This window comes from Vipera ursinii, assembly GCF_947247035.1.
Source record: "Vipera ursinii genome assembly, chromosome: 4".
Classification (NCBI taxonomy): domain Eukaryota; kingdom Metazoa; phylum Chordata; class Lepidosauria; order Squamata; family Viperidae; genus Vipera; species Vipera ursinii.
In genome coordinates this window covers 73,501,948-73,574,036 of record NC_139514.1, presented here as the reverse complement: position 1 = coordinate 73,574,036, position 72,089 = coordinate 73,501,948, and the positions used below count along the sequence as shown (strand labels likewise).

The 72,089-nt window shown below is 43.6% G+C and overlaps 1 protein-coding gene across 1 annotated transcript; it reads right to left on the bottom strand.

Annotated features, from left to right (window-relative positions):
- Positions 1-37,634: 37,634 nt before the first annotated feature.
- Positions 37,635-37,781, bottom strand: STMP1 (short transmembrane mitochondrial protein 1; the record flags this gene model as incomplete). The annotated part of the gene is made up of 1 exon (XM_083363080.1): positions 37,635-37,781. One exon carries the CDS (start codon positions 37,779-37,781, stop codon positions 37,635-37,637), a length of 147 nt encoding a protein of 48 aa, XP_083219206.1.
- Positions 37,782-72,089: the final 34,308 nt, after the last annotated feature.

Sequence of the window (72,089 nt, the reverse complement as noted above, 5' to 3'; positions counted from 1 at the left end):
CATGCAAATGAATGATGAACCATTCAGATGGGTTCTGGTCCTGCACTGTCAACAGTAGATTGTGAAACAGAGATGGATGGAAACAGCACCTGGTCAAATTCCACCTATCCCAATATATCAGGAGTGGTGAACCTATGGCACGCATGCCACAGGCAGCAGGCAGAGCCGTCCCTGTTGGCACGCAACCCATTGCTGAGCCATGCTGCTTCTTTCCTCCTCTTTGTGCATGTGCAGCGCTTCACGCTCTCTCCGCATGCACAGCTCTCCACGTATGCGCAGCCTGAAATATGCGAGAGGGTATAAAAGAAGAAAATTTTGGAGGATGCAGCATTTGCGAAAGAAAGCAAGGGAGAGAGAAGATGAGCCAACAGCATAGAGCAAGTGAGCCAACAGCGGTAAGTTTCAGCAGTGGGGGCAGAGTGGTAGTGGCATGGGGCGAGGGGGGCGGGGGGTGCTTGCCTTCGGTGGTGGGAGCAGAATGTTAATGGCGGCCGGGGGCAGCTGGGGCTGTCTTGGCTCATGTGCCCTGTGTGAGGTCCCCCCTCCCCTCACTTGGCACCACTTACCTGGGTGCCCAGCTCCATCATCACCACCTCAAAGGCTGCCATCTCCTCAGCATGCTGCTCCTTCTGCAGTGTGATCTTCTGGCTGAACTTGTGCTGGTTTGACGCCGCTGCCTCCACAGCCTACAAGGCAGCAGCCTCCAGGGAAGATGAGGCTGAGGCAGCAGCAGCGGATGATGAGCAGGCCTCGCCACCACGTGGGGATGAAGAGCCAGCGCGGTATCTCGGAACCCTGCACCACCGCCGCCATCTTTGCCACTGCCACCTAAGGATGAAGAGCCCAGCACTGTGTCTCAGAACCCTGCACCACCATCTTTGCGCTGCTGAAAGGCGCCACCTCCTCAGCGCCATGGCATGCTCTGCTGGGAAACCAACTGCGCCACCCAGTCAGCCCAATTCCCACTCCCGGCGGGCACTGCACACAGCCTCGGGGGAAGGATTCCATCTCCCTCCACTTTGGTGGCTGTGCATGGAGCCGGCCAAGAGCAGGAGTCCAGTGGCAGCTTCCACCCATCGGGCTGACCGGGCAGCTCACTCAGTTTCCCAGTGTGCTCAGTGCGGGCTGTGTGTAGCAGGGCCTGAGGAAGTGAAGGAGGCCATGGTACTGAGGAGGCGGCACCTGCCAGCAGCACAAAGATGGTGGCGGCAAAGATGGTGGTGGCAGCAAAGATAGAGGCAGCAGCAAAGATGACAGCAGCACAGGGTTCCAAGACACTACGCTGGGCAGTTCATTATCAGGTGGTGGTGGGGCCTGCTTGTCGTCCACCGCCGCTTCCTCAGCCTCATCTTCTGTTGTCCACTGCAGCGGCAGGAGAGTTCAACCCACAGAAGTTCAGCCAGAAGATCACACTGCAAAAGCAGTGACAGACTGAGGAGATAGCAGCCTTCAAGGAGGTGATGATGGAGCTAGGGACCACCTGGGGAAGCAGGGCCCTGGGAGGGGGGACCTTGAACAAGGCACACAATACAATAAAAACAGACCCCCCAGGCCACCATTAACAGCTAGGGGGGTCCTAATTGGAAGCCTAGCAGTTGTGTCCCTGGCCATGCACAGAGTGCTTTTCCTGTACACTGCAGGTAGCTTGCAAGCTATAACTTTGTAAATAGAATTAAATTTATAATTTTCCTATTTCTGCTGGATTGAGCATTCTGGTTCTCTATTTAAGAGTTCAAGCCAATCATTTTTCTATTAAAACTGGTTTAATTCTTCCATTTCTTTCCTTTTATCCCCTTAAAACTAATTTGATTCTTCCATTTATCGTTTAAACCTGTGTGATTCCATTTATTCTCTTAAAACTGGTGTCAAGTTTCCAACATGTGGGCTTTTCAAGTGACTCTGAGGCATTGTTTACTTTAAAAGTCCTTTATTTAGCCTAATACACCAGCAAATGCTTGCTCAAAGGAAGATGGAATCTGAAATCTCCACCCCCTTGCACAATATATTAAACACAATTCTCCACCTTTCTAATTTTGTCATTAATCATATTCTCCAGTTAATTTAAAGAATCAGTTTCCCTTCCATTAGAAAACCTGCCAAGTTCTTATCTTCTTTAATTTCATGGCCTTGAGGTACAACCCTCCTTCTCCCTCCTTCCAGCCTTAACCCTATCTCTTAAAGCAATACACGTTTAACATATGAAATAGCTGCTTCTTCATCTCTTGTCAAGCAAGAACATTCAATGTTAGCAGCATTGACATCCCCCCTTGCAAAAAGGACAGATCCTGTAATGTAAACAAAACACAAGTTAGGAACTGGCTTTTGGTTTATTGGGGTGTTTCTCATAAAACCTTTTGATAAGTCTGTCAGCTTTCACATCACTAGATTTCATCCAAATGGCTTCAGACAATGGTTATCTCTAGGTACTGCAATTTTCCATTAAAGATTCTAGAGTCAAGAATATGTTTCACTTCATAATAGGTCTGACCTGCTACTATGAGGCCTCCAGGTGCTTTCTTAGGGGGAGGTCTTAAAGTGGAGGCTTGAAAAGTTTTCAGTAAGCTACAATGGAACACTGGGTGAATTTTTCCCAAACGTCTGGTGAGTTTCAATTTTACTGTGACCGGGTTGATGATATTCACAATGGGGAAAGGCCCCAAGAATTTCGGTTCCAATTTCTTATTGGGTAGTTTAAAACTTAAGTATTTCGTTGACAAATAGACCTTTTCCCAACTTGGAATGTTATTTGGGGAGCTCTCTTTTTGCCCGCTTGCTTTTTGTAGCTCTCAAAAGTCTTTTTTAAGGCCACCTTTGTATTTTTCCAAACTTCTTCCCAACCCCTCACCCAATGATCAAGAGTCTGGGAAGCGGAGGGTAACTGAAAGTATTCTGGTATGGGGTTGAATTCTTTCTCTGTGGCTACATGGAAAGGAGTGTAGCCGGGGCTGCTATGTACTGAATTATTGTAAGCCACCTCTGCGAAAAGGAGGAAGTCAGTCCAGTTTGTTTGTTGGTAAGAGACATAGTATCTAAGGTATTGTTCCACCATTTAGTTGGCGGATTCTGCGGCTCCATTAGTAGCCGGGTGAAAAGCAGTTGGTAGACCTTGAGATGATCCAATTATTTTAAGAAAGTTTCTCCAACATTTTGCTGTGAACTGCACCCCTCTGTTCAAAATTATTCGTTTAGGGGCACCATGTAGTTGGTAGATATGTTTTAGGAACAACTTAGTCAGGTGTTGAGCCGATGGAAGTCCTTTGCAGGCAATAAAATGAGCCTGTTTTGAAAATAGGTCTATCACAGTCCAAATGACAGTATTTCCTCTACTGTCAGGTAGGTCTACTATAAAGTCCATAGCTATTTCTTCCCATGGTTGAGAAGTTTCGACCACCGGTTGCAGTAACTCAGGGTCTTTCCTGGGATTCTTTTCATGGTGGCACATACAGTACAGCTCATGACATAGTTTTCTACATCTCATTTTAGTCCTGGCCACCAAAATTGCCGGTGAGTGAGATATAGAGTTTTTAGATATCCAGAATGTCCAGCCTGTTTGCCATCATGGCTGTGTTTGAGGGCATTAAGATGAAGAGCTTCAGGCAAGTACAATTTTCCATCCTTGTAAGCAAGACCATCTCTGCATGTTAGGGATGTCTGATTGTCAGTAAACCATTGATCAGTGAGGAGTTCTCACTTTATTTTCTTTACCCCGGAGTCATCAGGATTAGGGGTCATGTGAGGTGTGAATTGGGCTGCAGTTTATGGACCGGGGATAATTGTCTCGTTAACTTCTTCGTGTTCACTTTTGTACTGTGGCAATTGGGAGAGTGCATCAGCTAGGAAGTTTTTTCTTCCTGGTATGTACTTTAGTGTAAAGTTAAAATGGTTGAAGTACTGTGCCCATCGCACTTGTTTTGGGGACAATTTGCAGAGAGTTTTTAGTGCCTATAAATTTTTGTGATCTGTCCATACTTCAAAAGGCACCTTGCTCCCTTCTAAATAGTGTCACCAGTTTAATAGCCCCCACCTAATAGCAAAGGCCTCCTTCTCCCAGACTGTTCATCTACTCTCGCTTTCAGTAAATTTCTTAGAGGTGTAAGCACAAGGTTGCAGGACCCCACTTTTATTCTTTTGCAATATTACCACTCCAACTGCCACATCACTGGTGTCTGCTTGAATTATGAAGGGCTCCCCTGGGCAGGGGTGGTTTAGAACCGGTTCAGCTGCAAATAGTCTTTTTAAATACTCAAAAGCTTTCTGACAATTCATAGTCCATGCTAGTGGTTGGCCAGGTCATGGTTTTCCCCCCTCCCTTGCCTGTTTTGAGTAGCTCTGTAAGAGGTAGAGCAATCTCAGCAAAAGAGGAAATAAATTGACAGGAGAAGTTGGCAAATCCTAGGAAGCTCTGGAGCTTTTTCCGGGTCCTTGGGGGCTGCCATTCGATTATAGTTTTTACTTTGGTTGGGTCCATTTCAATACCCTCATTTGAAATTCTATAGCCAAGATAATCTACTTAGGTTTGGTGAAATTCACATTTCGGCAATTTGACACAGAGTTTGGCATTCAATAGTTTCTTTAACACTTTTCTGACCAGTTTTATGTGGTCAGTCATATTTGTACTGTATATCAGGATGTCATCAAGATACACCAGGACCCCTTTGTATAGGTGATCATGTATGACCTTATTGATCAACTGCATAAATATGGCTGGGGCCCCTGCAGTCCAAATGGCATGACTTTGAACTGGTAGCTTCCCAAGGGGCAGTTGAAGGCTGTCTTCCACTCATCCCCCTCCTTTATTCTCACCCAGTAATATGCATCTCTCAGGTCTAATTTAGTGAAGATGCTCCCCTTCGCCAGGTGGGTTAGTAAGTATTTCAGGAGGAGGAGAGGGTATTTATTTTCTACACTCACAGCATTTAGGATCTTATAGTCTATGCAGAGATGAAGAGACTCATCTTTTTTCTCTTTGAACAACACAGGGGCACCCATCGTTGACTTGGCCTGCTCAATGAATCCCCTCGCTAGATTTGTATCCACATATCGCTGTGTCTCCTCCATTTCAAGGGGGGACATAACGTACATTCTTGGGTCGGGGGAATTTGGCCCCTGGTAACAGTTCAATGGAACAATCATTGGGATGGTGAGGAGGCAAGGTATTGCATTCTTTCTCACTAAACACCTCCGCTAGGGGATGAGCAGCTCATCTTGTGGCCATAAGGCACCCATGTCTGCTTGTTTATTGGGTGGGCTAAAATCCCCTGTAACATCTATTGAATCAATGGGGGGATTGGGCCCTATGGGTTATCTCACAATTCTCATTCCTTTCTCCCACCAGATAATTGGCTTCCAATTGTCCAGGCAGGCTAGTCCTAGGATCACAGTCTCAGACATCTTTGGAGCTACCAGGAAGCGAATAAAGTCCCAGTGCTTCCCTATTTCCAGGCATAAGGGCTCTGTTAATTGCATGACTAAAGTCCCTCCCATTAGGAAACCATCGGCTTGCTCAAACCTCACAGGTTTGGAGAGCAGCTTAGCTCATATGCCCCGTCTCAAGGCACACGACAGTCTAGCACCTTCAGGTCTACTTGTGCCCCTGACGTAGGGATTATGAGTTTAGCAGGCAATAAAATAGGTAGGATGCATTGACTCACCATTGGGTCATTCTCCCCGTCATCATTGCTGTCAAAACTGGGTAAAGTGGGGGTTGGTCCAGTCAGTGGGCCTGCATCCTCCTGGGTGGGGAACATAACCTGGGTAATGGGCTCCTCGGTAGCCCAGTTGGACTTTTCTCTTGGCTGCTTTGTGGGTCTCTCCCGCGTTGTTGGTTCTAGTCTACTCTGCTGTTGTGGGTAAGGAACTGGGCAGTTCGCTGCTCGATGTCCCTTCTGTCCACATCAAAAGCACTTGATTGGCAGACCTGTAGGTGGTCTAGGTCTTTCAGCAGTAGCAGTCTTTGGGGGTTTTCAGGAGGTTGGTAGCCATCTGGGTTTTGGCTTTGGCACAGATTCAGGTGGGAGAGGCTTTTTATAGCGGGCGAGCTGAACATCTAATTTCTCTGCTGCCTGGTACCATTCATGCAGCTGGTCAGGCACAGCTTGGTAGATACATGCTTGAAAAAAGTGGTCATCTAACCCTTCTCTAAAAAGATGAATTATTGATTGCTCAGGCCATCTTTCTATCCAACTTGCCATCTTTTGAAACTTCTGCACGTACTCTAGGTCAGGCTGGCCAGCTTGCTTTATCTTATGGATTTGTTTTTCTGCTTTGAGGGTAATGGATGGGTCCTCAAATCTTTCTCTCAGCCCCAGGAGGAAAAGGTGGGGGTCCTCCAATTCAGGGGCCTGCTCGTTATATAAACTGTTCAACCATTCAGATGCTTCTCCCTCTAGGCTGGACGCAATCACATTGACCATTGCACCTGGGTCCAGATAGAGGTGACTCCAGCAATTCAAATGAGAGCATACTTGGTTGAGGAAGAAAATCAGTTTCTCTGGGTCCCCATTGAAGGTTGCTCTGAAGGGTGGGCTCATCGTTGGTTGCTGGGTCCCCCATTGCTGCTGGCCCCACCCTGGTTGTTGGTTCAATGGTTAACTGGGCCCCCCACTGCTGTTGCTGTGCTCCCAGTTGCTGCTGGCCCCCTCCTGGTTGTTGATTCAATGGCTGCCAGGGGCCCCACTGATGCTATTGGGCACCCAGATGCTGTCTACTCCATTGGTGCTGCTGTAGGCCCAAGGGTTGCACGTTTGGACCCTGCTGCTGCCTCCCCTGCTGTGGTTGTCTGAGCGGAGGGTGCTGTTGTTCGGCAGGATGTTTTGGCAGTATCTGCTGTTGTAGGCCCATCAATTGTTGTTGGACAAATGGGGGTTGCTGTTGTCTACTCTGGATTTTGGCTGCAGGGAATAGTGGCACCCTCTGCTGTTGATCTACTAAGAGATGTGTTAGTTTCAAATGCTGTGGTGCCTCCCTTACTTGTGGGCCCCTCAGTGGTTGCTTGGCACTTGGGGGTGGTGACTAGTCTCCTTGGGATTGTTTCCCAATTGGCTGTTGCTTTCCAGGCTTCTGCAACACCCCAATCTGCTGCAAGGCCTCTATCAATTGATTAAGGCTCAGAGGTTGCTGCCTCTCCTTCTGTGGGGCCTGCCACACTCCCCACTGCTGAGGGGGCTCTAGTTCCTCTTGTTCTGTGGGACTGGAGGCCATAACAGGGAACTCCAGGGGTTGAAGGGCTATTAGCTCTGTGTAAAGGGGGCTGGGGGCCTCTTTTGGCAGGAACTGTTCTGCGCTTCTCACTTCTGCTAAATTGTCAATTGATTGGCCTTGGGCTGCAGCCGGATATTTCCACTCACCCGAGTATTCAATCTCAGCTGGCCTGGCTGCTCCCCACCGGTCTGGGGAATACAGTGTGCAGGATTCTCTTTGTTGTCATCCCACCTCCTCTGCCTTTGAAGCCCTCAGGAATGGCAAGGCTGCTTCAAGGAGCCTGGAATCTCTGCTGGGCTTAATCCACCCTGACAACCAAACCAATTCTCCTGGCTGTTTGGGTCTAGCACCCAGCTGGGAGGATTGCTGAAACTTTTTCCCTGACATCTGCTTCGCTGGCCCTTCCCATGCTGGGGTGGCTGCTGGTGTCAGGGAGCTGGCTTCAGGCAATTTTTCTTCCTCCGTGATGGGATCTTCCCCAACTCTTTGCCAGACTGCCTCCCAAATTTGGAGACAGCGATGGAAGGTTGAGACTCCCTAATTAGTTTAAAAAGTAGGATTCCAGCTTGATGTCAAGTTTCTGACATGTGGGCTTTTCAAGTGACTCTGAGGCATTGTTTACCTTAAAAGTCCTTTATTTAGCCTAATACACTGGCAAATGTTTCCTCGAAGGAAGCTGGAATCTGAAATCTCTGCCCCCTTGCACAATATATTAAACACAATTCTCCATCTTTCTAATTTTGTCATTAATCATACTCTCCAATTAATTTAAAGAATCAGTTTCCCTTCCATTAGACAACCCGCCAAGTTCTTATCTTCTTTAATTTCATATGGCCTTGAGGTACAATTTCCTCCTCCCTCCTCCAAGCCTTAACCCTATCTCTTAAAGCAATACACAAGTTTAACATATGAAATAGCTGCTTCTTCATCTCTTGTCAAGCAAGAACATTCGATGTTAGCAGAGTTGACAACTGGTTTAATTCTTCAATTTTTTTCCTTTTATTACCTGAAAACTAGTTTAATACTTCGACTTATTTTTTAAACTGGTTTAAACAGGCCCTGCCCCCTCCTTTGCCTCACCTCACCCTGCCTCACCTCCTACCCACTGCCGCACCCACCAGAGAACCCCTGGATCTCCCCCAATTCTACCTGCTCAGCCCCCACAGGCATCCTTCCCCAGGAGTGACATCAAGGTGGCCATGCCCACCCAGGCCATGCCCACCCATGCCACCATGACTACCATAGCCACACCCACTTGGTAGCCATGCCCACTTGGTGGCCACGGCACTCGGCAATGCATAACTGGGTTTCGGGTTGCAGTTTGGGCACTCGGTCTCAAAAAGGTTTGCCACCACTGCAATATATCATTTATCAATCTACCTTAAACAATCAAAGTTCCACTGCCCTTTAAGTGGCTGCCACAACAGCAGGTGAACAATTCCTAATTTTTAAATAAACTGTTTTGTTTTGTTTTTGCTAGAAGACTAGTTAGTAGCAATCAGCATGAACAGGCATAGTATCCTTGTGGCCTATAAAGAGAAATTTTCTTCTTGTTTTTACAACAAGAACATTTTTTTAGTCAGAACAGAAAGTATGGGAGCTGCTTTGATCTGAAATGCAAACCAAACCATTTCATAATTTTCTAGCTTGTCTGAGAGCCTATGCTGAAAAGCAACATAAATTCTATTTCAATAATAATAAACAAAATTAAAGAGCAAAATCTGGTTATAATTTCCATCTTATGTTGCTCCAAATTTTATGCTAATGGTTTTGAAAATTACACAAAAAGACAGTTCTTCAAACATACTGAATATAGATGCTCAGAGTAACCAAGAACATAAAATGTATTCAATACATAAAAGAAACAATGAATTTTTGGTTGAAAATATTTAGTATAATCTTTTTTTATTAAAGAGTTTTACACAAATTTTTTTTACAATACATATCCCCAAAACCCACCCGCCCCAAACCACCCCCCTTCCCCCCCACTTCCCAGAGCTGAATACAGGGTCATAGATATAATAATCATATTCTAACTAAAATTATACATTATAAAATTAACCAAATTCATACTGTGCTTTAACTCCCCTTTAACATTGATACATTCAAATTATTAAAAACATAATAATAACTTAAACAAAAAATATAATCAATACTAATACTAAAATTAATAACAATCTAAAATCTACCCATAAGCTAAATGGAACTTTTTAGTCCCATATTTATTCTGAATATAATCTATCCATCTCCTCCAAACTGAAATATATCTTTCTTGCGAGTGATCCTTCAAATAAGCAGAAATCTTAGACATTTCTGCAAGATTTGATACCTTAAGTACCCATTCTTCTATAGTAGGCAAACTATCTTTCTTCCAATATTGTCCCACTAGTAACCATGCTGCTGTTATCAAATTCAACATCAAATTGATTTCTTTAGTATCACAATCTACAACAATACCCAATAAAAACAATTGTGGAAAAAACTTTATCTTTCTCTTAAAAATCTTTTGAATGTTCCACCAAATTTTAATCCAAAAAGCTTTTATATTTCTACAAGTCCACCACATATGAAAATAAGTAGCATCTAAACTACCATATCTCCAGCATTTAGACTGTAGGTTAGGATACATGTTAGACAACTTTTTGGGATCCAAATGCCATCTATAAAACATTTTATAAAAAATTTCTCTTAAATTTTGAGCCTGAGTAAATTTAACATTTATGACCCAGATTACCTCCCAAGTATCCAATGGAATTGGTTCCTATATGTTTTGTGCCCACTTTATCATATAACCTTTAACTCCAATTCCGTTTCCGAGTCCAATTCAATTAAAACATTATATATCCTCTTTATATGTGCACTATTTAAAACTCTAATTTGTTTTACTAAGTTTTCATCTGTAGTTGTAATGCCAACCTTCTGATCCAGCTTCCACCTAGCTTTCAGTTGGGTGTATTGGAACCAAGAGTAACTTATGTTTTCTTGTTTTAACTCATCTAATGATTTAAGTTGCCAATTATTCCCTTCCAATCTAAGTAATTCCTTATAGGAAAACATATCCAAACTCACTCCCATAGATACGCCTTCTATCGCATGTCCGGGAATTCCCCAAATCGGTATTTTATAATTTAACTTATAGTAATACTTTTTCCAGACACGCAGCAAGGCACTTCTAAGAATATGAGATTTAAAAGCCCTGTCTAACTTTTTATCATAAAGCAAATATGCATGCCATCCGTATACCAAATCCCAACCCTCAAGGTGAAGTATTCTTTTATTAGTTAAATTAAGCCAATCGCTAACCCATGTCATGACCACCACATCATAATACAATTTCAAGTTAGGCGCCTTGAGTCCCCCTCTTTCCCTAGCATCTTGCAGAATCTTAAATTTAACTCTTGGTTTCTTCCCCGCCCAGATAAATTTATTAATACCCATCTGCCATTCATCAAAGTTGGCATCCTTTTTCAATATAGGTATCATTTGAAACAAAAAAAGAAACTTCGGCAGAACATTCATTTTAACAGCTGCGATTCTTCCCAATAAAGATAATTGTATTTTTTCCCAATTATTTAAATCCTTTTGTATCTTCAACCAGTGTTTCAACCATTATTCTTATATAATTTTGCATTTGAAGCTGCAATATACACTCCCAAATACTTAACCTTTTTTACTATTTCAAAACCTGTTAATTTAATTAATATTTACCTTTCACTCATAGACATATTCTTAGACAATATCTTAGTCTTATTACTATTTACCTCAAACCCTGAAACCTTACCATACTGAGTTATAATTTCCATCAAATCTATAACCGATTGTATCGGTTGAGATAATGTCACAACCAAGTCATCAGCAAAAGCTCTGAATCTATAATCATTCTGTTTTATTTTAATTCCCTTTATCATAGAGGACTCTCAAATTTTAATTAATAAAATCTCTAACGTTAATACAAACAACAATGGTGATAGGGGGCATCCCTGCCTTGTACCTTTTTCAATTTTAAACATCTCTGTTAACCCCCCATTAATTATAATTTGTGCAGTTTGTTGTTGATATATAGCTTTAATAGAATGTAAGAATCCTTCTCCAAAATTCATTTCCTCAACAACTTTAAATAAAAATTGCCAATTGATCAAAAGCTTTTTCTGCATCCAAAAATATCAATGCTGCAGGGACTTGGTTGTTCTTATCCAAATATTCAAGCAAATTTACAATTTGTCTTACATTATATTTCATATGCCTTCCAGATATAAATCCCGATTGATCACTATGAATCATTTGCTTTAAAACTTGCATTAATCTATTAGCCAATACTTTGGCAAAGATCTTATAATCTATATTCAAAAGCGATATAGGTCTATAATTTTTAGGTTGAGTAAGGTCTTGATCCTCCTTTGGAATCAATGATGCAAAGGCTGTCCTCCAAGATGGAGGAACTGCACCTCCAGTCTGAATTTCATTAAACAACATCTTTAAAGGTTCAATCATTTCAACCAACATTTTATAATAAATTGCTGTTAATCCATCTGTTCCCGGGGCCTTGCACACTTTCATCTGTTTAAAAGCTAAAGAGATTTCCTCTGATGTTATTAAGCGGCTCATCTCAAGTTGTTGTTTTTTGAAAGTCTAGGAAAATGTGCTTCCTGTAAATATTTATATCTAAAGCTTGTATGTTTTCTCTAGAATATAATTTCGAGTAAAAATCTAAAAAACTCCTCTTAATCAATTTTTGTTGATAGACTTATTTTCCTTTATATTCTATTTTATCTATAGTATGTAATTTCTGTTTCTTCCTTAATTGATAAGCCAGCCACCTACCAGGCTTATTAGCATTACAAAAAGTATTATGCCTAGCATAACGCAAATTAGTTGCTACTTGGTCAGCCATTAGCATACTAAATTGTTCTTTCAATAAATGTATCGAGGTCCTTAAATTATTATCCAATGGATTCAAAATAAAATCTTTCTCCTTAGATTTAATCTCTTCAAGATCTTTACATTTTTGCATTTGCTTACGCCTATAAGCATTATTCATATAAATCAAAACCCCTCTCATGTAAGCTTTACTAGCATCCCAAACCATTCCCATCGATGTACCTTTATGCATATTTATAACAAAAAATTCTTTCAGATGTTTTCTACATTTCTGCAAAAACACCTCATTTGTAAATAGTTTTTCATTCAATCTCTAGGATCTTCTATTATCATCTTCAGCAAAGAACTCCAACCAAACAGGACTATGATCCGACAATGTCCTAGGAAAAATCTTAACATTCTTAACCCTAGAGAGAAGATCAGTAGTAATTAAAATAAAATCAATCCTAGAGAAAGATTTGTGTCTATCAAAAAAAAAAAGTAAAATCTCTGTCCTTCATATTCCTTTCCCACCATATATCTCTTAGCTCCAAATCCTCCTTCAAATCAAAAAGGGCTTTGGGCAGTTTTGAATAATTAGAAGGGTCTTTAAAAGATCCTTTCTTATTGTTAAATGAGTCCAAAACTCCATTCCAGTCCCCCATCATAATAACAGATTTGTAATCCAATTCGATTAGTCTTTGATGTAAAAATTTAAAAAACTTTTGCTGTTGTTGATTTGGAGCATATAATCCAATAAGAAGAACTTTCTTTCCTTGTAACATCAGTTCAATACTAACATATCTCCCTTGTTTATCCGATTCAATTAATCTAGCCGAAAAATCTTTTCTTAGATAAATAACCACTCCAGCTTTCCAGGCTGCAAAATGTGTTCCCAACCGGGAATTAACCAAAAACCTTTGGTCCTTTAATGCAATATGAATCTCTTGTAAGCAAACAATATCATTTTTATGTTGTTTCAAATAGTAAAATACTTTCTTTTCTGTGGTGAGTTTAAGCCATTAACATTCCATGTTAGGAACTTCACCATCTCTGGTGACCAGGAGCCTTTGGAACATGACCTGAAGATCACCTGTTGCTCTCTTCGGGCGTGCTCCTCCCACAGGCTCTGAAACAGCCACATCTTGCGTAGTTAAACCAGATACAAGCTTCTGTTTTTGCTCTTTTTCCTTACGCTTGTATGCAGCCCTAGTCATCCTCTGTTCTCTCAGGTCCTCCTTTAACACCAAACTCTGCTCCATAGTCTCAGCCTGCTGCATCTCCTCAAGAGGCAGTGACATCGTCCCTTCACTCAACTGTTTATCTTCTTGTCTTACCATTGTCCCCTGAAATTTGGCAGTTCAACAGCTTTTTAAACCTTTTTAAAAAGCACTCAAAACCTCACTTTTCCTCCAAACACTAAAACAGGGTGAGCTAAGTTTAGTATATAGTATAGATTTTTTAGTTTTAATATTTTTTATTTTAGTATCTTTGGTTTTAATATTTTTATTGTATATAGATGTGATTTCATATATAAGTTGCAAGCTCCTACAATATGTTACAATATGTTACATTTTATTTATTATTTATAAATGTTACAAATAATACATTTTAAAACAGATGATAAGGATGAAGATGATTTTCATAAAAGTGTTCCATAAAAGTGTTCCATACTTTCTCTTCTACCCAAGAGAAAATATAAGGATGCAAAAGTTTATATGTAATTTAAAACCCCCAAGAAATGTATATTATTATATATATAATGCTGACATGAACATCAACATGTCACTGTGTAAGAAATTTTATGAACTGGAATAGCCATAGCAACAAACCAGCCAATGAGAACTGTTTTTGATTAAGACACAGTATTGGCTGTGTGAGGCATGTGATCCAGCCTAGATCTGGGCATGTCTTAGTCTTCTCTGTGTTGTTTTTTTTCTGATCTCCAAGTTAAGAGTTGTTGATATTCCCCAGAGCTGAATGAATCTGTATGTACCATGTTATATATATATATATATATATATATATATATATATATATATATATATATATATATATATATATATATATATATATATATATATATATATATATATATATATATATTATAGATAAAGTTTTTCTAAAATATGCCTCCTGCTCATTTTGAATGTGTGCTTATTTTGGGGGCTTATTTTTGTGCTGGAAAGCTGTAAAACTCTTAACAGGTTATGGACCCAGATCCCAGCCAGCCCCTGCACACAGTTCAGACTGAAGAAAAAGATTAAGTCTCAACACGGAGCTGTAAATTAAGCTGAAGGACTGTTCTGAGTTAAATAAGAAAGAAAATGGCTGCTCAGCTGAAGGCTTGCAGAATGGCTGATTTAAAGGAGAGCTTTCTGACTCGATTGGGACAAAAGAATTATCTAATTTGGGCTGCAAAAATGGAATGCTTCCTGAAGACTAAGGAGCTATGGGATATTGTGATTAATCCACCCCAGAACAATTAGCAGCTGCAGATCAACAGCACTGGCTTACATCATTTTAAATGTGGAAGATGAGCAATTCTTAAATGTAGCTAACTTAAAAACTGCAAAAGAAGTTTGGTTGAAGTTGAGATGAGTGCATGTGAGTATGTCGGCATGCAATATAGTGTAATTATCAAGGCAATTGTATGAGAGCATAGAAGAGCATTTGCTCTACATGCAGAAACTATTTGTTGAATTGGAACAGTGAGGAATGCAGATTCCTGAGTCTCAGAAAGTGCTGGTGGTACTAAATAGACTTGATGAAACATGAACCATTGTTTCAGCTGTTTTTGAATACAGACCAGAACAAGAATTAATGGGAGCACTTAATTAATTAAGCACTTAATTAATTAATTAATGGGAGCACTTAAGTCCTCTTTAATTTTTGAAGAACAGAAACACCATTTTAGAAGAAGAAGCCATGAGGAGAAATTCCTGAGGTAGGGGTCCAAGCAGCAGAGAGACCAAAGCAGCAGACAACTGTCTACAGCAGACAACTGTCTACAGAGATTGGATTACATCTCAGCAGAGAATTCCCAACAGGAAAGAACAGGAGAAAAAGAAATGCTTCATTTGTGGGGCTGAAACTCATTTAAAGAAAAAATGTTTACAAGGAAGAAAAACAGAACATGGACAAGCTGCTGTTGCAAAAGTTAGCTATTGTAATAGTAGAGACAAATGGTTAATAAATAGCAGGGCTAATCAAACAATTGTTAATGATTCTAAATTGTTTTCCAGATTGAATTCAACTGCAGCAGATGCAGTGACCTTAGCAAATGGCGAGAAGGCAAAAGTCATGGGGAAAGGCAGTATGCTGATTCCATGTCTGTAGGAAAGGTTTAATAAAGTATTATGTGTGTCTGAAATTGAGCATAATTTACTGAGTGTCTCCAGTCTTGAAAAACAAGAGTTTGAGACCACTTTTTGTAAATGGGAAATGTCTCATAAAAAGAAATGGGAGTGTATGTGCACAGGGCATAAAATAGGATAATCTTTATGCATTGCAGGCACAAAAGATTCAATGTGCCCAAACATTTGGTAATGTGGCACAACATGATTCATGCATTCATCTCTTGCACAGAAAACATGGCCATGCCAGCTTCAGAGTGTTGCATAGGATGCCAGAGTTTGCATAGGGATTAACCTTGAAAGGGTGTAAGGCATACTTAGACTGTGCAGTATGTAAGTAATTGAAATCCAAGGTATCTTTTGTACTATTTTGTACTATTGAAAACTATTTTGAATCTAACCATTTATTACAACTAAACCACTTTAAAGTGAACAATTCTTAAGAATGAAATATTCTTAATTTGAGTTTACTTTTACTGTTTAGACTGTTGTGTGTTTTGAAAAATAGATTATTTAGAATCTAGTTATGTTGCACTTCAGTCTTTAAATAATTAATCTAGTATATACATAACAATATATGATGTTTACCATGGTGAGCTTAACATCAATAACAACCTTTATTAAAAAGGCTAAAATAATTTCTGGTGGTATTATCTGTACATTAAAACTTTGTTTAGTCACAATCACTTTTCACATTCTGGACAAGCAGTGGTCATATATTCTGCCAGCGGGTAACACCCAGGGGTAGGGCCTTCTCAGCGGGTGCGCCTGCCCTGTGGAACCAGCTGCCTGCGGAGCTTAGGACTGCCCCCAACCTCCGTTCATTCCGCCGGGACCTGAAGACCTGGCTCTTCCAGCTCTCTGGCCCAGGCTGAGAATATTTTTAATTTTAATTTTAACCGGGTTTTAACTTTCTCAGGGTTCTATTTAATCTCTTTTAATTTTGTTTTAACATTTGGATTGACTGTTTTTAAATGCCCTGTAAACCGCCCTGAGTCCTTCGGGAAAGGGCGGTATATAAATCTAAATAATAATAATAATAATAATAATAATAATAATAATAATAATAATAATAATAATAATAATAATATTCTAGCAAAAGATGTTACATATGTGCATAAGTGTAGTCAGTAGCATATGCCTTTTTAAAAATATCAAACATGCAAAGAAACAAAAATAAGTCCAAAATATCTGTATTACATCCAGAAATACCAACTTTGCAACCAATATTTCTCATCCATAACTATGGCACCCTAAGGATACCTGCATACATGCAAATGCTTCTCTGGGATCAGTAACGCAGCAGGGATTGCTTTTTCCTTCCAGTAACATATACCTAAACCAGTTTATTGCATTTGGCAATTGTACTAAAAAAAAATCTCATTGTCAACCAATATAATTCATTTAATTTGAAATCAAGTGAAAAATTGATTTAAATTATTTTATTAAAACAAATTAATAGCAATTCTTTTATAAGAAGTTGCCTCAAACAAAATGAGTTTGACATGCCTGCTCTAGATAGTTGAATGCTCCAAAATAAATTCTAGACCAGGCCTGTACACGCAGCCTGCCAAGCATCCTTGGACAGAGCACAGACTTTTTTTTTAAAAAAAAGTAATAAAATCACCACCACTGCCCTAAAAGTCATGTTGCCTAGTGTCTCCATGGCTTACCATGACCACGAGCTCCAACACTGTAGATGCTCCTCTAGTCACCAAATCATTGATTAGCCCACCAGCATTCCCTTGCAGACCACAAAGATTTTTAATTTATCAGTCTGGGCCTTTCCCTTCTACAAGTTGCACAGACCTCTTCTAGGTTTTCCTCTTGCCTTTCCGAGTTAACTCCTTGGTCTGTCATTGAGCAAGAATTGACTTTGTAGGGAAGCATATTATCATTTGATGTATATTTAACATATGTTCTACCTTTATTTACTGATTATATAATATTTGTATGCAATCCACATGGCGAGGTTTGGGGCAACTTACAATAGAAAAAAATATATATTTAAAATCATAAGATTAAAACATAAAAGCAGGGCTTTTTTTCTCATTGAACATTCCGGCACCTTTTTTTTGCACACACACAAAAAGCTTTTGCACAAGCTATGCTACTCAAAAGCCAATAGGAATTGCTGCTGATCGTGCCAAAAGACCCGGCCGGCAAACATTGCACCGGCAAGTTGTCTGCAGCGAAGGTGAGTTGGCAGGAAATTTGCATCCCTCCCTGCTGCCCAACTCCACCATCAAAACTAGGTAAGTAAGAGAGGATAAGGAGTGGGAGGTGGGTTCTGCAGAGTCCATGTACACTCCTTCCCTGTGCTCACCCGTGTCAGCCAGGCTGGTGGCCTACCCAGTGCTGGACCTGTGCCACTGTCACCTCGCTCTGCGCACCTAAGTGGCTGCCCTGCATTGCCTGGCCTGCCACGCCTCCCCACCCTCCTGCCCTCCCCACATAGCAGGCCCTGCTGCTCCCACAGCATGAGCTGCGCCGGCTTGGGTCCCGGGGGACAGCCCGCCACCAACACCCCTCACACCCGTAACCGCAGCAGCGCCACCGTCCCCCCACCGCCTGTGCCTGCCAAGATGAGAGTTCCGGCACCTTTTTTTTTTTTTTAGAAAAAAAGCCCTGGTGTTACCCAACAATGAAGTCCAATGTAAGGCAAGATTAGTGGCACAGGGGTTTTCGCAGAAGAAAAATGTGCACTATGATGAGGTGTTTGTACCAACAGTAAAAAGTGAAACTATAAGGTTGGCACTAGCATTGGCAATGGCACATGGACATAAAATTTGGCACTTTGATATAACCACAGCATTCTTCAATGGAGAGTTAGAGGAAGAAATTTACATGGTTCAAGCACCAGGGTATGAAAGTAAAAAGGCTGGCACTGTGTAGAAACTGAACAAGGCCATTTATGGGCTGACACAGTCAGCCTGAAACTAGAACATCTGTTTATATGTGGTGCTGAAAGGTATTGGGTTCAAGAGTGCTAAGGCTGATGGTTGCATATATACTGCAAGGTTCCATGGTGGGGATTGCCAGTTATTAGCATTTGTGAATTATCTTTGCTTCATTGCAAAGGATCTAGCACAGGTGAAGGAATTTGCTAATCCAGGGCTTTTCAACTTTTTCACCCATTGTACCACTTTTAGGATATGGCAACATCCGAGTACCACCAGTAGCCTAGCAAGGTGTCAAAAACTTGATGACCAAAAAAAAAAGGAAAAAAGTGATGAAGTACAGGTAGTCCTTGACTTACAACAGTTTTAGTAACTGTTCGAAGTTACAATGGCACTGAAAAAAGTGCCACCCCAAGCCACAGCCAAGCAAGATATCTGCCTGACTGACTGGCGGCGTTCTTCCTCCTGTCTGAGGTTTTCATTGTTGTGAGCATTTCTGTTGAAGATTGGCAGCGGGGGTGGGGTGGAGTGGAGTTTGGTTTTTATTCCCCCCATCTGCTGGGTGGTTGCAGCAGGTTTTGGTCACCTCACATGGCCCTGAGACAATGTGACCATCATAAATATGAATCAGTTGCCAAGCATCTGAATGTAAATCACAAGACCCTGGAGATGCTGCAACATTCCAGCTGATCAGCTCTTCTTCTGGGCTCAGAAGTACCAAGATCAGTGCCGAGCTCCAGCTGGAGCCTGGCGCTGATCCTGGCGCTTCCACTGAGACCTGACAGCCCTGAAGAAGCATTGATCTGGCGCTTCCGCTGAGGCATGACAGCCGTGCAACTCCAGCCATCTCTCACTCAGGCTTGTGCAGTGCTGCCACTGGTTCAGCTTATTCCCCTCCCCTGCTACCACTGTTATAGGATGGTCACGTACCACCTGCCAGGTGCCAATGTACCACAGGTGGTACCCATATCACTGGTTGAAAAGCCCTGTGCTAATCAATTGGAGAAAAGTTTGATTTGAAAAGTCTGGGTGAAATACAAAACTATCTTGGTGTAGAGATATAAAAAACTGAGAAAGGTGGCTACGTTCTCAGTCAAAAAAGGAAAATTGAACAACTGTTGGAGAGATACAACATGAAGGATTGTAATTCTGCTGTAACACCTATGAGCATAGATTTTCACAACACTTTGGGCGAAGACAAAAGTGAAGCCTGTGATGAGGATGTGTATCAGTCAGCAATAGGAAGCCTGTTATATCTGTCACAGTGGTCCAGACCAGACATAGCTTGTGCAGTAAGCATCTTAAGTCACTTTACTGCTGCACCAACGCAGTTGCATTGGATGGGTGTGAAGAGAATTCTCAGGTATTTAAAGGGAACTATGAATTTGGGTCTTGAAATACAAGTTTCTGAAGAGCTAAAGTTAATATGTTATGTTGACAGTGATTATGCAAATGATGTGCAAATCAAAAAGTCCAATTCTGGATTTGTGGTATTATTTGGAGGGACTTTAATTGGATGGAAGTCCAGAAAACAAACAACTGTAACTATTTCTACTGCAGAGGCAGAATTTATTGCTCTGTCTGAACTTTGTTCAGAAGTAACCTAGTATGGACAGCTGTTAAAGGATTTAAACATAGAAGCTAAAGAAGCTGTAACAGTATTTGAAGATAATGTTGCTTGCATTAAAATGGCAACAGGTGACAGAGTGAAAAGTAGAAGCAAGCACATGGACATTAAGTGTGGTAATGTCAGAGAAGCCATCAAAAGTAAACTAATTCACTTGCTTCATTGTTCTTCAGATGACAGTCTGGCAGATGTAATCACCAAGCCATTGGGTGGAGTACACCATGGGAAGAGTATTAAATTATTTGGTTTTATGGCTATTCCAGTGTCAACACTGTAAATATTGAATGTTCCCACTCTGAGAACTAATGAAAATTGCAGCCATTTTTTCTCTGCTTTAAACATGCTTTTTCAGGTATTTAGAAATAGGTGCAGAAGGGGGGAGCAGTTGGGATAAATGCTCGGGCTCAGTTAGCCATAATAATAACACTGCTTTGTGGGAACCCAAGGACGAACTGATAACATTTTGGCAGGCTGAGGAGTTGGGGAGAAAGCCCATGTTTCAGTCTAATTGGAGAATGTGATTTATGACAGCTTATTGGGGGTGGGAATTGCACTTTGTTACTTTGTATCTGGGGAAGAGAATTTAGTTTTTAGGTTCAACTATGTAGTGCTGATGCTTTGTTTCCTGAATAAAATGTTATTTGAGGAAGAATTTTTGCCTTGAAGTCCTTTTGATGGGTTTCATCTATCAGAATCATGACATTAACCCCAAAACTCCTTTCTACCTTAACCACCTTGGGGTCCTGAGTTCCAGTCACCTTCCCTAAGTCAGGGAATAGGCTGACAAAGACTCAGGGAATATCTCAGCATGGAGAAGGAAGAAGCACTGTAACAAAGCACCCTGGTGCTTTGTCTCAGCAGAGGGAGTGCAAGCCAGCACACCAGTGGAGAAAGAAATGTTTGATGCCTCACAGCAGGGGGCAAGACCAAAGATGCAAGACCTGATCTGGTCATCAGAGTGGACCCTGCCAAATGGAGACTCCAAGCACCTCGAGGCAACCCAGCCAAAGGCAAGTTCTTTGAAAGCATCCAAAGCCAACTTGCAGGCAGGAGCCAAAAGATTGGTGACCACTGAGGACTCTGCAGAATGGAAGTACCTGTCCACAGTCTGTAGCCAATTGGTGGAGAAGTTGGTCAAGAGATTCGAAGGGCTGGAGCTGAGGACCAAAGAACAACCTTCTCACTCTTTGCATGCCAGTGAACACAATGATCAGTGGGGCCAACACCAATCTGTGCCAAAGAGAAGCCCCAGCCCTGCCTATGGAGTGCAGGTGGGTTCCCCGTCCTCAAAGCCACCAGCATTGACCTCCAGCCCTGCAAGAAAGGGGAGTCCCAGCCACTGCTCTAAACATGGCAGTCCAAGTTGTTGCCACTCCTCCAAGACTCCAGAGCACCAATCATGATGCAAGAGCCCCAGCCACTGGAGAAGCCCTGGTCAGCATTGGTTGTTACAATCCCTCAACAGGCACCACTGCCCTGATGGTTCCAGACAGTGGGATTATGATGACAGCCCCGACAGACGTCCCCACTACCGAAGCCCGTGCCAACACCTAGGCAACTGAAGTCCAGATCATCAATGGTACAATGGGAGCCCTGACCATTGCTACTATCGGTCACACAGCCCTGAGCATCACCATTTATTTACATGTCATGAGTCACATTTACACATTAACATACGAAGTTTCACTTCCCTTCTGAAGTGGCTATCCCTTATCTTGTCAAAACATCTGGGTTGCATTCCTCTCGCACTTTAGTGATTCAAAACCAAACAGTTAAAGCAAAAGGCTGCCTCTTATATTGTCAGTGCAAAAACATGTCAATGTTTGCAGCATTGACATTAATACAACTGCTGCATGACCTGTTAGCTGAGGAGCAACCATTGGGGGTCCTGCAGCAATTCAGGATGCCACAGCCACCGATGCTGTGAGGTTATCAACCAGTGGGAGTGCAGCAGTGGGGGTGGCAACAGCCCCTAAATCTGCAACAGCCACTGGGGGGGTCTGCAGGAACTGGGGATGCCGCAGCCGCTGCTGCTGGGAGGTCAGCAACTGGTGGGAATGCAGCACCAGTGTGGGTGGCAACAGCCCCTGAATGTGAAATAACCACAGGAGGGTTTGTAACAATTGGGGATGCCACAGCCACCATTGGGAGGTTGGATGTCAAACTTCCTCGCTACAAGAAGCCAACACCTCTGGAAGCTGGCCCGAAACCAGAGTGAGCCAGGTGTCCTCCTTCCCCCAAATCCCCAGCCATCACAGCCACAGAATCCCCCAAGCCACCTACCAGTCCACCAATCAAATGCTTCAGGTGTGGACAACAGGGGCACTGAGCAGCAAGTTGCCTGATCTTGTACGCCCAACAAGGAAGTAGATTCGAGCCACTGGTGAGAAAGAAACCAACCCAGCAGCTAGCGAAAGAAAAATTGAACTGGATCATGCAACAACCCACTACCCAGGTCATGTCGCCCACACAGGAGGCCCAAGCTGGAGCTGCTGCTGCTCTGCCCTCCTACGACAGCGATGATGAAGGAGAGAATGACCCAATGGTGAATCAACCCGTTCCACCTTTTTCTCTCACTGACAAACTCATAGTCCCTAAGATGGGTGTACAAGTGGACTTGAGAGTGCTAGTGCTCCCAGTTTCTTATTAGCTTGCCACTTGCCCTTAAAATGGGTATATGGGCAAGGTTGCTCTCCAAGCCCATGAGATTTGAACAAGCTGATGGCTCTTTAATGGGAGGAACTTTTGACAGAGGAACAATTGACAGAGCCAATACACTTAGAAATAGGTGAACATTGGGAGTTCATTCACTTCATGGTGGCTCCGAAGATGACTGAAGCTGTGATTCTAGGTCTAGCCTGGTTAGACAAATGGAAACCTTTTGTTTGGTGGGAAAAGGGGATGAGGACTGTGAGATTACATATAGGGCACAATCGTCCTCCTAATTCGGCCAACAATACTGGAGAGTCTAGTCCATCTACCGAGTTAGAAAAGATAGCTACCCTGCCACAACCAGGTGAGCCACTCATCCCCAGCAAATATCAGGATCTAGCAGAGGTGTTTAGTGAGAAAGAATGCAACATTCTGCCACCCCATCTGCCTAATGACTGCGCCATTGAACTATTACTGGGAGCTAAACTCCCATGTCAAGGATGTATGCCATGACCCCCCTCGAAATGGATGAACTGCAGCAATATGTGAACAAGAACCTAGCAAGAGGATTCATTGAGCCGGCCAAATCTCAGGTGAGGGCTCCAGTGTTATTTAAAGAGAAAAAAGATCAGTCACTCTGTCTCTGCATGGACTTTAAGGGGTTAAATGCTATGAGCATAAAAACAAGTAGCCCCTCCCCCTCCTGAAGGACCTACTAACTCATCTAGCAAAGGGGAGCTTCTTCACTAAATTGGATCTAAGAGAGGCATATTACCGAGTGAGAATAAGAAAAGGAGATGAATAAGGAAAAAAGTGCTCCCTTAGCACTTCATCGATTGCATAAATACTGCGGGGGCCTCTTGTAGTCCGAATGGAAAAACTTTGAATTGGTAGCATTCCATTGGACAATTAAATGTGGTCTTCCATTTGTCCCTTTCCTTAATCCTAATGCAGTAGTACGCTTTTCTTTGGTCTAGTTTGGTAAAAATCCTTCCTTTTGATAGGTGGGATAACATGTCCTTCATGAGGGGTAGGGGATACAGGTTACTTTCACTAATTGCATTCAGGGCGCGGTAATCCATGCACAAACACAAAGTGCCATCCTTCTCCCTAAAGAGGACTGGGGCAGCCACTTTGGGTCTGCCCGGTTCAATAAATCCCCTTTCTAGGTTTGTATTTATGAATCTTTCCATTTCCTCGATCACTTTAGGGCTCATGGAGTACAGTCTGGACTTTGGGAGTTTTGCCCCGGCTTTAATTTCTATAGCACAGTCCATGGGTCAGTGAGGAGGGAGCTCATCCACCCATTCCTCGCTTAAGACTTCAGCAAGGTCCTGGTATTCTTCTGGTATTTTTGGTAACCCCTTCTCTTCTCCCACTGATGCTTTCTCTGCTCCTAGGATTGGTGGGGCCCTTTGGGGTGTTAAGTTCACATGATCCCCCTCTGGGAAATTGAGCTCTGCCATCCTCCAATTTACCCAGGGGTTCCATCTCTTTAGCCACTCCAACACCAGGATCATTGGGAATTCCATGCCTGGGGTCACTACAGATATTATGTCTTCTTCGTGATCCCCCAAGATAGATGGATTGGTAAATTGGCTAGGGTAGCTGGCACCCCCCTCTATGGACCCATCTAACTGGCTGAATGAGATCGGCTGTCTCAGCCTCCTCAACGAGATGCCCATGTTCCCCACTAGCATCAGGCTAATGAGGCAGTGGGTGCAGCCAGAGTCTATTAAGGCTTTTACTTTGACAGCTTTGGGCATGGAGGGGGCTAATATAGTCACTGTCTTGAAGATGGGTGTGATGGGTCCACTTACCAGGGGTTCACATTCTGAGTTGTCATCCAAGGTATCCGCCATGCCTGTGGTGTAGGTCAGAGTTCCCTGCCCACGCGTGGCAGAAGATGGAGACTCTACAGCCTCTGTTGCCCTCATGGCAGGTTCTCTCGTGGGCTTTCCAGTCAGCCAGGGGGTCCTCAAATCACCTTCTCAGAGAGAACATAATGAAGTGGTTGAAGTTGTGGAGCATCGGAATCATGAAGGTTCACCATCCAGTCTGCGACCGCCCCATCCAAAGCGGATTGCACGATATAGATACGGGCTTTGTCACTGGGGATGTCTCATCCATACTCTTCCATGTAGCTCAGGACGAGTTAGGAAGAACCCCAAGTGCTGTAACTCCCCCCTGAATTTTGCATCCAGCGGTGGGAAACTTTGGATGGACTGGTACCTTCACCGCTGATTGTGTTATCTCCCATCCCAATCGGCAGTTGTGGGTCAGTGGGGAATGGGTACTGCCAAAATAGTGGCTGATGCCTCAGTGCATGTCCCCAGGACTTCAGTGTCTGATTCCCCCTCAGTGTCTCTCTGGTTGCAGTCCAAGGTAGTGGAGCGGTCATGGGGTTCAGGTTTCTCATCCTCAAGAACGCCAAGGGTTTTCTTCATCAGGTCAATAGCTTTCTCTAGGATTCACTTCGAGTGCTGCATGCAATTTCCTTCCTCTTTGCTAAGGTGAACGGATCTCTCCATTTCTTGCTTCCATCCAGGTTGTGGCTGCCATGTCTCAGGGTCACCTTCCTTGATCTCTTCTCCCACTCGTCTTTCTTCCCAATTCCCATCGACCACCGAGGTTTGTGGCTGCATGTATCTCCCACTTCTTATTCCAAGGAGTAGGATGCCTCAGATCCCAACAACTGGCAGGGTGCCGGATGGAGAGAGGGCTCCCCCTTTGTTGTGGGTTCCTTTTTCCTTGCCTCGGTGTCTGACATTGTAGTTTTTGCAACGTCCCCTGGTAAGGGTCTTCCTTCCAGGTTGACTATTACTGCAGATCCTGTCTAATGTCAGGTCCCACTTCAAGCCCACATCTAAGAAAGCAGAACTCTTGGAAACAATTTCTTCCAAGCAGGAACTTTAATTAAGAGTAGGTGATAGCAGGCATAATAGACAGGATCTGAGATTTCCCATGCAATGCAGATTATAGTATCCTGAAGCAGGACTCCTCCCCATAGATCGACCGCCTGATGTGGGATAGCTAATCCCCAAGTGTTAAGTCCATTGTGGGAACTGGCGAGATAACTTCAGCTCATCTCCAGCTCATGCAGTGAGGGTGAGTGGTTTCTTCACACCTTTCTCTGAGAGTGTAGACATAAACCAGGCACTGAGGTTACATTCCTTATTTCCTCCTTTGTTCTTAACTGACAGTTTAAAAGATGGAATTCAGAGAGACAGATAACGCAGAAAACAGGATACAGAAATAAAGGATTACATTGTAGCAAATGGAGGAAGTGAAAGTAATAGCCCTGCAGGCACACACACACCCTCCCCCTTGGAAGTATGGCAAAACGCAGGAAAAGGTGGAATGAAATAGAAATGAAATGAAATAAAATAGGAATGGGTTTTGACACCTATTATAAACTCTATGTGGGGTTAATTTATCCCACAGTCTGATTGTTAAACTCTTTCAACTGTAACAGTTTTATGTCATTTATCTACTCAAAAGGTGAACCAGAATGATGTAAACAAGAAGAAAAGAGGTAAGCAAGAGGTCTTCTTATAACCACAATTATCCCTAATTACCAGTGATATTTCTTATGGGAACTTCAATAGTGAGATCTATCATTCTTCCTGATAGAATATGAAGCATTTTATTCCAACATTAGTGTTATGTATGCAGGCATCTGCATAGCAACAGCCATCAGGGGGCGTTGGCCTGGACAGTTTCGGCGGGAAACCTAGGGCCAACCCCATTGGCTGTTAGCTTAACTGGCCAGGTATATAAGGAGGCCAGGTAGCCCTCATTCCTCAGTTCACTTCCCCTTCCAATAAAGAGCTGAACTCACACACCGGCTGGCGTCTCTCTTGCGTCGGACCCACTACACAATAGTGGCGACGAAGGTGGGATTGCTGCCGACCAAGAGCTGAAGTCACTGGGGAAAAGCTCCGCGAGCTGAAGGGAAAGGCATTTTTCCTTCTTCCCCCCACGACCGCCAGCCGAACCGGCAACGCCAAGCGCCACATCCAGGACCAACTGCCGCCATGGCTAGAGCCGGACAACCCTGCGAATTTGAGACCCGCCGCCCCGAAACCTGGACCCGTTACCTGGCTCACGTTGAACTGTACATGCGGTTCAATCAGATATCGGAGGACGGTGCAAAGGCGGCCGCCCTGCTCTGCCTTGGGGGACCAGCACTGCTGGAAGTCACCATGAACCTGTTCCCCCAGGAGGCCATCAACACCGTCGCGTACCGAGACCTCGTGGCCAGGCTCAACACACATTTCAGGCCCCGGCGCTCCAAGGTGGCCGCACGGTCACAATTCGAGAAAAGGGACTAGCGCCACGACGAGACCGGCGCCGACTTCCTCGTCACCCTACGGGAAGCTGCCGTCGCTTGCAGGTTCACAAATTTGGAGGAGCGACTACGGGACCGGCTGATTTGCGGCCTACGCGACAGGCGGTTGCAGGAGCGCCTGTTCGAAAGAGAGGAGGTCTCTCTCCAGGAAGCCGAGGACGCCATCCTAGCCCACGAAGCGGCCTGCGGGGCCGTCCAAGCCTGCCAGGGAACCCAGCCCGGCAACCAGGCAACCAGCGTCCACCGGCAAGGGGCCACAGAGGAGGACAACCTGAGCATCGACCTCCTCCAGCGGAAGTCGACCCCCGACCAGCGAGCCAGACGCCCAGACAGGCCCAGGCCTCCCAGCAACACTGCCGTTCCCCAGAGGTGCGCAGGGTGTGGTGGGAACCACATGCGCAGCCTCTGCAAGTTCCAGTCCGCCACGTGCCGGGCCTGCAAGAAAACAGGCCACATAGCCGCCGTAGCCGCCGCCCCCGAGAGGAGATCCATGAGCTGCAGCCGGAGGAACCGCCATTCGAAGGTACTGGGGCCCCCACCAAAACAAAAATTGGCTATGTCGAGAGCCGGCTGGCCATTAACCACATGGGTAGCCGCCAGCTGCTCAAACCCAAAATTAGATTAACAATCCATTTGCAAGGTGTCCCTTGCAGCATGGAGCTTGACTCCGGATCAGCAGTCTCGATTATTTCGGACGAGACCCTTAACCACATAATTAGCCGGAGCAAGCAACGGATTAAATTACGGCCTACTAAATTAACCCTGACCGATTTTCAGAATTCGCCGGTCAAGGTGAAGGGGGAGGCCACCATTTCAGTGGGGTTTAAGGGTCGCGAAGGGCACCTGGATGTTGTAGTGGTAGAGGGCCGCAGAGCCAGCCTGGTCGGGCTGGACTGGTTTGAGGCCCTGGGAATCTCAGTATCCGGGATCCATCGGATCCAGGGGGACTCCATTGAGGCCGTTTGCCGGGAGTTCGCCGACGTCTTTGACGGGTCATTAGGCAAGTACACCGGGGCCCCCATATTGTTCAAGCTTAACTCGAACGTCTCCCCCATTAGGGTCTGGCCGTGGCGAGTCCCGTTTGCGCTCAAACACAAAATCGAGCGCGAACTAGACAAGTTGGTGGCCCAGGGAATCTTAGAGCCTGTAGATGGAGGGGAGTGGGAAACCCCCATCGTGACCCCCCTCAAATCCAACGGGGAAATAAGGATCTGCACCGACTACAAGTGCTCGGTGAACCGCGCCCTAAACCCGCACGCTTACCCGGTTCCCGTGGTCAGCCACGTTCTCGCTTCCCTCCAAGGCGGCACCATTTTTGCAAGGCTCGATCTTGCACAGGCGTACCAGCAACTCATGGTCACTAGGGAAACAGCTGACATCCAAACCATAGTAACCCATAGGGGGGCGTTCCGGGTGAACAGGCTGCAGTTTGGAGTCAGCGTTGCTCCCGGCATTTTCCAGGAGGTTATGGAAAAGACACTCAAGGGTATTCCAGGAGTCTGCCCCTATTTTGACAACATCCTGATCGCAGGAGCATCAGCAGAGGAACTGGCAGGGAAGCTTAGGGAAGTGCTGGCAAGGCTGCGCACAGCTGGCCTCAAACTCAAAAAGGAAAAATGCAGCATAGGCGTTCCTTCCACAGAATTTTTGGGGTTCAGAGTAGACGCCAGGGGAATCCACCCCACAGAATCCAAGGTGAGGGCCATCAAACTAGCACCCACACCCAAGAACAAAGCAGAGCTTCAGGCATTCCTGGGTCTGCTGAATTTCTACCATACATTCCTCCCACACAAGGCAGCCATCGCTGAACCGCTCCACAGGCTGCTAGACAAACAGGCAACATGGGCCTGGACGGCCACCCATGATCAGAGCTTCAAGGCCCTGAAGGCATTGCTGTCGGACAAGTCCACAGTAACCCATTTCATCGAGTCCAATCCCATTTGTATCACCTGCGATGCATCCCCTTATGGTGTGGGCGCTGTCCTAAGCCACCTTGAGCCCAACGGGGCACAAGTCCCCATAGCATACTATTCTAGGACACTGTCTGGAGCAGAAAGAAACTACGCCCAAATAGACAAAGAAGCCCTGGCAATCGTGGCAGGAATCAAGAAATTCCATGATTACTTATATGGCAGGGAGTTCACTGTCTTCACTGTCTTCCACTCCTGGGCCTGTTCACCACAGACAGGCAAACCCCCCAGATTCTGTCCCCCAGGATGCTCCGGTGGTCCATCTTCCTTGCAGCATACAATTGCAAGCTGGTACACAAGCCAGGGAAGGAGATGGGCCACGCAGACGGTCTAAGTAGGCTCCCCCTAGACACACACGACCCAGACCCAGCACCAGCCACACAGATCCTAGCCCTGCAGGAACTACCCGAGTGCCCAGTTCTTGCCAAGGACATTGCCAGCCACACAGCCACAGACAACATCATGGGCAGGGTGCACTCATGGGTTTGCATAGGGTGGCAGGACAAATCCCCGGGACCAGAGTTTCAGGCCTATTTCATTAGATGCGATGAAATCTCCACACACAAAGGGTGCCTCCTTTGGGGTAGCAGGGTCATCATTCCACCCGCACTACGCGCCAGGGTATTGGACTCCTTACACGAAGGGCACCCGGGGGTGGTCAGGATGAAGGCACTGGCTAGGAGCTACCTCTGGTGGCCCGGGTTGGACAAGGAGGTTGAGGATCGGGTCAAGGCCTGTTATACGTGCCAGAGATCCAGGCCAGAAGTGCCACATGCACCAGTACACCAGTGGGAGGCCACACACACGCCATGGTCCCGCATTCACATTGACTATGCGGGGCCATTCCAGGGTCAACTATTTTTAGTAGTGGTGGACAGTCACTCCAAGTGGTTAGAGGTAGTCCCTGTCCCCAACATGACCTCGGGGAGGACAATCCAGGTGCTCAGAGCTCTCTTTGCCACACACGGCCTCCCCGACGTAATTGTGTCTGATAATGGGCCTCAGTTTACTGCTGCTGATTTCCAAGCGTTCTTGAAGGCGAACTGGATTAGGCACGCCACCTCTGCACCTTTCCATCCATCTACCAATGGGCAGGCTGAACGGATGGTAAGGACGACCAAAGACGAACTCCGGCGCATCATCAGCGGGGACTGGCACCACAGACTGGCCAAATTTTTACTAGCCCAACACACAACACCATGCGTGGCTACCGGCAAGAGCCCAGCAGAACTGCGATGGGGACGGCGCCTCATCACCAAGCTGGACCACCTACACCCAGACCGGGTAGCAGCCGAAACCGGTAGGGCAACATCACCACCATCACCATCATCACCATCACCACCAGCATCACTACCATCACCATTGCCATCATCACCCACACACAGGGTCCTCAACCTGGGGGACCTGGTCTGGGCAAGGAACTATGGGGCTGGACATCCTTGGGTTCTGGGGACAGTGGTCGGGAAAACAGGACCCCTTTCGTACATTGTAGGGGTGGAGGGGGACAGACGCATAAGGCGACACATCGATCAGCTCAGAGGAAGAGTCCCTGAGCACGTCACACACGCCCCTGAGCGCGTCACACACGTCCCTGAACTCAATGCACACGATCAACAGGAGGACCACACTCCAGGAGGGGTCAACCCAGCTGAGGACGTCACAGGGCAGGGACCAGAGGAGGAGGACTTCCTGATGCCGGCTCCTTGCAGCCCTGCACAAAGGCCTCAGGAACCCATGGTCCAAGCCCAGGGGCCAAGCAAACCCAGACGATCCACCCGTCCACACAGGACACCAGCCTACCTGTCGGACTATGTGTGCAAGTGACCCTCACACAAGGACACCACTGTTTTTTTTATATACATACTCATAGTTATAGTAGTTGCATGTTGTTGTTGTTATGTGGGTCTTCTCTAAGGGGGGAGGGGTGTTATGTATGCAGGCATCTGCATAGCAACAGCCATCAGGGGGCGTTGGCCTGGACAGTTTTGGCGGGAAACCTAGGGCCAACCCCATTGGCTGTTAGCTTACCTGGCCAGGTATATAAGGAGGCCAGGTAGCCCTCATTCCTCAGTTCACTTCCCCTTCCAATAAAGAGCTGAACTCACACACCGGCTGGCGTCTCTCTTGCGTCGGACCCACTACACAATAATTAGTGTCATCAGAATACATGGCTTCCTATGCCAGAAAATGTAGCTTTGTTCCAAACCACACACTTTGAATAACAATGTAGATAACAGATTCTATAAAGAGAAATGATGACAGGAACATTAATGAGGGTTGAAAAAAGTCAAGACAGTTGGGCATGTGATTACAATTCCATTTTTACTTGTATGTGACATTCATAGACACATGTTAAAAAAGGGAGTTGTTTCAATTACACAGTTGTCCATCTAACCTTGACATTTTTGACCCCCCCTTCGCTAGACATCTCTAAAACATGGTTAACCTGCTAAATATATGTCACATAATTTATTATCAAACATATGCTGTTTGAGTACTCAGAATTTTTTTTATTTGTATAATTATTTTTATAAATAATTCAAGGCAGTGAATATATTCAACACACCTTCTGCCTCCTATTTTCTCCACAACAAAACCCTGTGAGGTGGATTGTGCTGAGAGAATGATTGGCCCAAGGTCACTCAGCTGGCTTTCATGTTTATGGCAGGATTAGAACTCATAGTCTCCCATGTTCTAGCTTGGTACTTTAACTACTAAATCAAACTGGCTCTTAGATATCTATATCTATATCTATCTCATTTATATCTATCTATATGCATATCCATATCTATCTGCACACACACATATACTGTACATTATATGTGTGTGTGTGTGTGTGTGTCTGTGGGTGTGTCTGTGTGTGTGTCTGTGTGTGTGTATACCAAGGATCAAGAAATTTAGATTGTTTGCCATATTAGTGCCAAGGCTGGGTTACTGTATCCCAGTTATGATTTTCAGTGTTACTGACATGTTCACAGCCAGAGTTCTGTACATTCAAAGAACAAGACAGACAGGAGTGGATAGAAATGCTCCTCATCTACTGAAAAATCTGCTGTAGGTTGTTTAAAGTCAATCAGTAAATAATTTTTAAGCTTCAATTGCTTAATAGTAGAACCAAAAAAAGTGTCATCCTGACTATTTTGTACTACTATACTGAAGGGAAGAAAGCTGACAGATGGAATGATTTGGATATTTATTTTTGGGTAGACTGTCATGGAGAAAATCTACTTACATCATTGCTAAAAATAAAAATATAGCTGATGGCACATAATCAGTTTATTTGATGAAATAGATATAAAGCTCTATTTAATCCTTCAAATTTGGGGGAATTTTTTAAAGTTAAGGTTGCATCTTGTATATACATTATAGCTATAGATTGTACAGTGCTATTTACAAAATTAAAATTCTGAGAAACCTGAGGTCTGCCCATCATAATAAATATGCATTTTATATCATACTTTAGTTTTTCATGATATCTTGAGTAATTAATTCATATTTACCTATGTTCTTCTAATTTGATTTTTAAACTAATCTTCCACCAGCTTTTTCCAAAGACCTCCTTTCAACTCATTACTGTAGAGTTTTGATTTTGCCTTTTCCTATATCTCTTAAGCATATCACTCTTTTTATTTTGTACCATCATGTGTACTGTTTAAACCTTCAGAGTTTGCAGACATGAGAAAGAATTTTTGTAATTCTTCAAAATACCATTTGTAAATTTCAGAAGATGGCCAGTATTGTAAAGACAAACTCTGCAGACCATGACATAAGGCTATAACTCCATTGATTTAATGGTAACAAATATGCAATCGAGAGGGGAAAAAATCATGCTGCTTCATGTAAAATTAGCTTTGATCTCTCAAAGCTAATTCAATCAATCAATCTGTTTATTACAGCCTTAAGGCCATACACAATCAAAATATATAACAGCAGTAACAATCTTACATCCATATTTACAAGATATAAAACCACCAAACAAAGTACAGTATAATACAATCCAAAATTCTCAAAATAAAACATATTAAAATTTTTCAGACCTTAATAATGGTGAGACATATTGTGCAGATGGTGGCACAAAATTGGGCAACCTGAATTGATATTTTCGGATCCTTATCCAAAAGTAGTAGCATTAAATAAAATTCATATCCCCTGCCTGGAAATTTCTTCAATATTGGATATATATGTCTAGAATCTTTATATAGAGAACAATAAAGCAGCATATGGCTTAGAGTTTCTATAGAGCCATCACCACATGGACACAATCAAAGGTGCATAGGAATGCCCTTAAACCATCCAAAAAGGACTGCCGAGGGCAATGCATCCAGCCTGGCTAAGGTGAAGGCTTTATGAAATTTCAAAAATGTGATGGAAAATAGATAAGAATCCTTCTGGGAGCAAGTGACAAATGTTGGAGTGTGCCACCTTACTTAGATTTGTTTGGAGATCAATATCCCAGATTTGTTGTTTCAAGGCAGTTCTAGCATTATCAAATCCTAATGAACACAGACTTTCCATAGAAAAGCCCAGTGATTTAATTTTATCTAGGGCTTTTTTCCCCCATGATGATTTAAAATGGTCTGTAAATACTAATGGGGCCAGACCTACAGGCATCAAAATTAACTTTAGCCAAAAGGTAAGAAGAAGGAACCATGTTCTGACTTCCAATGAAACTATACCTATTTCTACTCATCAGATGGCATTTTTGATACTTTTAGGTACCATCAATATGGCTCTAATAAACTTATTTTCAATAGTTTCAATAACATTAAGCTTTGCAAGTGAACATATTTGCAAGCCATAAAGGAGCTGAGGGACTGCCTTAGCTTGAAAAACCTTAGAAGCTATAGTAAGCTCCTTTTGAGTGATAACATTTTATAATAGCTGATGAGATGCACTGTGCTACACTTGCCCAATAAAGAAAATGAGTATTCCAGGATAGGGAGGCATGAAACTGCACTCCAAGATATTTATAGGTGCGCACCTGTTCAATTGAAGTCCTGTCAATTTGCCATTTATGGATCTTATGATGGCAAGAGGCAAAAACTAAAACTTGTTTTTTCATAATTTGTTAAAAGTTTGTGTTCTGTGCAATTCTTTTCCTTTCTGAAAATTTGCATTAATTGGGATAACAGTCCACTTTTCCCTCTACCCATATAGACAAGATTCTGAAAGAGAAAGAAAAAAAACCCTGATAAAATTAGATTGATGGGGGAATCAAGCAATTTTACCCAAACACTTCATATTCTGTAGAGAAGACAGTTGATAACAATGCCCTAACACTGCATCTATATGTGATGGTCAAGGTCTCAAAAATGATAAAATGATCTTTGCTATTGTGATCCTAAAAGTCAAATCAAGTTTAACGTGATGAATATAATTCCACACAGAGAACTAAAAGTCAAGTCAAAGGAAAAAGGTTCTTAATGACATCACTGTGAATTGGACACCCTTTAAAAGCTGAAATTTGTCACAGTAGTTTAGTATTTATTTTTTGTTACAATACACACATTTTTGAATGCACATGGTATTCCATAAAGCTGTACTCAATAGAGTATAGGAGCACTGTTATAACCCCACGTCTATGAGTACCAAAACTTGCTGTTTAACAAATGAAGAAAACAATAAATGCAAATAATTCTCATGTAAATATACAGGTAATCTATTTAGCATATGCAACAAAACTAGAATTCTAGGTTTCAAGTTAATCTGGCCAAAAGCATATTATCTAGTCCATTATTAAACCTCAGGAAGCCAAAACTTAAATTTGAAGTTTTGGTGAGCAAGGATTTCAGCAGAGTAGGAAACATGAATTTGGGATATGATTGTTTTTTAATCACACTAAGCCTGTTTCATACTGCCACTTTTCAGCAGTTCCATTAACAAAATTTAACAGAGTGATCAATCAAAATAGGGTACAAAAATGTTTGGGGATGAGAGGGCTAGAATAGGTATGCTTACCCCAACATAGGCAATTTGATTCATTTTTTCATCATCAGAATGCAAGTGCAGGACTACATCAGTTCTTAGTTATAACCCTTAGAAATATTATAAACTAAAGTACCAACTAAAAATTGGAAGATGAGTATATTGTTGATACATTGGAACAATTCATTTAAGTTGTTGAAATTTTAATATTTTTTGTACGATTTTTACAAACAATAGATAAAGCATATTGGGTATCATACCTCTATAAACTGCTCAATGTTTGACATTCAATTCATGCTGACTATACATGTTGCAGGAATCCCCAACAATCAAATAGAAAGGTCATATTTCAGCAATAAGATGGGCATTTTTATCAGACGTTTAGTGTTTTAAAAATAGATACCAATATTTGTAGAGTTATATTTTTTTAGATTGGAATAATTAATGGCATATCTTCATTCTGTTCCTGACTCTTATTACCGTATTTCCTGGCGTATAAGACAACTGGGTGTATAAGACGACCTCCTACTTTTCCTGTTAAATTACTGTATTTTTCGGACCATAAGACGTACCTGACCATAAGACGCACCCAGTTTTTAGAGCAAGAAAACAAGAAAAAAAATATTCTGAACCAAATAGTACCGGTATACTAAAACAGGGCTTTTCAACCTTTTCATCCATTGTACCACTTTTAGGACAAGGCAATGTCCGAGTACCACCAGTAGCCCAGCAAGGTGTCAAAAACTTGACACCCCCCCCCAAAAAAGGAAAAAAAATGATAAAGTACAGGTAGTCCTCGGCTTACAATGATTCACTTAGTGACCATTCAAAGTTACGATGGCACTGAAAAAAGTGACTTATGACCATTTTTCACACTTATGACCTTTGCAGCATCCCCAGGGTCATGTGATTTACATTTGGATGCTTGGCAATTGATTCATATTTATGATGGTCACATTGTTCCAGGGTCACATGATCGCCTTTTGCAACCTTCTGACAAGCAAAGTTAGTGGGGAAACCAGATTCACTTAACAATCATGTTACTAATTTAATTTCTCTCTCTCCTTCTCTTTCTCTCCCTCTCTCCCCCTCCCCCTTTCTCTCCCTCTCTATTTTTCTCTTTCCCTCTCTTTCTCCCTCTCTCTCTCCCTCTATTTCCCTCCCTTTCTTTCTCCTTCTCTGTCTCCCTCTTTCTCCCTCTCTATTTTTCTTTCCCTCTATTTTTCCCTCTTTCTCTCTCTCCCTCTATTTCCCTCCCTCTTTCTTTCACCTTGTCTCTCTCTCCCTTTCTCTCTTTCTTTCTCTCCCTCTTTTTCCCTCTCCCTTTCTCTCTCTCCATTTCCCTCCCTTTCTTTCTCCTCTCTCTCTCTTTCTCTCCCTCTATTTTTCTTTCCCTCTATTTCTCCCTTTCTCTCTCTCCCTCTATTTCCCTCCCTCTTTTTCTCCTTGTCTCTCTCTCCCTCTTTCTCTCTCTCTCCCTTTCTTTCTCTCCCTCTCCCTTTTCCTCTCCCTCTCTCTCCCTTTCTTTCTCCTTCTCTCTTTTTTCTCCCTCCCTATTTCTCCTTCTCTCTCTCCCTTTCTCTCTCTCTCTCTATTTCTCTCCCTCCCTCTCCCATTGTCCCTTGCTTCTTTCCTTCCTTCCTTTCTTCCTTCCCTCCCTCTTTGTCCTTGCCTCTCCACGTTAGAGCAGTACCTGCGGAGACGGCCCTGCAGCCCAGCTTTCTCTTGCAGAAAGCAAGCTGAAACGGAGCAAGGGAGATTTCCAGGAACGCGAATCGGCCGATCTCACGCTCCTGCAATCTCCCTCACTCGGTTTCAGCTTCCCTTGCTACAAGAGAAAGCAGGCTGAAATGAGGGAGATTGCAGCAGCACGAGATCAGCCAATTTGCATTCCTGGCAATCTCCCTCCCTCCATTTCAGCCTGCAGGAGCGTGAGATCGGCATTTCTCAGCACGTGCTGATTCGTGCTCCTGGCAATCTCCCTTGCTTTCCACTTGTGGAGGTTGGGGCTGGCCATACGGATCAGCTTCGGACCGTAAGACGCACCCTCATTTTCCCCTCTTATGGTCCGAAAAATACGGGTATAGGGTTTGGGCTATACTCGCCGTATAAGACTACCTGTATTTTCCAGCGTATAAGACGACTGGGCGTATAAGACGACCCCTGACTTTTGAGAAGATTTTCATGGGTTAAAAAGTCGTCTTATACGCCGGAAAATTACTGAAGCAATAAACTGAGAACAAAAGTCCAGTTTGTATATATACTGTGGGTGAATATATACTGTGGGTGCACCGGACTTATGGAACCATCTTCCGGTAGAGCTCCGGATGGCGCCCGACCTCCGCTCCTTCCGGCGCGACCTTAAAACCCATCTCTTTAAGGAAGCGGGCCTGGCCTGATGGGATGGGGTGGGTTTGTTATTATGACTTTAATTTTAAATTTGTACTATTTGTACTATGGGCATTGTTTAATCATGTTTTAATAATTTTAACTTTTGTATCTGTCTTTTACGTATTGCCCTGTTAACCGCCCTGAGTCTCTTGAGAGAAGGGCGGTATATAAATTAAATAAATAAAAAAATAAAAATAAATACTGTATGAGATATTTTTTTTCCTTTGGAAAAAAAGTCAAGTGCAAGGAGGCCACATGAATATAGTAACATTAAGCCAGAATGCTTTTTAAGGCCTTCTGAGATCAGGCATGGGAGCATTCATTAAAGCCAATAAAGGTTTGACACCCATGGCTGGATGATTAAAGTATACCATCTTTGTTGAATAATAGGATGCCTAAATCAGCTCATTTATCACTTGGAGGCTTCTTCTTAGCTTCTACGTCTCTCTTGATGTCTTCAATCTTCTTTGCAATGTTTGGAGCATCATAGTTCTGGGCCAAATACATCCCAACTACATTGCCAACTGCAAAATCGAGCAAAAATGTAAACATGGTTGCCAGCTGTCACTCCCCGTCCCTTCCAAGCAGACATATCACTTTTGCTTTTACTGTCTGGCATAATTTGATTGCTTGACAGATTCTTTCAGGATGATGAATTCTGACATTAAGTCTGATTCATTCATCAGCTTCATTATTATTTAATTTATATCAACTAAATCTGTGTAACAGTCCTCATCTTGAAAAGGTGTGTATATGGAATCATGACAAATGAATTATGGTTGAATCATGAAAACAAATTACAAAAACAGGCTAAACCTGACATTGGGTCAACCAATGATAGGTTACACAAATGCTCAAGAAATTCCTATCCTCTCAAATATGATATTGCTTTATGTTCTGCGTCATCCTCTCCTAATATTTTTTAAAAACCCAATGCCAAAATTTATTGCCAATAACTTTTGGTTGTTATGTGCAGGAGGAACAGTCTGAAAGCAAATATTTCATAGAATGATCTTTCCAATTATATTTGGTAATGTTTTCCCTTATGGAAATTTTATTTCAAGGAAATAAGATCAAATCTGCTTTGGATGACCTATAAATAATACATTAATATATAGCAATAGCACTTAGACTTATATACCACTTCACAATGCTTTAAACCCCTCTCTAACTGGTTTACAGAGTCAGCATATTGCCTCCAACAATCTTGGTCCTCATTTTACTGAACTTGGAAGGATGGAAGGCTGAGTCAACCTTGAGCCAGTCAGAATCAAGCAACCAGCAGAATTAGCTTGCAATACTGCATTCTAACCACTTACCTAAGCATATAACTTTAATGATTTACATTTTTTTACATTTTTTACATTTTTCCTATTTTTATCATTTCAGTACATTACAAATACTCTATTTTCCATTTCCTATCAGTTCCTACCTATGCCTCTCTTATGCTATTACCAAAACCTATGAAAAACTGTCACTCTATTTCAAAGAAGTTTTTTGAAAAAAGGCATTTTAATAATGACTGCATTTTTCTCACCCTTCAGCCTAATCATATAATCAGCTCATTGTGAGATTTTCTATAATGTGCTTCTAATGAGAGCTCCATTAATTTTAAAGCTTGGCTCTCTTAAAAGTTTCAACACCTCTGTCAAGCAGAAAAGTGTTCTGAAAATGAAATGTGAAAGAGAAAGGTAGAAAATTCTACATTACTTAAATGAAGCTACTTTAATGTGAGTATATTAAAAGCAGAGGAAAAAACAGATGTATGTTATAGCAAAAAGGCATAGCTGATATGAAGAGTTTTTATAGAAACTGTATGATTCTCCAAAGTTATCTTCATACACAATAAAAAATAAATGGATAAGGGATTGCACAGGATTTCAAGTTAGGAAGAAGAGGATTCTGCTTCTAATTCATAGTTCCCAACTCTATGAAATAGGCATTTATCTTTCAAAAATCATACAATGCCTGGTTTTATGTGCTTTCCCATTCTTAGCAGTTTCCTTAGTTTATCTACATCTTTAATATAGTGATTCTCTTGCAAATGCCTGCATTCCACTCTTCATTTGGTTGGCGTCTGGGACGGTTGGCGGTGTGGGAGTTGGAGTGCCGCGACCGTTTTGGTATGGTGACCATGGCCGGGTGGTGGAGTATGGACTTCTATGCCTGGACATTTGGAGGCATGGACTATTATAGCTGACTGGACCATGTCTTTTGAGCCCCACGGAAGTACTATGGGGCCCTGGCTCCCTCCCTATTGGTCGATTGTCACCTGGTCCCTTCCATGACGCGTAAAGGAACCTGAAACCGGAGCTTCTCTTACCACTCTGTGACTTTATGGGTTTTTACCCCTAATCCACCTCGCTGACTGGTTTGCCCTATTGTCCTCCCTTTTTTCCTTTCCCCTTGGGTTTTGGAAGGTGCCGGGTGTATAACCACTGTGAGAGAGTGGTTAAGAGTTAAGAGTTTCCATCTGTTACCGTCTTAGAGGTGAGAGCTCTAGGCGGTATCTCTCTCCCCGGCTGTATATCTCAGGCTGCTCCCCGGTTCTGACCATTGTGAGAGAACGGGGATTGTCCCGGGGTTACCCAGCTCTAGTGGCAGCGGAGCTGGGTCTGCAGTCTGGATATTCTCCTTCCATTTTAAGATCCTCCCATCCTATTTATTTTGATCTGGGTCTGTTTTTGCTGTATTACCCAATTATTATCATGGTTCTGAGGTACTCCAGCATGGTTTTATTCACCCTCAGGGGTGCCCCCCCATCCTGGGTGCGACCCGCCTTACCTTCTAATCTGCCTCTTGATGACGGGCCCGATTGCTGGGACCCTGAGAGATGGCCGGGCAGGAACAGGGGCTTAAGATATAAATTTAATAAGAGGCCCCTGATTACTTTTTTAGCCAAATTTTTTGTAGGGTTAGGGAGGGGGGAGGGTTGTGGTTGGTTGGAGACGGGGGGTAATCCACCAACTGTTGTTCAGGCCAGGCCCAGGATAGATCGCGTAGAGAGGGAGCCAGGGTCGGTCATCTCCGGAGCTCCGGAGCGGGTCGTGGGATTGCCAATTCCCACGACGATAGGGAATGGCAGCAGGTGTAAGATCAGAGGGCCGTATCGACCTCCGGGAGGGCCTCTCCGCTATTTACAAGCGGTGAGGCACTCCGACCCTCTGTTTTTGACCCAAGGTTCTGGGAGCGGGGATGTGCAGCCACCTGAGCTCCGGCTGGTGTACCTGAATGCCAGGTCCGTTGCTAACAAGGCTCCTCTCGTCCGGGATCTGGTCGAGGGTGAGCATGCGGACCTGGCCTGCATCACGGAAACCTGGTTGGGCCCAGAGGGCGGTATCCCCCTGGTTGATCTTTGCCCACCAGGCTTCCGGGTGCTACACCAGCCTCGGACTCAGGGTAGGGGTGGGGGAGTGGCTGTGGTTATTAGGGAGACCTTATGTCCGCAGGAGGCCACCGTTCCTCAGATAGTCAGGTGTGAATCTCTCTTATTGAGGTTTGGTCCTAGGGCACAGTTGGGCTTGCTGCTGGTGTACCTTTCGCCTAGTCGCGCAGCAGCAGCCCTGCCTGAGCTTCTCGATATCCTCTCAGGGCTGGTGATTGAGTTTCCCAAACTTATGGTCTTGGGAGACTTCAACCTACCATCCCTGGGAGGAGCATCTGAGTTAGCTCGGGAGTTCATGGCTTCCATGATGGCCATGGACCTGACGCAAGTAATTCATGGACCGACTCATGAGGGAGGCCACACCCTTGACTTGGTTTTCTTATCTGGTCGGTGGTTAGATGATCTTGGTGGGGGCTCCCCAATTGTTATGCCCCTGTCATGGACCGATCATCATCTCCTGCGGCTGGTCTTCCGTTTTGCCACTCCCCACCGTGGGGTTGTTGAGCCAACCAGATGGTTCCGCCCCAGGCGCTTAATGGACCCTGAGAGGTTCCAGGCAGCACTGGGGTCCCCACCTGCCTCCTCAGCTCACAGCTCGGCAGATGCCTTAGTGGAACCCTGGGAAAGGACGGCCACGGAGGCACTTGACCGAGTTGTACCCTTGCGGCCCCTGACCCGGCGCAGATCCCAATGGGCTCCATGGTTCTCCGCGGAGCTCCGGGAGACGAAGCATCGGAGACGGGGCCTAGAGAGCGTTTGGAGGTCCAGCCGATCTGAATCCGACCGATTGCGACTAAGAACCCATATTAGGTCTTATCTCGCAGCGATGAGGGTGGCGAGGTCTAACTACTTCACTGCCCTCATCGCGTCCGCAGATAATTGCCCAGCCGCCCTGTTTAGGGTGACCCGCTCCCTCCTTAATCAGGAGGTGAGTGGGGAACCCTTGCAGGGGCATGCCGAGGAATTTAGTCAACATCTGTCGGACAAAATCGCTCGGATTCGGACCGGTCTGGACTCCGACTGGGCAGTATCGGATGATCAGGACACGAGCGGTCTTGTCAATGTTACCTGGGAGGAGTTCGATCCTGTAACTCCAGAGGAAGTGGACAGGATTATGGGGAGGCTGAGCTCCACCACATGTTTATTGGACCCGTGCCCTTCCTGGCTGGTTTATGCAGCCCGGGAGGGGACACGAGGCTGGTTCCAGGCGGTTATATCTGCCTCTTTGAGTGAGGGTAGTTTTACCGCCGCCTTGAAAGAGGCGGTGGTAAGACCTCTCCTCAAGAAGCCTGCCTTGGACCCGGCTGTGTTGAATAACTTTTGTCCGGTCTCCAACCTTCGCTTTCTTGCGAAGGTTGTTGAGAGTGTGGTGGCGCATCAGCTCCCTCTGGTCCTGGATGAAGCGGATTATCTAGACCCGTACCAATCGGGCTTCAGGCCCGGGTACAGCACGGAGACGGCACGGAGACGGCATTGGTCGCGCTGGTGAATGATCTCTGGAGGGCTCGGGACAAGGGATATTCCTCTGTCCTAGTCCTATTAGACCTCTCAGCGGCTTTCGATACCATCGACCATGGTATCCTGCTGCGGCGTCTCAGGGGATTGGGAGTGGGAGGCACGGTTCTTCAGTGGTTCTCCTCCTATCTCCTGGGATGCTCGCAGTCGGTGTTGGCAGGGGGCAGAGGTCGACCACGAGGCCTCTCGTTTGTGGAGTCCCTCAGGGGTCGGTCCTCTCGCCTCTCCTGTTCAACATCTACATGAAACCGCTGGGTGAGATCATTCGTGGTTTTGGAGTTGGGTATCATCAGTATGCTGATGATACCCAACTTTTCATTTCGACCCCAAACCACCCCAGTGATGCCCTCGACGTGATGTCCCGGTGCCTGGAGGCGGTCCGGGTCTGGATGGGGAGGAACAGGCTTCGACTCAACCCTGACAAGACTGAGTGGCTGTGCGTACCGGCATCTCGGGATATTCAGGACATCCCACCCCTCACTATGGGGGGTGAGTCATTACCTCCGGTAGATAGGGCTCGCAACTTGGGAGTCCTCCTAGATTCACAGCTCTCCCTAGAAGACCATATAGTAGCTGTGACTAGGGGGGCCTTCGCCCAGGTTAGCCTGGTGCGCCAGTTGCGGCCCTATCTAGACCGGGATGCCTTATGTACGGTCACTCATGCGCTCGTGACCTCTCGTCTTGATTACTGCAACGCTCTCTACATGGGGCTACCCTTGAAGACCACTCGGAGGCTCCAACTGGTACAGAATGCAGCCGCGAGAGTTGTATTGGGAGTTTCCCGATACTCCCATGTCACACCTTTGCTCCGCGAGCTGCATTGGCTACCAGTTGTCTTCCGAGTGAGGTTCAAGGTGTTAGTAATGACCTACAAAGCCCTTCATGGCATGGGTCCGGAATACCTTGGGGAGCACCTGCAGCCGGCGTCAACTTCCCTCTGCCCAGTACGCTCCCACAGAGAGGGCCTCCTCAGGGTGCCACCGGTCAAAGAATGCCGACTGGTGGCCCCCAGGGGGAGGGCGTTCTCTGTGGGTGCACCGGATTTATGGAACCATCTTCCGGTCGAGCTCCGGATGGCGCCCGATCTCCGCTCCTTCCGGCGCGATCTTAAAACCCATCTCTTTAAACAAGCTGGCCTGGCCTGATGGGACGGGGTGGGATTTTTATAAATGAACTTTAATTTTAATCTGTATTAATTTATTATGGGCATTGTTTAATCACGTTTTAATAATTTTTAATTTTTGTATCTAGTTTTTATGTATTGCCCTGTTCACCGCCCTGAGTCCTCCGGGAGAAGGGGGGTATATAAATTAAATATATAAATAAATAAATAAATTTTTATCATTTTCTGACTAAATCTACATTGTCCTGACAAGTCCTTTCCATGCCTTTTAATAGAATCTTCATTTGCCATGATAAAATTTTCTAAATGCAGTGTTTTCTAATCCTATGCACTTTCTTTCCAACCTGTGTTTTAACCAGTAGAAATACCAACTCATATTTTTATTTTTATTTTATCATTTCTGGCTGGGAATTTTTCAAAACCAGTTTTGTCTGTATATCTGCAAATATGTCAGGCATATATTGTTTCAGGAATACAGTAGTTCTCAATTATACAAGTTCATATCTTGTTACACATTTATCTGTTTGTTATGATCCACCTGGAGTATTTTACTCTACCTTTTTAAGATAAGTAAAATATGTCCTCCTAAAGGAGATCCTTAAAGAGTCACCTTATCAGTGAGATGAGTGGCATATAGATTTAATAATAAAAATAAAACTTCATTACATACCTTCCAACTTTATTAAAAAGTTCAATTTGGTTCTTTCGTCTATGTGTATGTACTCTCTCTCTCTCTCTCTCTCTCTCTCTCTCTCTCTCTCTCTCTCTCTCTCTCTCTCTCTGTGTGTGTGTGTGTGTATGAAAGAAACTTAAATATACATACATACATATATACATACCTTTATTTTGTTTACCACAGTAACCTATCTCTCTCTATACAGTATATTTTGATAGCCTCAAATCATTCTAGAAGATCAATTTCTTTTTTAAGTTCCTTTCATGTCTTGTAAACCAGTGTCAGGCACCTAATGATTCACATCTGGAAATATCCAAAGCAGAATCCTCAAGGAAGCAAAAGATTGAATAAGTCCTTTCCTAGAAAACTTTCAATGACAAATGCAACATGTAAAATATTACAAAATATATGAAATAACTCCATGTCTGGGAAAGATGATGAAAATCATACATCATCAATGCTTTCAGTCATTCAATTGGCACTCTGTTGTCTTATTTTCCCACTGAATTCCTTATATATGCTTTGCAGAATTCTCATATATGGCCTACTGCTCTTTTCCTTCAGAAATCCAGGTGATTATTTTATTATTCACTTTATTAAAATGAGTCTGCCCAACTCTATTTTATACTCTTAATTAAAAATTAAATTACCGTATTTTCTGGCATATAACATGACTGGGCGTATAAGACGACCCCCTTTTGAGAAGATTTTCAAGATTTTTCATCTTATACGCCAGAAAATAGGGTTACATGCCAGTTGCCAAGTGTCTGACCCAAGCCCGATTCAGCTCCGTCTGATGCAGATGGTGCAAAGCCACCCTTTTGAAGCCCAAAGGGGCTTTTCCTTCCACCCACCCTTTGGAATACACGCAAGAGCTGCGTTCACATGATGCGCTCTTCCAGGCCAGACTTTGCAAATGGCATGCCAGAAGCTGCAACCACCGTGGGAACTCCGAGTCAGCAGTCTGCACGGCCGAGCGCAATCCAGCTTTGAGAGCACATTTGCAGACGGAGCAGGGGGCATTCAGCCAGGCGGGCCCGGAAGACATGCTGGAGAGCTGGGCTTGGGGCGGCCATGCCGAGGCCGGCTGGCAAGGGTTGCTGCGTGGTTTGTGGGCAAGACGGGCGCTAGGCCGCCAAGTATCGCTGTCCAGGCTGCCAGGAGAGATAGTGGGTAGCAGGGCGCGCTCTGCTTATGCTCAGATGCCGCTTGGGCAAGGGGCTTCCTGCCGCTCCCAGGGTCTGGCGTTTGCAAGGGGGAGGGGGAGGGGCTTAGAGGCTCTTGGGGGTGGGAAGGGAGGGTCACGTTGGAGGGGGGGACTGGACTAAGGAGGCTTGAAGTAGCTTTGCAAGAACGGGGGCACTCAATTGATTTATGTACTATTTTCTGGCATATAAGACGACTGGGCGTATAAGACGACCCCCGACTTTTGAGAAGATTTTCATGGGTTAAAATGTCATCTTATAAGCTGCAAAATACGGTACAAGAAAACCTAATTAAAATACTAAAAAAATGAGAATGCATGGTAGCTTACACATTTACCAGAAAACAGCTGATTTCAAGGCTTTTATTTATTTCTAAGTATTACTTTTGTTTTGCTTTTTTAAAAAACCCCTGCAATTTATTATTTTATATGTTTAATTAAACAAAGCAGGTGTTAAGGATGATTTATTCAGGAAACTGCATGACTATAGGTAAGTCATCACATTTAGTATTACATCTTCTTCAGCAAGCCTAAGTTATGCAGTAAGACGTTAAAAGCTGTGGATATCAAGGATTCTTGCTCCTATTAATTTCCAAAATTTAAATTGCAGTTTCATATTTATTAATGAATGCTTTTTTAAAAATAGTTTCTCCCGGCTGACATTTCTATCTCTGGCTTCATTTCTCTTCTTTTTCTCCTTCTTCTTTAGATATATTAAGCAGTTTTTTCCTTATCTATTATTTCCAGGAGAACTGCCAATGAGATCTCATTTCCATCAGACAACAAGCTTTTCTTCTGTTGCAATTCAGGTCAGGGGACTACTAAAGCAAACAGAATGAGGCCTATCAAAAGGTTGGAAAGCAGAATGCAGAGCCCTCTCAGATTCAGGTATCAAAACAGCTCATAATATCAGTGCTTTACAAATAGAACTTGAATACACCTGAGTTGCATGGTTATAGAAGAAAGCTTTAATCTGAATTTAAATTTCATTGTGGATTTGAGTGCTTTGATGTAAGCTCTGTGTTTAAGACCCAGGGTTCTTATTGGTTTTTTTTAATGTATTTAATTAATGTGAAGCAGATATGAGAAATCCACCTGACTTACATTAAAGAATCCTTCCTTCCTTCCTTCCTTCCTTCCTTCCTTCCTTCCTTCCTTCCTTCCTTCCTTCCTTCTTTCCTTCCTTCCTTCCTTCCTTCCCATACAATGGCTCAATGACAAAGATACTGTTCCTTACAGGTGATTGTATTCTGTATTCCACACAAAGAACAATTCAACTCATCAAAAACATTCTTCTTCTCTTTTAAGATCAGAACCAGGGACTTTGCTTCTATAGCAAAAGGTAATGAAAAAAAAATCCTATCCTGAGGAGTATTTCCTTCTGATCCACAGCTGAATATGAACTATTTATCCACATGTTAAGATTCCTTTTTTGAGAAACCATCATGCAGCCAGCCAATAAAAGAATACTAAATAGTCCTATTGATCTTTTCTACTTTTTACTAAAGCAAAATAACGATCAGCCAGTTTCAGTTGATAATAAAATGAGAGGACACAATTATGCAGAAATAATTACCATAATTTTATCTACCCTCAACTCATTTTTAATTTACATTATTCAGTTTTATATTGTTATTGAGAACAAAGCACTTAACTTATACAGGTCATTTAGGAGCTGAAACAATCTGACCAAATTCAGTATATGAAGGTAGATATTTATAATAAAATGAACTGCCAACTTTCCTTTTTGAAATATCCTTGAACTATTGTATTTTAATTACAAAATAAATATTTTTCTGGACAGAAGTAGCATGAAATTATAGTACCTAAATAAAATTTAAAAACAAAAACATTTTTTGCTGGATGATTTTTTATCAAGCATAAGATTCTACATAGGTTTTTGCTATTTGTGTTGTTATTGCCAAATTACTTGTGCTGATGCAATTATTGCTACATAAAGCATGCAACTGGGTAAAAACAATATTACAATGATATAAAAATGAATGATACAATCCACCATATTCTGCTCTACTAATACCAAAAGAGTAGTTTGTGCTCATTTCATGCAAGAAATATATTTCTGCCTTCTATGAATCTGAATTTCAGATTTTTAGTAAATGGATTCCCGAAAATTATAGAAAAGCAATTTTCACATGACATTTTTGCTATCAAATGTGATTTTTTTAAAACCATCAAATGTGATTCTTTAAAGCTTTACCTTCTCTACCTTCCCACATATATGCCCCAACTTAAATGTACAAGTTCAAAAGATTTCCTTATTTCAGTAACACCCTTCTTTTACTCATAATAGCATTTTCAGCAAAAATATCAACTTCTTGCTGACAATGTTTTATCAATGTATACAATGTATACAAGCACAAGATAAGTTAGTTTACTGCAATTCTGTCAATAACACAGAATGAAACATAATGAATGTGATCAAAAACAGCCAGTGTAATGGATTAAATAAATATATCAATCTTTGCCTCTCATGTTAGACCTATAGACTTTTACAGGTCAGTCTTGATCTGTGGATGTACACTATCTAATATAACAAAGCATGGGCTCTCTTTTCTTCATTCTGCTGCATATCCGTTGACACAAATGTTATATCTTGTTCCAAGCAAGCAATTCTGCAATTCTCATACATGAACTGTGAAATCTCAGAAGGCCTTATTTCCCAAGAAGACGTAACTATTGGTAGGAAAGCAGGCCTAAATGAATATACAATTTGCAAAACAATTCTGCTTTTGTCCTTTGCAGAACAGACATACAATGGGTCTTTTAAGATACAAGAAATAGAGGGGGGGGAACATCCAAGCAATTGAAAAAATCCCCCCCCCCAAATAAATAAAATGCACATCATTAAGAAGTTTCCACACTACCACCTTGTGGAATTTTCTTGCAAGAACAACACCTGCTTTTTTCTATCACCTCCCCTCACTCAAGAATTTTTTTTACTATATATAGTATTTTCCTGTTTTTCTGCATAATATTCTTATTTTCATGCATATACACCACACATTATACATGGATGCCCGCACGCACATACACACCTATGGGGAGGAAATGTACCTGAGAAGACAAAAGGTATCTCCTGTAGACTCTCAGAATCTTATAACTGCCTGCAGGTTAGACAATTAATGGGCCTTTCGTTGAAATATTTAATTTCTACAACCCTAAATATTGAAAGTTAAAATTAACTAGGCACTGAACATAACCACTTTCCAATGAATTTCTCCCCAGCAGTCCAAAAATCTTTCCATCAAAATGAAATCCAAGAAAGAACATCTCTAGCAACTGAATAGCAACTCAAGATTAGAATGGTAACAACAAGAATTCAGAATCTTCTTAATATTGTTTAATCTCCTCTTTAAAGCCTAAGATTCTTACCTTTCAGACATCTTGCAGCTAGCTCAGGTTAACATTCAGGCAAAGCCTATCAAGCAAGGCCATAACTGTTGTGATAAAAGGCTACCTATGGACTGGGGATGAGGTTCAATTGACTTTATCCTTGGACCATAGCTTCAACACTGACAGCTGTGATTACTAGGGAAATGATTGCAAAGTGTGGTTAAGTAAATGGAAAAGCAACTTACGAGTGGGGGAAGGCATTTTATAAAGTGGAAATACTGAAATTGGGCATTTGGACATTGGTGAAGGATAAAGAATACTGTCCATCATTGGAGAAACTAGTTTAACCTGACAAGTTGGACCTGGTATGGTGTGAGGGACAAGACAGCTGCAGCTGCTCAACCTTTCCAGAGCATCTGAATGCCAAAGAATTAGAGACCTGGCAAGCATCTGGAACTTTCAAGTGCCTGCATTGATTTGAGGTGGGGAAAGAAGATGAAGCCATCTCTCTTTCTCTCTCTCCCTCTACCCCCAACCCCAATTAGGATAATTCTTTCCTTAAACATCCTCCTAGGCCTTGGAAACTGGAAAAGGGGCTGAGGGCAAGATGCTAATTTTGCAAAGGATTCGAGAGGAGGAGACTAATATGTTAGGCTGCCGATCTTATGACCCCTTTCATGGGTGGCTGCAGAAGGGAGAGTTCATCATTCACAGCACCCTGCAGAGCAAAAGGGGTGCGTAGGAAAAGGAAGGCAGCTGCAGTGAAGGAAGAGGTGAATGAAAGCAGACCTAATGTCGGGCATTAAAGGCAGGCTGTTCGATCACTTGAGTGTTAGTTCTAGGTTTGCTAACTTTCCACTGGAGAATCAAGCCTGAGCAACGTTAATCAACCATTCCAGCCCAAAAGAGTTTTCTCCCTCCCCCTACAAACACGGGAAGGTACAGAGAATTTAAATGGAGAGAGACGGATCTAGCAATACCATTGTCCCCTCCACCCCGGCAAAGACACTCCAGCCTCCCCTACCCCTCCCTTTTTTAAAGCTATTTCCATTGTTCTTCCCATTTAATTCAGCTTCTCTTTTCAGATAAATAATAAATAAGGAGGAAACCCACCCTGAATACCAGTCCGTAAATTACGTGTTTTCTCATCTATTAAAAAGAAAAAAAATACAACACCAAGAGGCCTCCGGAGATGAGGAGGAGGAGGAGGAGGACCCGCTTAATGGTTCCAGAGAGCCCCATTCTAACAGGGGAGGGCTAAAGCAAGGCTCCGGCCGCCTATTTTGCATTTCTCCCCACCCCCATCCCCGCTCGGTTCCCAAGAACAACCCCTAAGGTCCAGGTTTCCTGCATAATCTCCGTGAAGCGACGGCAGTTTCCTCCTCCCTCTCTGTGCCCCCTGTACTGCAGATATCAACCCCCCCGCTCCGCTGCACTCCGAGAGGCAGAACTACTTTGTAAACATCTCACACAGAGCTCCATGCTTCGCCAAAGAACTGACTGCAGCAAAGTGGTCCCCACCTTCCAAATCAGGATCCAGGATGTGTGGGTGATTGAGTGTGCGTGCGAAGAGAGGGCGGTCTGTGTGTGGGGGGGGATGAAATCCTCTAATGGTGGTGGTCGTAGGAAGAGGAGGAGGGAAAGAGAAGAAGAGGAAAGAGAAAGTCTTTGCCCCCTTTTCCCCCAATACGAAGGTGGCAAAGCGGCGGGAAGCGGTGGGTGGGAGAGCAAAAATGACTGCAGCAAAGCAGTATCTCTATGGAATATCGGCTGCAAACCGAAAACAAGGGAGAAAGGAAAGACTTCTAGATACACCTACCTTTGCCGAAAGAACTGCTGCTGTAGATGGAACAAGACCTTCAAGCGGATTTTTTTCCTGGCGAATTTGGTCGAAATCTCATACCGCTGGAGTGAGCGGAGTTCGCCGTCTCTCCCACCCACCCATTCCCTTTCCGTGAAATCCAACCCGAAGGATCTTTCTCGTGCGGAGGAATGCAACAGACCTCTGGGAAGGGGGGAGAGAAGAGCGATCAAACAACAACCCGCCCCCACGCTCAAGCACCCATGCACCCCGCAAAACCTGGCCTCGGCACTAGGCTTGAAATAACCCGCTGCTCCTCGCTGCCAACGACCTACATTCAGAGAGAAAATTCAGTACAAGCCGCGCGGGAAGAAGGCGAGTTGGGTCTCTGAATAAAGAGCTGGGATCGCTGATGCGGGAGACAGCGGGAGGGAGGGAGAGCACGCGAGAGATTGCTCGGCTAAAAGAAGCAAGATTCAGCAGGGAGAGGGTCCAGACTGTACCAGTCTCTCTCCTTCTGCTATTGGACCAAACTGAAAGAAATTTACAAAGTCAGCAGCCAATAGATCTCTTCAATCTAGCCCATCGCTACAGAAACCAGATCGACATCTACAAGCTAAGGCGAAAAGCCTCTCATCCTCAGTCCAAATCAGCTGAAAGAGAATTAGGGGGGGAGTTGTCTGGAGGGCTGAACAGGTGGGCATTTTTATACATGTTGAAACGGAAAGCTAAAGAAAAGCACCTGTTACCACCCTGGAATATCTCTGGCTTGACCTACATACTTAACCCATTAGGGCTACTTCAAAAATGGGCTCTTCCACAGCAGCAATGACTACTGGCTAACAAACTTGCTCAAATAGTTAGCCTTTCTTGAACTGGAGAACAGAATTTAAAAAGACTATGCTGTTCTATAAGCAGCATCTTTGGTATTTCAAAAAGCCATTGCTGGAATTGCTGGAGGTTGCCATTGCTGGAGGTTGACTGTGGGACTAGAAAACATGAGCTTTGTCATTGAGCTGTGTTCCCACCCATTGCTTTGACATTATGTCTTATTTTTCTCTCTACACTTCACCAATGGAAAGTACAAAAGTGGTTTCCATAAGCAAAAAGTGGTGGATGTCCACATGCTTGTTCTATTGCAATGTGGACCAAAGTTTTATCCTGAAATGCAAGAAGTAGAAAATTGGTTTCATTGAAATGCTGGAATAAGTTACACAAAAAGAACTATTACATAAATGCTGCAAATCAATAAACCTTATTTGTTCCATTGTTTACACCACCAGAACAACAACATGGGTTATAGTGATCCTACATAGAATTTAAACTGCCAGTATAATGTGTCTTACTCATTATCATTGCTCACCTCTGTGTTTTGCTGCCAGATGGTGTTTTGCAGTACAGAAAAAAGCAGGATAAGGATGCTGGCCTGTGTCATGCGTATGATCAATAAAATTGGGGTTGCTAAGCTGCTCTAACACCATGTGTATGTGTGTGTGTGTTGTTTAGGTTTCTTCTGAAACAAAATTTTCAACTTATGCTTCATACCAACTGAAGCTTGATAAGAGAATATGCGGTGACTATGGGTAGCTATGCATCAGGTTACTCCACATAGCTTGAGACATCTGTCATGAGGGTGACTGTTAAGTGGAACATTACAGATAATTATCAAAGGCGTCCTTGGTGCTCTCTGAGCTTGCTTGTTTTCTTGCAGACATTTCATTACCCTAACTAGGTAACATCAGTGCTACAGTAGTAAGGAGTGCTGCTTGTTGTCTGTTTGTATTCTGGTGTCTTGCCTGTCTGTGTGGGCGGGGGGGGGCAGTCTTAGGGATTCTTTGGCTGGGCTGTTTTTACTAATGGCCCTTTGGGGTATTGTTTACTTGATTGTTGTCTGAAGTTGAGTTTGGAGTTAATCTATTCTGATCTGAGTGCTGATTACTGGTGGAGAGGTTCTGGAGTCTTTTTCTCTTTTGGGTTAGTTGATTGTCTCTTTTGTCTAGGCCAGGGCTTTTCAAGCAGTGAATGTACCACTGGTGGTACATTAGCACCTGGCAGGTTGTACATGACCATCCTAGAGAAGTGGTAGCGGGGGAGGAGAATAAGCTGAACTGGTGGCAGCACCACACAGGCCTGAGTGAGAGACAGCTGGAACTGCAGGGCTGTCAGGGCTCAGCAGCAGCGCAGGATCAGCACCAGTTTCCAGCTGATCAGCGCTTCTTCGGGGCTCAGCAGAAGCATCTGAATGTAAATCACAAGATCCTGGGGATGCTGCAACAGTCATAAGTGTCACTTTTTTCAGTGCCATTGTAACTTCAAACAGTCACTAAGCGAACTGTTGTAAGTTGAGGGCTACCTGTACTTTATCCCTTTTTTCCTTTTTTTTAGTCATTAGGTTTTTGACACCTTGCAAGGCAACTGGTGGTACTCGGATATTGCCATATCCTAAAAGTGGTACAATGGGTGAAAAAGTTGAAAAGCCCTGGCCTAGTCTGTAGATGTTGTTAATGTCTGTGTGTGTATTGGTGGCTTTGTCAGAGTCCCACTTCGAGAAATTCCCTGACCTTTTAGGATTTGGCCTGGTCTAGGATTGTCACATTTTCCCAATTGAAACTATGATTAAATCTGTCTATATGTTGTGAAATTAAAGAATTTTCATCATTTAGTATTGATTATATTTTTGTTTAAGTTATTATTATTATGTTTTTAATAATTTGAATGTATCTATGTTAAAGGGGAGTTAAAGCATATTATGAATTTGATTAATTTTATAATGGATAACCTTAGTTAGAATATGATTATTATATCTATAACCATGTATTCAGGTCTGGGAAGTGGGGGGAAAGGGGGGTGCTTTGGGGCGGGTGGGTTTTGGGGATATGTATTGTAAAAAATTTTTGTAAAACTCTTTAATAAAAAAAAGAATTTTCATCATGCCTTTTGACTGCAGGTGGTGTTCATGGATGCGTTCTGCCAGTCTTCTGCCAGTGTGTCCTACATAGTGGTTGTTGCAGTTCTTATGTGGTATGTTGTAGATGACTCCTGTTTTTTCTTATGGGGTTGCTGGGTCTTTTGGTTTGCTTAGGATGTTTTGAAGGGCTTTAATTGGCTTGTGTGTTATTCTGATTCCATGTGGTTGTAACAGTCTATTTGCAGTTTCTGAGATATTCTTGATGTATGGCAGTCTAATTCTTTTTAAGGTTTGTGCTGGTTGTGCTGTATTGGGTTGTCAAGGACTTTTTGATCAGGTTGTGTGGGTAATTATCAAAGGTTTGGGTTGTTCAGTAAAGATCACCATAATTATTAAACTCTATGAAATAAGGCCATTCTGAAGTTAGCATAGAGATCTAAGATAAGTGATCCTTTTTCTTTGTGAGGAATCATGAAACAGAAAACTGTAATAAATGTAGGAAACTCCAGAAAATATGACACACATGGGAAGGAAAAAGGATGAAGTGTAGAGTTCAGATTTCTTTAATATTCATTTTCATCTACTTATTTCACACTACAAAACTGTGTAAAAATGATGTATAACAAATTACATCAAATACAGACTTGATGTCATTTTAAAGTGTTGAAACACCATTTCAGTATTAATTATTTTTATTAGTAAAAGTATTAGAATAATATTTTAAAAAGATATTTCTAGGCACGCCCATGCTTTCTTCCTTAGAATTTGAAAGTGGATGCAGTTGAGTAGATAAAAGTTGAATTCTCCGACTAAATGTTCTATTACAGACACCACATTATTTATTTTTTAAACAATAGGCCATTTTTGAAGGCAGAGCATCAGAAGTAATTCATAATAGAACTATCATGACTCTATTTTGCAATTTACTCCATCTTGAAAATGACATAATCAGGAAATTTCAATAATTTCTCATATTGAATTTTACTGAAATCACTAGAAAATCTAGGGTAACATAAAAAAGTGAATAAAATCAGGGTTTTTTTTAAAAAAAAATCAATTTAAGTTTACACAGATGTGGGACAAGCAATTTCATTGGTACCATGCACCATAATCTCAATCTTTCTCCAGTCTCATGTGTCCTTATCACATTGCAACCTATGAGTGAAACAGCCTTAAATCATCATGAAATGTACTAAAGTAAATTGTATAACAGGATTCTCCCCCCATAAAACTAACACTTTCCCATCATAAACGTCTATTTATGTAAATTCTGTAATATGAAGTTCTTTTTTCCTGGAGATTATTACCTGTCATAGGTGTGATCAGAGGTATATTTGGATTGCAGTGGCATAAAAGGACTTGTAATTAATTAGTTAATTAAATATTTAATATTGGAGATATTGACCTGCCCTCTTTCTCTGAGCAGTCTTATGGCAGTCATTTCTTTTCCATCATTTGTCTCGGCATGAGCACATTTTTCATGACCATTGCCTGTCATACTTCCCAATTTTTGACAGGTAAGATAAGATAAACTTTATTGTCATCTTTTACTGTTGGCACACTAACACACATTAAAAATGAAATTTTGTTGCCTGCTCCCAAAAGTGTACACATATATAACACACATATAAACATGCTATATACAACGTATGTTTATACCTAGACCCTTACATATAAATATATATAAATATTAATCACTGCTAATCTTGAATACATAGCAGAAAGAGGAAGCTTGAGAGTTCATATTATTTATTTATTTATTTATTTATTTATTTATTTTATTACATTTATATACCGCCCTTTCCCGAAGGACTCAGGGCGGTTTACAGGATGATTAAAAACAAAAATACAAAAGTTAAAAACAAATTTTTAAAAAAATATATCTGTCCCTGAATAAATAAAACCCCAGTTAAAATTAAAATTAAAATTAAAATTCTCAGCCTGGGCCAGAGAGCTCGAAGAGCCAGGTCTTCAGGTCCCGGCGGAATGAACGGAGGTCGGGGGCAGTCCTAAGCTCCACTGGCAGCTGGTTCCAAAGGGCAGGCGCACCCACTGAGAAGGCCCTATCCCTGGGTGTCGTCCGCCGGCAATCTCTTACCGGTGGCACCCTGAGAAGACCCTCCCTGTGGGAGCGCACTGGACGAAGGGAGCTTGATGCCAGCAGCAGGTGTTCCCTCAGATATCCCGGACCCAAGCCATTTAGGGCTTTATAGGTCATCACCATAATACTGTATGGAACAAAACTGTGACTGAATCTGGATGTTCTACTTAGGATACCACGAAGCTTCCTCCCAGAAAGTAACAAGGAAAACAGGTTGTGAAGAGGATGTGTAATAATAACACCTTCTTTATAATTTTCCAACAAAGAAAATAAACAGCAATATTACATAGCTACTGTTAATTATGTTCATATCTGTTAGCTAGCCAAAGTATACTTTAAGTGAACCTAAGGCTAATCAAGTAAAGTGTTATGCTTTAATAGTATTTTGAAACATAGCTTTAATTAGATGCAGCAACCCCCTTTTATCCCTAATTGATTAAAACATTTTTATAGTCATCCACCTCAACCAATGTGACATGGGAGACTTACAAAAAACCCCAACAATAACACCTAATAAAAATAATAGCTGCAATATATACGCTAACAAATTACATTAAAACAATAAAATAGTAATGCAAACAACAGTTAATACCAACAACCAGTCTGCACTCCAATACACCACAACCAAAAAGCTTGGGGAAAGAGCTAGGCCTTGGCAACCTTCCTAAAGGCCAGCAGGGTTAGTGGAAACTGTAGACCCAGAGGAAGGTGGCTCATAAAATAGGGGCCACCACCAAGAAGGTTTTCTTCCTGAGTCCTATTAGATGGCTTTTCTTTTCTTTTCTTTTCTTTTCTTCTTTTCTTTTCTTTTCTTTTCTTTTCTTTTCTTTTCTTTTTCTTTTCTTTCCTTTTCTTTTTTGAATAAATGGATACAATACGATACGATACGATAATCTTTATTGTCATTGTCCCATACAGAACAACAAAATTGAAAAATCCACATCAACCCCACAAATCCCAACAAAAACAACAAAATACATATCAACATACCACCCACCCCACATATACACATTTAACCCCTAGAAACACTCTAACACTCTAAATACAGAAGTTCTCTCAGAAACTGCATTCTGCTGCATTCAAAGCCAAAACAACTTTTGGATAAAAAGTTTTTCTCAAGCGGCTGGTCCTGGTCTTTATGACCCTATACCTCCTTCTAGAAGGCAGAAGCTGAAAGAGATCATTTCCGGGGTGCGTGCAATCCTGCACAATCTCCACAGCTTTCGTATAACACCTGGAGACATAGATTTGATCTAAAGTAGGAAAAGTACACCCAATTATTCTCTCCGCAGTCTTTACAACCCTGGACAGCATTGTTTTTTCCCTGACTGTACAACTCCCAAACCACACACACAGACCATAGGTTAACACGCTCTCTATGGTACAGTGGTAGAATGCCAACAACAGGTCCTTTGAGAGATTATGCTTCCTGAGAATTCTCAAGAAGTATAACCTCTGCTGTGCTCTCTTCATTACAACTTTGGTGTTTGCTCCCCATGTCAGATCATCTCTTAACTCCATTCCCAGAAATCGAAACACCAAGACCTGTTCCACACAATTCCCTTCAATAATGTGGATGAATGTTCGATTTGCATTTCCTAAAGTCCACAATAATCTCTTTTTTTTTAAATTGAGGAATAAATTATTTTCCCTACACCACTCCATCAGCAACTCAACCTCCTTCCTATAAGCTGGCTCCCCTTCACCAGCAGTAATCAGACCAACCACCGTTGTGTCATCTGCAAACTTAATGATCTTATTGCTGGGGTAATAGAGAACACAGTCATATGTGTAGAGCGTGTACAAAAGCGGGCTCAACACACACCCCTGCGGCGTCCCCATATTTATACTGAGATCTACAGAGACGTGAGAACCCATCCTGACCCGTTGGGAATGATCTGATAGAAAATATAATATCCACCTGCATAAACATGGCAGGAGCCCCAGTTCTAACAATTTGGGCACCAATCTATGCGGAAGAATAGTATTAAATGCAGAACTAAAATCTACTAATAGCAATCTCGCATAGTTCCCTTGTTTCTCCAAATGAGTCAGGACAGCATGTAAAGCCATGGCCACCACATCCTCCGTGGATCTCTTTCGCTTATATGCAAACTGACAAGAGTCAAATCCAACAGGCAAACAAGCCATAATACAATTTCGCACCAATTTTTCAAAGCATTTCATTATGACAGGTGTAAGTGCCACAGGACGGAAATCGTTCAAACTATGTTAGATTTTTTTTGGCAGAGGTATAATAGTAGAGGATTTCAGACAAGGTGGAACAGTGGCTTGGGCCAGAGACCGATTAAAAATCTTCATAAGATTTCTGCCAGTTGTTCTGAGCAGTCTCTCAGCACCCTACCAGCCACTCCATCAGGGCCCATGGCCTTTCTCATATTTATCTCCTTTAATATTTGCCTCACTTCTCCCTCTTCCACTCTAACAACATTTCCTTTAGGAAGTAACGACCATAACTCTGGCAGTACTGCTGGAGCCACTGCTGGTGTCACCTCAAATCGGGCAAAGAAGGTATTCAGCTCCTCCACCAGAGAAGCACTGCTCTCTACAACTGATAGTGTTCTGTACCAGCCTACTACCGACCCTGCAGAAAAGGCAGGGACAACCCCTTTACAAAACGGCAAGAGGCTGGAATTAAGCCTGCCAAATTTATTAACATAAAAGAGAGCAAACAGAGCAAACAAAAACACGAACCATGAAACAGGAGCTATTCAAACAGTTGCCTTCAGCAAACCAGCCCTCCCACACATTCCCCTTTTAAACAGTTCAAGGCGTGGCTTCTCTCTGCCTCCTTCCGAGGTGCCCCATTGCCTTCCTCTGTTTACTCCTGATTGACTGCCTCCTGCATCGGGCGTCCTTGAACAGGGCCAGCTGTGGGTCATCTTCATCCACGCTGTCAAGCTGACACAGCTGGGTCTGCGTCGTAACCAGATGGGAGGTGCCTGGCTGAGGGCTCTGCGGAGCCACAAGGCTATCCACAGCAAGCTCTCCAACACCTCCCTCCTCCTCCTCTGAATCGTCCTACCCAACTGCCAAACCCACAGGCTGACCCTGAATCACAACAGATAGACTACTAGATTTGTGGCCAGTCAGGTACTGGACCCCCTGCCTCTCCCTCTTTAGTCATCTGAGTGATGTGGGCAGGACCATGGGAATACAGTGCTCAAAAAACCAAATGTAAAACCATAGAATAATGAGGGATATAGAGATATTGATGGTTATTTCTTATTTTGCCAGTTTCCCCATATCTTGATTTCAAATTGACATATTGAAAGATCAGTCCCAAAACACTTCTCAGTTCAGTAGCAAATCAAGTTGCATAACAGCTAATAAAATTTACTTATTCTGCTGTATAGCATTTAGGTAGTGGCATGACTCTTCAGTATTATTCTTCTCTGGGGCTATTTTTTACATATGTATCTTTATTTCACATTATTTTAATTTAGTGATGGAAGATGAGGGGAGAGGAAGTTAAAGCAAATTAGAGAAGTCTCAGAGTCAGATTCATCCCATTCACACCACAATGAATGTAAGTGAATGTTTTTCTTACTGATTGTTGATATTTAATATAATTTATAATTTTTTTAACATAATCCCCTTAATATTTGGCAAACAGTGTGTTGTTTGGGTTTATATTTACAAACAAATTTTGGATATAAATGAATTTTAGTTTAAGAGGGACAGGCTCCTTAAGTAACATAGTACTTTTTATGATATGAGAAATATACAAATGTTGGGATGATTTATATGAAGGAAATGTTTCAGATACTCAAATGTAATGGATTTGAAGAAAATTTCAATTAATAAGAATATTTTGAATAGTTCTAAAAGATTAGTTGTGGATTTATTAGATGGAATACTTAAAGATTAAATATTTATTTATTTTATTTTTTATTTTTATTTTATTGAATTTATATACCGCCCTTTCCCGAAGGACTCAGGGCGGTTTACAGGGTACTTAAAACATTAATACAGAAATTAAAAACGATTAAAAAGATTAAATTAAATCCCTGAAAAAATATAAAAAACCCCGATTAAAACTCTCAGTCTGGGCTGGAAAGCTCAAAGAGCCAGGTCTTCAGGTCCCGGCGAAATGAACGAAGGTTGGGGCCAGTCCTAAGTTCCACGGGCAGCTGGTTCCAGAGGGCAGGCGCACCCACAGAGAAGGCCCTCCCCCTGGGTGTTATCCGCCGGCAATCTTTTACCGGTGGCACCCTGAAAAGGCCCTCCCTGTGGGAGCGCACTGGACAAAGGGAACTTGATGCCGGCAGCAGGTGTTCCCTCAGATATCCCGGACCCAAACCATTTAGGGCTTTATAGGTCATCACCAGCACCTTGAATCTCACCCAGAGGGCAACCAGAAGCCAATGCAGCTTGCAGAGTAGAGGTGTTACATGGGAGTGTCGGGAAACCCCCATCACAACTCACACGGCCGCATTCTGCACCAGCTGAAGCCTTCGAGTGGTCCTCAAGGGCAGCCCCATGTAGAGAGCGTTGCAGTAGTCTAAACGGGAGGTCATGAGCGCATGAGTGACTGTGCGTAGGGCATCTCGGTCCAGGTAGGGTCACAACTGGTGCACCAGGCGAACCTGGGCAAAAGCCCCCCTGGTCAAGGCTCCTATGTGGTCTTCAAAATTGAGCCGTGAATCCAGGAGGACGCCCAAGTTGCGAGCCCTATCAACGGGGTGTAACACCTCACCCCCCATCATTAAAGATGGAATAGTCTGGTTGACCCGAGATGCCGGTATGCACAGCCACTCAGTCTTGGCAGGATTGAGATGAAGCCTGTTTCTCCCCATCCAGACCCGGATCGCCTCCAGGCAATGGGACATCATGGCGAGGGCATCACTGGGTTGGTTCAGGGTGGAGAAAAAAAAGTTGGGTATCATCAGCATACTGATGACACCCCACCCTGAAACCCTGAATGATCTCGCACAGTGGCTTCATATAGATGTTGAACAGGAGGGGAGAGAGAACCGACCCCTGAGGAACTCCACAAACGAGAGGCCTCAGGGTGGATCTCTGCCCTCCCATCAACAATGACTGTGAGCGGCCCAGGAGATAAGAGGAGAACCACTGTAGAATGGTGCCTCCCACTCCCTGAGACGCTGCAGTAGGTTACCATGGTCGATGGTATCAAAAGCTGCTGAGAGATCTAATAGGACTAGGGCAGAGGAACAACCCCTGTCCCGAGCCTGCCAGAGATCATTCATCAGCATGACCAATGTCATCTCCGTGCTGTACCAGGGCCTGAAACCCAATTGGTACAGGTCCAGATAATCAGTTTCTTCCAGGAACAGAGGAAGCTGATGCGCCACCACACTCTCAACAACCTTTGCCAAAAAGCAAAGGTTGGAGACTGGACGATAGTTATTTAAAACAGCCGGGTCCAGGGCAGGCTTCTTGAGGAGGGGTCTCACCACCACCTCCTTCAAGGCGGCAGGGAAGATACCCTCCTTCAAGGAAGCAGTTATTACTGCCTGGAACCAGCATCGTGTCTCCTCCCGGGCCAAATAAACCAGCCAGGAGGGGCATGGGTCCAACAAACAGGTGGTGGAGCTCAGCCTCCCCATCTCACTGTCAGGGGAAACATGATTGAACTCAGTCCAGATAACATGCTCAAGACCATCCGATTCCTCCCCGTCAGAATCTGCCCAGTCAGAGTCCAAACTGGCCCGGATCTGAGCAATTCTGTCCGTCAGATGATGACTAAACTCCTTGGCCCGTCCCTGTAAGGGATCTTCCCTCACCTCCTGGTTATGAAGGGAGCGAGTCACCCTAAACAGGGCAGCCGGGCGGTTATCTGTGGACGCGATGAGGTCAGCGAAGTAATTAGCCTTCGCCGTCCTCATCTCTGCAAGATAAGACCTTATAAAGATTCTTAACTGCAATTGGTCAGATTCGGATTGGCAAGATCTCCAACAGCTCTCTAGACCCCATCTCCTATGCTTCATCTCCCGGAGCTCCACAGAAAACCATGGAGCCCACCGGGATCTACGCCGGGTCAGGGGTCGCAAGGGTACAACACGGTCGAGCGCCTCGGTGGCAGCCCTTTCCCAGGAATCCACCAAGTCGTTGACCAGGCTGTGAGTGAGGAGGATAGGTATAGACCCAAGCGCCGTCTGGAACCATTCCAGATCCATTATTATTTCTTTGAATATGGTTAAAAAGAATAGACATTTTTTGGGCATAAATGTATTTCTGGGAAGTCAGCTCCCCAGAGAAGGAAATATTAAAAGGGCAGAAAAATATATTTCCTCAAAGGATCTTAAAGAGGGAGAAAAGCATGCCCAGTTTTCTTAATAGCACCAAATCTCTCTGCCCCAAGCAGAAACCAGCTCTATAGAAATGCAGATGTAAACCCAAGAAGGTTGGAGGCCCCCAGCAAGAAGATTAAGAAGACAAAGACACCTAAAATCTACATACCCCACCCAAACTGTAAGACAGGACATAATAGGATTAATCAACAGATGCCAAAGGGCACACCCAGACTCAGGTCAGAATACATGACATAGGAAATACAAAGCCTCAAACAGGAACAGGAAACAACTCCAAACAAAAGGCTCCAGAGGGTATAAATACCCACTCCCTACATGTGCTCACTCTTTTTTTCCCAGAGCCATCTTCCTGTCTTTCTCTCCTGTTCAATAAACTGCAACCTTCTTTCTAAAGCAGTCACCATGTTGTTTATTCCCAGCTTGAACTGAACTATGATGATGTTTCCTTCAACAATTTGGTGACCCAGATGGGACTCCAAGCTAACCTCTCCAATGGACTGAGACTGGTAAGCCCCAACTTGCTGGCAGCAGACCCCTTGTGTCTGTGGATGGGTTTCCCAGGCCCTGCCCATGTGGAGCCAGGGTAGTAAAAGGAGTTTTGAGTTTGAGCTCAAGGGCTTTGGAAAGAAAGTGAAGGTGAGTACCTCTAAATTTTAACTTTAAAGCCCAGGGGAGTGAGAGAAATGTGTGTATGTCTCTGTGTGTATGAGTGAGAAGACCCTTTTCTGAATCACAGTTGGATTTTGCTCCCTCTGGCCTTTCCTAACCACAAAAGGATTTGTTCAAGTGGCAGACTCTGGAAAGCATGGGGGTTTGGCCAGAGTGCAGGACATTTTCTTAGAGAAAAGGGAGAGGCTGTGTGCAAATGGAATGAGTGACTGAAAGAATTGGATTTGAGCAACCAGCTGGTAAGGCCCTATCTGTAGGAGGGGCTCATACTAGTGCACAAAGCACAGGTACTCCCATCCTCTTCCTGAGTCTGAAAACTGAAGGCAGGGTGATAGAAGGAGGCTGTGTACCTGTTGCAGCAGGTCCTCCTCAGACCCTTTTTGGTCTGTAAAGTGATGGCAGGGAGTTCCCTAGGTAGGAGCGGAACCAAAGTCCTCCTGGGCAATTTTTTTTAGTGCCCAAAAACTGACAGGCAGGGCGGCAGGGATAGTGTCACTAACAGTGGCTGGGAAGTACTGCTTGTTGTTAGTTGCGAAGTCGTGTCCGACCCATCGCGACCCTATGGGCAACATTCCTCCAGGCCTTCCTGTCCTCTACCATCTTCTGGAGTCCATTTAAGCTCACGCCTACTGCTTCAGTGACTCCATCTAGCCACCTCATTCTCTGTCGTCCCCTTCTTCTATTGCCCTCAATCTTTCCCAGCATTAGGCTCTTTTTCAGTGAGTCCTTCCTTCTCATTAGGTGGCCAAAGTATTTGAGTTTTAGCTTCAGGATCTGGCCTTCTAAAGAGCAGTCAGGGTTGATCTCCTCTAGGACTGACCGGTTTGATCGCCTTGCAGTCCAAGGGACTTGCAGGAGTCTTCTCCAGCACCATAGTTCAAAGGCTTCCATTCTTTGGCGCTCAGCCTTTCTTATGGTCCAACTTTCACTGCCATACATTGCAACTGGGAAGACCATAGCCTTCACTATACGCACTTTTGTTGACAGGGTGATGTCTCTGCTTTTTAGTGTGCTGTCTAGATTTGCCATGGCTCTCCTCCCCAGGAGCAAGCATCTTTTAATTTCTTGGCTACAGTCCCCATCTGCAGTGATCTTGGAGCCCAGGAAAATAAAATCTGTCACTACCTCCATTTCTTCCCCATCTATTTGCCAGGAATTGAGAGGGCCAGATGCCATGATCTTGGTTTTCTTAATGTTTAGTTTCAACCCAAGTTTTGCACTCTCCTTCTTCACTCGCAACAAGAGGCTCTTTAGTTCCTCTTCACTTTCTGCCATTAGAGTGGTATTATCTGCATATCTTAGGTTGCTGATATTTCTTCCGGCAATCTTAATTCCAACTTTTGATTCATCTAGCCCTGCCTTTCTCATGATGTGCTCTGCATATAAGTTAAATAGGCAGGGCGACAGTATACAGCCTTGCCGGACTCCTTTCACAATTTTGAACCAATCAGTGGTTCCGTGTCCAGTTCTCACTGTTGCTTCTTGGCCCACATATAGGTTTCTCAAGAGACAAATAAGATGGTCTGGTATGCCCATCTCTTTAAGGACTTGCCACAGTTTGTTATGATCCACACAATCAAAGGCTTTAGCATAGTCAATGAAGCTGAAGTAGATGTTTTTCTGGAACTCTCTAGCTTTCTCCATGATCCAGCGTATGTTAGCAATTTGATCTCTAGTTCCTCTGCCTCTTCGAAATCCTGCCTATACTTCTGGTAGTTCTCGATCCACATAATGCTGGAGCCTAGCTTGTAGGATTTTAAGCATAACTTTACTAGCATGAGAAATGAGTGCAATGGTGCGATAGTTTGAACATTCTTTGGCACTGCCTTTCTTTGGAATTGGAATGTAAACTGATCTTTTCCAATCCTGTGGCCACTGTTGAGTTTTCCAAATTTGCTGGCAAGTTGAGTGTAGCACTTTTACTGCATCGTCTTTTAAGATTTTGAATAGCTCAGCTGGAATACTGTCACCTCCACTAGCTTTGTTGTTGCTCAGCTTTTCTAAGGCCCACTTCACTTCACATTCTAGGATGTCTGGCTCGAGGTCAATGACCACCTCATTGTGATTATCAGGGACGTTAAGCTCATTCCTGTATAGTTCTTCTGTGTAATTTTGCCACCTCTTCTTAATCTCTTCTGCCTCTGTTAGGTCCCTGCCATTTTGGTCCTTTATCACGTCCATTTTTGCATGAAACGTTCCTTTCATCTCTCCAATTTTCTTGAAAAGATCTCTGGTCCTCCCTATTCTATTGTTTTTTTCTATTTCTTTGCATTGTTCATTTAAGAAGGCATTCTTATCTCTTCTAGCTATTCTTTGGAAATCTGCATTTAATTGGGCATATCTTTCTTTTTCTCCCTTGCCTTTTGCTTCCCTCCTTTCCTCAGCTATTTGCAAAGCTTCCTCAGACAGCCATTTTGCTTTCTTGCATTTCTTTTTCTTTGGGATGGTTTTGGTTGCTACCTGTTGTACAATGTTGCAAACCTCTGTCCATAGCTCTTCAGGCACTCTGTCTATCAGATCTAATTCCTTAAATCTATTTGTCACCTCTACTGTATATTCAACAGGGATATGATTTAATTCATACCTGAGTGGCCTAGTGCTTTTCCCTACTTTCTTCAGTTTAAGCCTAAACTTTGCAAGGAGAAGCTCATGGTCTGAGCCACAGTCAGCTCCTGGTCTTGTTTTTACTGACTGTATAGAGCTTCTCCATCTTTGGCTGCAGAGCATATAGTCAATCTGATTTCTGTGTTGACCGTCTGGTGATGTCCATGTGTAAAGCCGTCTCTTGGGTTGTTGGAAAAGAGTGTTTACTATGACCATCGTATTCTCTTGACAAAGTTCTATCAGCCTGTGCCCTGCTTCAATTTGTACTCCAAGGCCAAACTTGCCTGTTATTCCAGTTATCTTTTGGCTTCCTACTTTAGCATTCCAATCCCCCATGATGATAAGGCCATCATTTTTGGGTGTTAGTTCTATAAGGTGCTGTAGGGCTTCATAGAACTGGTCAATTTCATCCTCTTCAGCACTGGTGGTTGGGGCATAGACTTGGACCACTGTGATATTGAATGGTTTGCCTTGGAAGTACTGCTAGAGACCCAACTAAGCCGATTAAACCCCACATCAGAAGGGGAACATGGTTAGCTGTAGTTCAAGGGTGGGAATTAGGTCACCTATTGGAGATTTGCTTGAGGTGTGAGGTGCCCATCCTGGATGGTATGAAGAAGAAAGCGAGCAAGAAAAATTTGTGAAGAATGCATTTTGCTCAGGCTTTTGCTGGGAAACCAATTTGGCTAAATAAAGATACTTAAAGGGAAAATAAGAAATAGTGATTCTCTCTCTCTCTCTCTCTCTCTCTCTCTCTCTCTCTCTCTCTCTCTCTCTCTCTCTCTCTCTCTCTCTCTCTCTCCTTCTATGCAACCACGTGGTGTGTTTAACATTTGAGCCTTCCCTAATTTGAGTTAACTGAGATTTATGGTGGGAATGACTAGGATGTATAAAACTAAGACTTCTGTTTCCCCTTTCTGTTCTCTTTTCCTTGTCTTTGTGTATATACGTATGTCAAAGTCTTTGTGTGTGAGGTAAATGTGACTGTTAATTGTTTCTAATCAAAGAGAATTTTTTTAAAAATTCTGCTAGAAATTCTGCTTAAAATAAGCCACCAAAAGTAAAATATCCTCACTCTGTTTGTCTGGCCAACAGAGTGAAGAAAAATGTGTTTGTTTGTTTGTTTGTTTGTTTGTTTGTTTGTTTCTCTCTGTGTACTCTTAAGGACAGCCCAAAGTTAGCAGGAGGGAATGTTTTAAGTTCATCTGCTGGAAGAGTTTCACTCTTGCATTTACTGTATGTGTTGTAAATGGATTTTATCTGCCTGTCCTTTTCCTGAAACTTGACCAGCATTTTCAAGTTGCAAGTCCTCAAGTCTTAACATATTGCAAATGTTCAGTTCAGAAATGAGACATTTCATTTTGTTGTTCTCTTATCAGTATCTTCTTGTTAGATGAATTCCTCATTGTTTTTCTGATGACATTGTTCCTCATGCTGCCAACTTTCCTTCTTGTAGGTTCCTGATTCCAAGCTCTGCTGACCACATCTGACCTCTCCTTGGGACTTGTCAGAGACATATTGAAGAATAATATAGTTTCTAATGAATAGAACAGAACAGAACAAAATAGAATACTTTATTCAACATACAATGATACAGTGTGATTTGACACACAAGGAATTTGTCTCCAGTGCAAAACCTCTCAGTATACATGCATCCAATAGGAATTATTTGGCCTATTGCATTGGGACCCAACACTTAACAATAGAATTAGATAGGTGGTATCTTTAGCCTCTTATCCTTATGAACTGCTCCCATCATCCAGCCACTTGCCCTGCTGCCCTGTCCTGACTGGCTTTATCTTGCATCTTTAACAGATATACATGAAAGATGAGTCAGTCATGTGAGAGGTGTTTTTCTTTTTTCTTTTTTTAAAAAGTTTTTATTGGTTTTTTCCCCATACATTCAGTAATATTTATTTAACAAACATGCTGTCTGAGTTTACATTTGCTACTACATATTTAATTCCTAATCCTTTATTCTTTCCTCTAGCGATTGATAAAATAAGTCCCAAGTTTGGTAATATTCCGATTCTTTTTTTTCTTTCAGTCTTATAGTCAGTCTATCCATCTCTGCTCATTCTAGTATTTTTTTTAATTATTTCTTCATCTGGTGGTATTCCTTCATTTTTCCAGTATTGCACAAATATAATTCTTGCCACTGTTGTAACATGCAAAATCAAATATATACTTTGTTTATCAGTCTTTTCTGGCATTATACCTAATAAAAAAAGTTCAGGTTTAAAATCTACATGTTCTCCCAACATCTTTTCTAGCCAAGCATGTATCTTTTCCCAACAACTCTTTACTTTGTCATATGTCCACCAAACATGGTAATAAGTGCCTGACTTATGTTTACATTTCCATATCTCACATGTTTTGAAACATTTTTGCTAGTCTTGCAAAAAATTTCTTTGTAGGAAGTTGACATTTCTTTCCCATAAATTTTGCCATTTTTCTCATTCTACATTGTATCTATTTTCCCCATCTTATCATTGTTTTTTTTAACTTGTTCGCTTTCCATTTTCAAAGTTAATAAAAAATATACATTTTCTTAATTAGTTTCTCATCAGAACAATATCTTATCAAACACAGTTTTTTCCTTATAAAATCCATACAGTTTTAACATCTTTATCATATATAGCTTGCATTTGTAAGTGTGCCCACATGGTACGTTGGTACCCTGATTTTCCATTTCTTGTTTAGATTTTAAATTCCCTTCAGAGTTTAGAATATCTCTATATGTCCAGATCTTTTTAAAGTCCACTAAATTTGGGTGTACAAATGTTTCCATTGTTGACAACCGGGAGTGTCATCTCCGCTCTGTACAGGCGGTGAGACGCTCCGACCCTCTGTTCTCCCCCGGAGGACCCGGGAGCAAAGGTGCGCACCCTCCCATGCTAAGGCTGGTCTACCTGAATGCAAGGTCCGCAGCTAACAAAGCTCACCTCATTCGTGACCTAGTGGAGAGTGAGCATGCGGACCTGGCCTGCATCACGGAAACCTGGCTGGGCCCAGAGGGGGGTGTTCCTCTGGTAGACCTCTGCCCGCCAGGTTTCCAGGTACTGCACCAGCCCCGGGCTCATGGGAGGGGCGGGGGAGTGGCAGTTATCATCAGGGAATCCCTTAGCCCGCGAGAGACCACCGTCCCTCAGATGGTCGGGTGTGAGTCTCTCCTACTGAGATTCGGCCCAGGGGCGCAGTTGGGTCTGCTGCTGGCGTACCTACCACCTAATCGTGCAGCGGCGGCCCTACCCGAGCTACTCGATGTCCTCTCAGGGTTGGTGGTTGAATTCCCAAGACTCATGGTCTTGGGCGACTTTAATCTACCGTCCCTGGGAGGATCGTCCGAACTGGCTCGGGAGTTCATGGCTTCCATGACGGCCATGGACCTGCTGCAAATAATTTCTGGGCCGACTCATGAGAGAGGCCACAACCCAGACTTGGTGTTCTTGTCTGGACGGTGGCGTGATGATGTCGGTGGGGGTGCCACAACTATTACGCCCCTGTCATGGACCGATCACCACCTCCTGCGGCTAGACTTCCCCCTTGCCACCCCCCACCGTGGGTGCACGGTGCCAGTCAGATGGTACCGCCCTAGGCGCCTAATGGACCCTGATAAGTTCCAGGCAGCGCTTAGGGACTCGCATGCACCCCCTGCTCACAGCTCGGCAGAAGCCTTAGTGGAAGCCTGGGAAAAGGCAGCCACGGAGGCTCTGGACCGAGTTGTACCCTTGCGGCCTCTGACCCGGCGCAGATCCCAGCGAGCCCCATGGTTCACCGAGGAGCTCCGGGAGATGAAGCGTCGGAGACGGGGCCTAGAGAGCCGTTGGAGGTCCAGTCGATCCGAATCCGACCGATTGCGACTAAGAATCCTCACTAGGTCTTATCTCGCTGCGATAAGGGTGGCAAAATCCAACTACTTTTCCACCCTCATCGCGTCCGCAGATAATCGCCCGGCTGCCTTGTTCAGGGTGACTCGCTCCCTATTAAACCAAGAGGTGAGGGAGGAACCCTTGCAGGGTCGAGCCGAGGAATTTGGTCAATATCTGCTGGATAAAATCGCTCGGATTCGAACTGGTCTGGACTCCAACTGGGCTGAGATGGAAGAACAAGACATGGACAGTCTTGTCGACGTCATCTGGGAAGAATTTGATCCTGTAACTCCTAAGGAAGTGGACAGGATTATGAGAAGGTTGAGCTCCTCCACATGCTTACTGGACCCGTGCCCTTCCTGGCTGGCCTATACAGCTCGAGAGGCGACACGAGGCTGGTTCCTAGCGGTCATCTCTGCTTCTCTGAGTGAGGGTCACTTCCCCACCGCCTTGAAGGAGGCGGTGGTGAGACCTCTCCTCAAGAAGCCCACCTTGGACCCATCCTCTTTGAATAACTTTCGTCCAGTCTCCAATCTTCGCTTCCTTGCGAAGGTTGTTGAGAGCGTGGTGGCGCACCAACTTCCTCAGATCCTGGATGAAGCGGTTTATCTAGACCCGTACCAATCGGGTTTCAGGCCGGGCTACAGCACGGAGACGGCATTGGTCGCTCTGATGAATGATCTCTGGAGAGCCCGGGACAGGGGCCATTCCTCTGTCCTAGTCTTATTAGACCTCTCAGCGGCTTTCGATACCATCGACCATGGTATCTTGCTGCGACGCCTCAGGGGACTGGGAGTGGGAGGCACGGTTCTACGTTGGTTCTCCTCCTTTCTCCAGGGTCGCTCGCAGTCGGTGCTGACAGGGGGACAGAGGTCGACCCCGAGGCCTCTCGCTTGCGGAGTCCCTCAGGGGTCGGTCCTCTCGCCTCTCCTGTTCAACATCTACATGAAACCGCTGGGTGAGATCATTCGCAGTTTTGGAGTAGGGTACCATCAGTATGCTGATGACACCCAGCTTTTTATCTCAACTCCTAACAATATCAGTGATGCCCTAGACGTGATGTCCCGCTGCCTGAAAGCGGTCCGGGAATGGATGGGGAGAAACAGGCTTCAACTGAACCCGGACAAGACTGAATGGCTGTACGTACCGGCAAGCCAGGAGAGTCAGAACGTCCCACTGCTTAACATTGGGGACAAGTTACTTCCCCCGGCTGATAGGGCCCGCAACCTGGGTGTCCTCCTAGACTCGCAGCTCTCCCTGGAAGACCACATTGGAGCTGTGACCAAGGGGGCCTTCTCCCGGGTTCGACTAGTTCGCCAACTACGGCCTTATCTAGACCTGGATTCCTTACGTACAGTCACCCATGCCCTTGTGACATCTCGCCTAGACTATTGTAACGCTCTCTACATGGGGCTGCCCTTGAGATCCACTCGGAAGCTTCAACTGGTGCAAAGTGCGGCGGCACGGACACTCTTGGGAGCCTCCCGATACTCCCATATCACACCTCTCCTCCGTGCGCTGCACTGGCTTCCGGTTGCCTTCCGTGTGAAGTTCAAGGTGCTAACAATGACATTCAAAGCCCTACATGGCATGGGTCCGGACTACCTACGGGAGCACCTTCTGCCGATGTCAGCACCCCACCGTCCTGTGCGCTCCCACAGAGAGGGCCTCCTCAGGGTGCCACCGCTCAAGGAATGTCGGCTGGTGGCCCCCAGGGGGAGGGCATTCTCAGTGGGTGCGCCAGCCCTCTGGAACACCTTACCTACCGAAATCCGGATGGCCCCTGACCTCCGTACCTTCCGTCGCGACTTAAAAACTTTTTTGTTCCAGCAGGCTGGCCTGGCATGATAGCGTTAATTGGGGTCCCAGTTTGTGTTCATTAGTGTTTCTTATTATTTTATTGTTCGGTCTGTATACCTTCCCTTCCTCTGTACACTGCCCCGAGTCCCTCGGGAGAAGGGCGGTTTATAAAAACTAATAAATAAATAAATAAATAAATAAATAAATAAACCACCCTGGAATTTTCAAATATATTTTACATTTTATTTTTTCCCATATTTAGGCATCCTCCTGGATTCACGACTCAGTTTTGAAGATCATATTGGAGTCGTGGCCAGGGGGGCATTTGCCCAGGTTTGCCTGGTGTGCCAGTTGCGCCCCTTTCTGGACCGAGATGCCCTACGTACGGTCACTCATGCACTCGTTACCTTCCGTATAGATTACTGCAATGTTCTCTACATGGGGCTGCCCTTGAAGACCACCCGGAGGCTCGAGCTGGTGCAGAATGCGGCCACGCGGGTAGTGATGGGAGCATCCCAATACTCCCATATTACACCCCACCTGCGTGAGCTGCAATGGTTACTGGTTTTCCTCCGGGTGAGATTTAAGGTGCTGGTACTTACCTTTAAAGCCCTACATGGCTTAGGCCCAGGATATTTGCAGGACCGTCTGCTGCCGGGAACGATCTCCCATTGCCCAATACACTCACACAGAGTGGGCATTCTCAGGGTGCTGTCAGCTAGACAATGTCGGCTGGTGACCCCCAGGGGGAGGGCCTTCTCTGTGGGAGCACCAGCCCTACGGAACCAACTTCCGCTTGAGCTCCGGATGGCCCCGGATCTCTGGTCCTTTCGCCGCGGCCTTAAAACACTTCTTTTCCATCAGGCTGACCTTGACTGATGACAGGGATTTTAAAATGTTTTTTATTCTTTATTTTTTATTTTTAACTTCAATTTTAATTTATTTTATTGGGGCTGTTAATTTAATTCTTTTAAACTTTTGTATCATATTTTATTGTTGTTAGCTGCCCTGAGTCGTTCGGGAGATAGGGCGGCATATAAATCCCAATAATAAATAAATAAATAAATAAATAATATTGCTAATAATGCATTTTTTATATAGTGATTTTGGAAGTATTTATGAATTATATTTTTCCTGTACCATAAAAAAGCGTGCCACCCCAATTGTAAATCATTCCCCTCCAGATATAACAACCTTTTGTTTCTAAGAATTATCAATTCTTTTACCCATGTTAATGCAGATGTTTGATAATATAAAATCCACTCTGCTAAACCAAGACTTCCATTTTCCTTGGCATCTTATAACATTTTCATCTTAATTCTAGCTTTCTTTCCTTGCCAAATAAATTTTAATATTAATGAATTAAAATCTTCAAAAAACAAATTCTCAAGTTTTATAGGTTTTGTTTGAAATAAAAAAATAAGATTTTCGGTAGTATGTTCATTTTCACTGTAGCAATTCTTCCTAATATTGACAATTGCAAATTTTTCCAAATCTGCTCTTATTTGATTCAATAAAGGTAAAGGTAAAGGTTCCCCCGCACATGCGT